At 34.0% G+C, this 72,089-nt stretch overlaps 2 protein-coding genes across 2 annotated transcripts; one reads left to right on the top strand and one right to left on the bottom strand.

Moving 5' to 3' along the window:
• Positions 1-21,393: 21,393 nt before the first annotated feature.
• LOC124358322 lies at positions 21,394-55,674 on the bottom strand. The gene is made up of 8 exons (XM_046810621.1): positions 55,557-55,674; positions 51,446-51,546; positions 42,470-43,819; positions 40,854-40,949; positions 33,928-34,986; positions 29,301-29,492; positions 25,656-25,920; positions 21,394-22,844 (listed from the first exon to the last, which is right to left on the bottom strand). The coding sequence occupies exons 1-8, from the start codon at positions 55,578-55,580 to the stop codon at positions 22,578-22,580; spliced, it is 3,354 nt and encodes a 1,117-aa protein (XP_046666577.1). The 5' UTR covers positions 55,581-55,674; the 3' UTR covers positions 21,394-22,577.
• Positions 55,675-65,520: 9,846 nt separating this feature from the next.
• LOC124357332 lies at positions 65,521-68,827 on the top strand. Its single transcript, XM_046809024.1, has 3 exons — positions 65,521-65,672; positions 67,323-67,434; positions 68,510-68,827. The coding sequence occupies exons 1-3, from the start codon at positions 65,664-65,666 to the stop codon at positions 68,710-68,712; spliced, it is 324 nt and encodes a 107-aa protein (XP_046664980.1). The 5' UTR covers positions 65,521-65,663; the 3' UTR covers positions 68,713-68,827.
• Positions 68,828-72,089: the final 3,262 nt, after the last annotated feature.

The following is a 72,089-nucleotide window of genomic DNA, read 5'->3' as shown; positions in this document are numbered from 1 at the left end:
TCATTGTCTGAATGTCAAATCTGGAACTGTTCACTAGGCTTAGTAGGCAATAGGCCAAAGTGTGATGTTCCAGACCAGCGCGGCGTGTACAGGCCCACGGGGCCGGGCGGTGGTGTGTGTGTGTGTGGGAGGCTGAGTCACCAAAATGTCACCTCAGATGTGCTCATGTGCCCACGGCTTTATTGTTACCTGTTACCTTGACATTACAGTGTTTGGGAGGCGAGACAACGCATTCAATAGCACTGAACTTCATGTGCAGTAGTCATAGTTCAATAACATTTTGTGTTTCAACCTTTCTATTCAGGGCATTGCAATGGTTTTCAGTTAGGGTAGCATTTTTTTTTACTTATAGTCGAAATCTTTAGATTAGTTTTTCTTTAAATAGAGAAATAGAACATTTGGTTGTAATTATACGAGCAATTACAGTAGTTTGGGCCATCATACGCTTGAATAAATGTTGAAAACTTAATGAAGGTATGATGTTTATGGCAAGTATAAACCATATAACATACACATACGTATTAAAAATATTAATTTCGCTGTATCATCCTTAATTCCATGAGGCAACAGTTAAGTTCCCCAAAAGTAACACTTAAATGCCTATAAAAATTCGTGGGATGATCAAAATTCTTGGTTTTTGTTTACGATCTCAATATTCTAAAAGGATGTGAATGTGATACAAAACGCAACTTAAAATCCATCTCACCACTGTAAGGGATAATAATAGCATATTCCAAAGTGGCATATATCTTTAAGTTTAGTCATGTGGCCTATGTACGTGATGCAGCGTACTTCTACCTTGTACATAAATTATGTAAAATAATAATACAATGTGCCATTAAACACACACACAATAGTGTGTGTGTGTGTGTGTGTGTGTGTGTGTGTGTGTGTGTGTGTGTGTGTGTGTGTGTGTGTGTGTGTGTGTGTAGTGTTGTTGTTTTTGTTTAAACATTAAAGTCTACAAAAAACTTCGGTTTACTAAACAAATATAGAAAAAGAATGTTTTTTCATTCTTATTCTTTACTATGAAAAGAATAATGTGATAGATAACTAAGTTTACTTGTTTAAACAATTTATAAATGTTTGTTATATTGTTAACCACAAGACTCACTTTTCTCTTTTACCCTTACTTCTATTATTTGTTTATATATATTATAAATTTGTTTAGAATAGTCATCTTAAAACTAATGTATTAAAAATATTTCAAAGTATATAAAACTTTTAATACGGAGAGATCGAGAATAAATGTATTGAGCAGTTTGTATTAGTGCAAAATCTTGAATGAAATGCGTGACATGAATATGAAACTAATATTAGTGACGAATTGTGTTACACTGTCGAGAAAAAGTAACTGTTTGATCAACTGGTAAAATCATCCAGCGAATACCAGTAATCATCCAGTAATAGAATGGAAAATATAAATTGCATTTTTAAGAAGTACATCGACATGAACTATTTTTTTGCTAACTGCTTTTATATATGAAGACAGCTAACTAGAAAATTAATGATTTTTTTATTAAGTCGTATTGTCCAAATAAAGCGTGTGGCTGGCAGTTTTACTAATGGAATAATAAACGTATCGATGAATCGCGGAGTTTTTTCATAATCACTAACGTTATGTTATCACATGGGACTGATAATTAATTCCTTAGAGCAATTAAATATTACTCTCTTATTACTACTTATATAAATAGCGTTTATAAGAATACACTCATGTGCCGTGTAATATTGTAGAGAAAGAACTTCACGCGAAGAAAGAATTACTTAACGACACTTAATTTTAGATTTTATTCATGACACCCATAAATAAATGTCTGCACATCATTGCATCTTGGAACCCGCATGGAATCTGCTCTTGCATTTATTAATATTTATTGATAAAAATATATTATTCAAAGAGTCATAAAGCGCAGAAGCATTGACCTGATGAAAATGCCGAAACTGTGGCCAAGTGTAAGCCTGAGCGGAGTCAAGGCTCCCAGGACCCTGGCCTGGCCGTCTGTTTTTGGCAGCCCATAACAAGGTCAATGTCTCCTGATTCGAGTCGATAGAACACGTGACTTGCGACCAACTGATACCTTCATATGCTTAAAACTATTGTTTCAACTAAAGAAATAATGCTTGAATATTAGATGTAGATTTAATTATATAAATTTCACAAATTGTATCATTTGTTACCTCAGTACTCAAAATAAATCTTGGTGCACATTTACAATAGTAAAATATAAAGATATATAACAAAAATAATAAAGTATTTCATTAAATTGTCACTGTGACGTTTAATTGTGCAATCATATCACATTGCTGAAGAAAGTGCTATAAAGTAAATATTTCTGGCACTTTCTGTTATTTATCAACTATTAGTACAACGGTTCATAAATAGTGAGAATTGTTTTTATCACAAGAATTTTAAAGATTTCTTTCAAATTAATTTGGATTATTTTCATATTTACATACTGATATAAAATATTTAGCAATACCATATAAGATTAAATGTATATATAATTGTATGAATCATCAATATGAGTATTTTATTGTTTTTTAAATAAAAATATATTTGGACAGAGTGACTAATTTTAAATCCTCAACAATATTTGCATTTTTCTAAGTTGGAGGTTGTACCTAATGGACGAAAAACATGAGGTTGGATACCGCTGAGTTCGTAAAAACGAATACTCAATTTTCAAAGTTTATTTATATGTTTAACTGTGGAAAATAAACATAAAAGCACCGCTTCTATATGTTAAAAATAAAATAATGTATTGCCACGTTGCTGCCAAATAGAGTGATAATGAACTAAATTATATAATGGGGTTGGGCCTAAGGTTTCTAATGATCTATGAAAATTTTACATACGAACTTAATAATTATTAAAACTTCAAAATTGACTTCACGATGATGTCGACTCACAAGCGCGGGCGTCAGCATCTTGACTCGACATTGCAGATGTAGGAGGAAAAAGTTAATATTAGTAGACTAGAAGTCTCAAACATGAATGCTGAAAGCACTCGAAGTTGTACTCATAGTTAAAATCAAACTCAGAGACTCGAAGTTAAACTTGCCTAAAACAAAATCACAACGGTATAAGCCATTTATCGGACAACTAAGGTTCATAACAACGTGGTCTCGTCAGAAGGACATCACCCCACTATTATCCATATTAATCTGCCAAATAAAACATCAACCAAAGTGAGTTACTTTACTATTTATTTACTTTATATTACGTTCAAAATTCGATGTCTCGTATGAAATGGCTAATTTATAATACGAAATTATAAATTTTACTTACGGTCAAGGCGCGCGAGGTGTTGCTCGGCAGCAGGATCGGCAGCTACAAAGTTCAGAGAAAAAATTAATACGCATGCCAATTAGGTTATTAATCCGCCAAGAATTTAGTTCCAAGAACATCGGACGTAACTTATCGTATATTAACCAGTAATGAGTAACAGGGCTGCGAAAATATGTATTATATAAAATACAACTATATAAAAGTAATATGTTGTTTGTATTTTTATATCGTACTTCAAAATAAACAATATTTGAAGTCTATTATCAGTCTAAATTGCTTATATAAGTATCCAAAAGGATAAATGGAAACACAGTAAGACATAATCATTAAGTGTTATGAGTACAACTGAGTTACAGTAGGGGAGGAGTGAGGGATGTTGTATATGGCTCCGCGCGTGCATATGTATGTCTGTGTGTAGTCAGTCGTCACAGACATAAGTGTTAATATATCTTATGAAATTGTACTATGAAATATATTTAGTTTTTAAATAATCAAAATTAAAATAACTTTATATCTTAATTATATGTATTCCCGAAAGTGCTTATTTTTCTGTCCCTCTGCTATTTTAACATTTCAAAATAAAAATAAAAGTTATGATACGTAACATATTCCAGCAAAAATAAAAAAAATGCAATATCTCCATACAATCCAAGACGTATTTTGGATCTTTCGCTTAACAGATTTCGTTGAGGTTACGTACAAAACTTCAAGTATATATATTGCATTTCATTAGGTCATATGTATTACTATGTCAAATTTTAATTCATATTATTGTACTCAGTTTCTTTATAAATTTATTTCTCGTGACATTTTTTTCCTTGCCAACATCGTGATAAAAGTCTTCATTAACGCCCAGCCAATAACATAAAATTGCATCTTTTTTATAATAGAGTAAACTAAATTACTCAATTTTCACTTGGTTAAAAATACAATTTATGTAATGCAATCGCCTTTCTAGCTTGTATAACTCTCAGGTGTATTTTAAATTTAAAAAAAACTACGAAAAAAATTAGTTGTGCTGTTTGACTAGTGAGAAAAGGGATATTCATTATGTTCCTGACTATGAGTTTACGAGTCAGTGCAAGAGACTGTGATACATTCTGGCGCTCAGACAGCGGTGTCAAATGGTTTCTTGGAAGAGCACGAGAGTTATGTTACTATAGCAGTGAGGTAAGATGGGTAACATAACCGTATCCTACATCTTTCATACATCTTACAAACAACGAGTAATATAAACATAAATAAACAAGAATACATCTAAATTAATCGCTTAACTGTATTTAAATGCATGTCATAATGAAGCTGTCCAGATTAGCGATACATTATGCCGGCACTAATTTATGTAAATTGTATGACTGGTGTTTTGGTCTGATAGGTCTTCCTCATGGGGATAATAAGTTCACTAATTTGGCCATAGAAAGAACACGGAATAGGTGGCGCCCACCAGTCACCGAAGTACGTGCGTGCGTGCTTGTGTGCGTGTGTATTTGTATGTGTGTTAGTGTCTGTGTCTAAACATGTTCACGGTCACCTACCTAATTGCATGTAAATTATTAAATAATGCAGATATCACACGCCCATCGACTACCTAAGGCGCAGTCTTCAGGATGAATCATACGGTAGATAAACTGATGCCGTGGCTGAATTTCTTTCTTTAAAGGTTGTTTTATTTATTCCTATATGATTATGGTTTTTTCAGACAGGTTCGCCACACACTGTAATAAATAACTGATTTAGCTGAAAAAAACGTTAGCTTCAGGGGAAATGTAAATTGACTGTGAAAAACATGAGATTTGTCTTTGTTTATGTTTTGTTTCCTTGAATGCAACGCTTATCATTGGAATATTCCTTATAAATAAATTATAGGGCTTCAACGTCAAGATGGTCATCGTAAGCATTTTTAGTGTTGTTACAATCTGTTAAAAATGCAAGAAAGGTCTTTCAAGGAGACATAAAGGTCTTTTTAATTATTATCACAAGATAATATAAAAAAAATTCCAAATTAAATTATTGAAAGTAAATTTATATGTTACAGAGAAATAGAAAAACCTTGTGCAGTAGGAATATTAATTATCAAAGTAATTTTGTTAAATTAGCCTATGAGCCAACTAGCGTCAATCTTTACTCATTTTAATGAACGTACAAATGTTACTGTATAAAACGTAATGGAGACCTTATGCACAGTCTAAATAAGTTTAGCCACATGCATACAATACGGAAATACTGTTTGAAATGCCTTTGTACATAATTTCAAACGTAATAAAACAGCGAATGGCGTCAATAAATGGACTATTAATGTCGTGTTCAGGTTCAGTAATAAAACTTTCGTACGATTAATAAATTGCTAACATGAGTATAACAGTTGAGTACTACAAAAATAATCACCACATAGCAGACATCGTAATCAGGTCGTATTGGAACAGCGTTTTGTTTATCCGTTACAGATAAAGCGGTAAAACTTTGCATATCAATACTGTTCAAAAATATCAACTTTTTGACGTAAACATTTTAATTTTCATCTTATCAGGGGACGGCCCATAACGAATCAGAAAATCTTAAATAACATCAGAGTTCAAGTAGTACATCGGTGCTACAAATCTCACTAAGTGGATCAGTCTATAGAAACCATAGAAATGCCATCAGCGATCTAAATTTACAAACATGAACTTATTGAAAATACCTTTGTTGTCATTATTTTAATTAGTTACAATAAAAATCCTGACATTGACTCTGAATATAAAAGAAAAAAAGAAAAAATAATAATAATAAGATAACCTGTATATTTTAATTATAGTTACTTTCTTATAATATTTATTCTTATTGATTGAAGAGAATTGAACTATAATAGTAAACACGCATTTATTCTCGTACTTATATAACAAATAATGTATTAAAATTATTTTAAAACTATTTTATGAGTCAAAAAAATTCTTCTTCCTACTCTCTCTTTTGTGGTTCTTGAAAATATTTTATATCAGTTTTCATGCAATTTTGCTTTAAAATTTTGAAAAGAGGCCACCATTTTGAAACGATTTAGCAGAAGGTAATATCCTTACAAAGCATAAAAACGTGATAAAATTCCCATAAACAGTTTCCGTGTTGTGATTAATACAATTAAAGTCACAAGCAGACAGGAGGTAAACGAAAAGAAATAGAACCGTGTTCATCTACCTTATTGAACCATATCTCAACTTATTTTCCTAGATTTCTTGAACACTCTTTATGTATCTCATTCTAAAAATTAAACATGGCTCTATTTTATAACCATGAATATATATTCGTTTTATTGTGCCATAAATCAGCAAATACTCCTTACTATTCAGTATTTTTGTGTCAGAACTTTACAAAGTTGACCCAGATGTAATAAAACTCTAGATACAATTGTATGATTTTACAGTACTTTTGAAAGGAAATCATACGATGGTTAGTTGAATTATTTATATATTAGATTTTGAACATAATAAAATAACAGGTGGGTTATATTTAGATATCTAGCAAATATTGTTATATTTAATTCACATATTTAAAACTGATTTCTTGTTAAACATATTTAATTATATTCTTCTTTGTTGATTTAATACTTTTTACAAAAGCAAATTTGAACTTATAAAGCATATATTATTTACAGAAGCTTATTAATTTATTTGTATTAACCTAGAATAAAAATATAAAATGATTCTGAAATACTGATAATTCCACTCTTTAGCTAATTAAATACAAACTCTAAGTTACTTGATAAAGTTGTAAACCATATGCAAAATTTGATTTATTTTTACGAATAAATTTGTAAAGCAAGATTACAACGATTCTTGTCGTGTCTTTTTTAAATGTACAGATCTGTCGAAGTGACCAGTCCCTCCTACAGAATTTTGTTAACAGGCCTGGAATATTTGTATATCCACCCACAGAATGCGAAAACAGCGAACTTTGAATCAGCAATAAATATTCAGTCACTCTGGCAATAAATCCGGTCGCTGACCGAAGAATGCTCTATAAATTTCCATCTAAATCCAGAGGGCGTTTTATGCGACCAGTCTGGCGCACAGTCCAAACTTGGTGACTTCCTACAAAGCAGCTTGGGTTATAAAAACGTATATTCTTTACTTTAGATTGTTTTGTTGTATTCAACTATCTAGTATGAACTTGAGTGATTGAAGGCTCATATTTGGTACATTAGGTACGTAAGATTATTTTTATGTTTAAGCTAATAATTTGAAACATTTCACAAATAACAACATCGAGAATATTCTAACCGGTATAGTCTTGTAGAGTGTATACACCCTAATATTCATACTATATAAAAATATATAATTGGCTGTTCACCTCAAATTCTAGCACATTGATGGCATTATTGGGTTTACTTTCCGTTAAAACAAAAATAATATCTAGATTGTTATTCCAAACACTTAAATTTGGAAAGTTGAAATGATTACTGATCCACACAGGAACACATTTAGAGAGTTGTTTTATAAACTGTTTGTGGTGTGTCCTTATGAATTCTACAAGTTTTGACCTATTTAAAAAAAATATAATTTAAAATTTTTCTAATTTGGTTTAAAGAACAAGATAATTGAATGTTAAACTAACTTAACCCACTGGCTCCAAAACCTTCAATAAAAAGTTGAGATGTTCAAAATAAGATTCATAAAAATTTATAAACATATGCTATGTATATGGAGACTAGGGGATGAGCTGGCCTTAGTTCGGGTGATTCCCAGTGGACTGGGAAAGTACCTCCCCATGGGTGACACTGTTCCTAGTGCCACTGAAGACCAATGGGGGATTCGAATCCAAGCAATAGTTGTATAAACGCTTGTCAAGCCTGCATGAGGTGGCTCTGCTTCTAGATAACTCCAGGATCTAGGCTAATGCCCTAATTGTGCACTCTGTGACGGTGGTTGGTCATCTGCGCCTCGCAGTAGTAGTGCCAGTTCGGGCATGGTCAGTCTCAATTGGTCTGTCCGGAATCGTACCATAAACTTACAATTGTATGAACTAAGGACTTACGAACCCACGGTGTGAAGCGACCCTTGCCTATGGAGTGCATGGCGCAATGGTAGAACCAAGCGTAAATAGACTAGTCATGTAGGGCTCTGACCTCGCGGCCCGGTTACTTCCACGGTACTCGTGGGATCCTGAAATCAGAAATTAAAAACAAATCCCAACAGGTCTTGATCTGGAAAGGTTACAGCAGGCACTTGCATCCGGCAGTTTGACTTAGATGTCTATGCCTGTTCATCACGTTCAACTATCATCGATGAAGACTCAGCAGTTGGTGTTGTTTATGAAGAGGTTGAGCAGAACAGCTGATGACGCGAGGTGTGGTGACTGATCATTAAGATCAAGGTTCTTCAGGTCAATCAGCAGCACATTAAAGCTGCTTCAGCTTTGTTCTGCAGACGCTTATTGTCGGAAGAATTTCACGAGGCTCGGAATATCACTATTCAGGAACCCTGGATTTGTAAGGGTAAATTATCAGGGCTTTCCTTGACAGGGGTTAAACTTGTTACTACCAATGTAAATATTGCCAGAGCTTGTATTGCTTCAAGTAACAAGGTGAGCAGCATTCCTGTTCTGCATGTTTGTTCCAAGGATCTCTTAACCGCCAGGCTGGTTGGGACTGCCACTGGATGAACCCTGATGGCGTCGTCTTCACATCCTCCTGATTATGATGTGGATTCAACACCCCCAGAGAGATGGCTGTTTTGGTGGATCGTGCTGGGAGAATTGGTGATTGGCTGCGATGCTAACTAGTATAGTGAGACGTGGAGCAGTACCAACTCTAACAGCAGAGATACGTCGTTTCTGGAGTATATAACTTCCCGAATTCTAGTGATTAAAAACGTAGGCAATGCTCCTACGTTTCACACGCGGACGTGATCACGTGGAAGTGATAGACGTGATAATGATGACGTAGGGTATAGTTAATTGGATACACGGTTGGCATGTGTCTGACGAACATTCCCTCTCTGATCAACTATAAAGATTAAGAATCCGTATATGAAATCCAGTATAAGAATCCGAGAAATACAGACTGAGTGTCACACAAGCAAAACCTAAGGATATAACTCGAATCCAGTGGTAATAACCGGAAATGTATCACAATACAGAACAGCTGAACAAATCTGCAAACAGTCGTACACTTCTGTGATTGTAGGTTCATTTGATCTCAGTTGTCCTGTTATTCACAGGAGGAGATCCAAAGTAGCCTGGCGAATCGAATGATAGCCAAGCGAATGATCCCATCTTGTCACTTTGTGGTCTCAAGGACGGTTAAGGTTGATCGTTACTGAGGGATATGCACATGACATTGTGATTCTTGTGAGTGACACGTTCAACACAACAGTCACGGAACTGTCCAATGCTGCTCTGAACATGGTGGAAAACTGGTGTGAAACCCATGATGGAGGCCTTTCTGTCAACCCCACTAAGGCTGGCGTGGTTTCCTTTATAAGAAATCGTCAGTTGGAGGATATTGGTTCGCTTTTATTGAGAGGCTCTTCCATCAAGGTAAAGTCTGTCTAAGCCGAGGTTTTTAAATTGGCTTAATGTCTCCATGGTTAGACCTGGATCAATGTTTGGGGCTGTCGTCTGGTGACCAAAAACGGAGGCCAGGATGGCGGTAGCAAGTTTGGCTAGCATTTAAAGGATGGATGGCCTAGCCATCACTGGAGCCTATTTAAGTGCACCGGGTGTGGCTCGACTGCTGTCTCAAGTTGCCTCCCCCCTAATTAACATCCTGATTCAGGGGAATGCTTTACACATGATCTCTCATCGGATGCCTCAAAGATGTTCTTTCGATAAATCCTTTATGATTCTTTTACCTTCTAGGGAGGCTTGGTTGGAGAGAAATAAACCTCTCTCACCAGCGGAGCTTCAATGGTTTACTGATGGCTCTAAAACAAAAATGGGCACAGGCGCTGGGATTTTGAGAGTGAGACCATGTAGGGAGCTGACGGTCCCTATGGGTCCTTTTCCCATATTATTTTCAGGCAGAAGTTACAGACATTATGAAATGTGCTTGTATAATCTTCGTCTGCAGTATAGGAATAAGACAATTAGATTTTCACAGATAGCCAGGCAGCATTAAAGGCGTTGAACTCTTCTTTCTTCAACTCGAAACTTTATAAACTTGAGATTTATATCAAATCGTTACTTGTTTTGGAAGATTAAAAAATGTAACTGTTTATTGGGTTCTTGGTCATGAGGTGGTCTCTGGGAATGAAATGGCTGATGCCCTGGTCAAATTGGGCTCAGCGTTCACATGACGGGGCCTCAATTGTCCTGTGGTATTCCTAGATGTGAGTTAACGCTGAACATAACAGAAGGTGGAGACTGCATCCGGGTCTTAGAATGAGCAGAATAGCTCCATAGTAAAATTTCTTCAGGGTGGCGTCTGGCCTTCTCTCCTTAAGTAGATCAGTGTCTTCTCGTATTGTGGGCCTAATCAGTGGACATGGTTACCAGAGGAAGTATCTCCACAGAGGTGGCATTCTCCGGAAGGATCCGCTCTGAAGAATGTGTGATGAGAAGGAGGAATCGCCTGCTCTTTGACTGTCCTGCAATAGCAAGCGAGCGCTATGTTATCTTTGGTAGTCGTATCGGTTGTTGTAGGCAGTTTGTAGAACTGCTTAAACAGTAAACTCGTTAGGCTCATGGTATACTTACGGAGTATGCAAAATGCACTTGAGACTTAAGTGTATAGCAATAGGAAAGAGTATATACTATACTACATAGTACTATAGTATATACTCATACTAAAGTCTTTCTTCTTGTTTCAAAATGCGCATATAGATGTATGTGTATGGAATTATTTAAATCTAGACTGTAGTTATGCGTTAATTTAGTTAGCCATCTGGAAAAGAGTAGATATTTATTTAAATGTATTTGATTTTTTGTTTTTTTTATGTAAATAATATATTTTGCGTGTGTGTGTGCGGGCGCGCTCGCGTGTGTATAAAACAATTACAAATAATTATAACGAATTAGAAAAACCTAAAATTGTTTTAGTGTATCTAACTAATGTATAAACATAAACTACACCACGAAGTACTTTGAAATGCTAATAACCTGTTTGACTCTCCATCTGCCTCACTAGATCATTGACTAAAGAAATCTAAGAAACCGCAGTGTTACGTATAACAATTTGCTAATAATTCTCATCGTTGCATTGGGTTGTGCTTGAACCTTAAGTAAGAATTCCCATAAGGATTCTATTCATCTGTATTAACAGTTAGAAATCATAGACATTTCATATAATACTGGAATAGTCACCATAAAATGCTCCATAGATATTAATGCTTAATAACAGGTGAGCATTAAAACATTTATGGCCTTTGACCTCATGGCTTCCAGGCCTTACACGCGTTTATATCACAAGGAAGTACTTCACCAAAAGCTATGAAATCATAAAACTTAAACACATTTTTCTGCGGCTAATAAATAGCTTTTAAACTGTACGTTTAATGATTCTGAAGTGGGTTCAGGCAAGTTTATATCTTTTAATTACCATCACTTACTTTAGGAAATCTTAGTACGGAAATCTTACTTTAGGAAAAACACCCCGTCCTATAACACCCATTAGACAAATATTTTGAGATTTTCATCCAATACTTTAAATATCTACGAGTTATAGTCCACACTCTGGTTTCTAAAATGTGTTTTTTTAAAGTTACCTTGATTCCTGTTTTTTTTTTTTTTTATCTATACTCTCTGTCCTTTGTCTCCTGCAAAAAGATCCTCTTGGATGCTTGAACTACGGTCAATGAGTTTAAAACTGCTATATTCCGTTCTTTTCTCCGTTTTAGAGAAATTCATCCACCTACAAAACCTGATCTAAATATTCTAAAAATAAAATGTCTTAACTTTGACATAAATTAGTTCTGGTCGTTGCCATGGCATTATTTATTTCGTTCATCGACACTGACTTAATTTATTGTGATCGCCGGGTCTATTATCTCATTACTTCGGTCTTTTTAAGTTGTTACCTTCACGTACGTGTCTGATGGGGCTTAACATACCTTACCGGCTCAAGGGAACCTTGTAGTAAAAAAAATCTAAAAAAAAAATTTTTTTGTTTTTAATTGTTTTTTATTCTTCATTTAATTCTGAACAAAATAATATATAAACACATGTATGTTTGGCACTTATTAATAATTAAAATAAAATAATTAACAACAAACAACACAGTAACGAATGTCTGATTTCAGTTGCATCGCAACGAGTTTGACTTTTGCACTTTTATACATAATACTAGTGACACAGAGGTATTTTACACAATTAGTTTTGTCAGGTTGGCTAATCTGCTTTTAATTTAAAAGCATATGTTTTTATTTTCATGAGTGTTTGTGTTTGTTTACTTATGTAAATGAGCTTTGTTTTCGTTTTGCACTGTGAGTTTTGTGTTGACTTTCTGAATATTATTATATTGTTTGTAATTATTTTGTTGTGAGTATTATTATTTAGTTTCTCTTACAAAATGCCTAGGGCCAAGAATTTTGGTAAGAATAGATTCAAAGGTAATCAGTTTACTACTAGTAAGAATAATAGTGATGTACTAAACTCTTCTAACCCTACTTCAGAGGAGAACATTCCTGATAGTTTTAGGCCTAATCCAGAGCCAGAGTCCAATACCTCTGCTTCTAAAATAAAGTGTAAATACATATCTTTGTGTGCTGATGATATTGAGTACCTTCCTGTAAATAACACTAAGGGAAACTACATAATTAATTTAGAACTTTTAAACCAAATTTTACTGGCATCCACAAAGTGCGCTAACTGTGGAAGTGCTTCTTAAGAAATTAGTGAAGTTCCTGCTAACCGTAAAGGCCTGGCTGTACAGTTTGTACTTAGTTGCAATAACTGTGGACTATAAAATAGATTTTATACCAGCAAGAAGACTGAGCAGGACTTTTTTGACATAAATGTGCGTGGCGTGTGTATATGGTTTCCGTTCCATTGGTAAAGGTAAGGCTGCGGCAGAAGTATTTTGTTCAGTGTTGGATCTTCCAAAGCCACCAAGTAGGTTTCAAGCCTATAACAAACTTATTCATAGTGCTGTTGAAGAGGTTTCTATTGCTTCAATGAAACAAGCAGCCCATGAAGCAGTTGTAGAAAACAAGGGTAATACCGACATAGCGGCTGTTTTTGACGGAACGTGGGCAGAAACGTGGCCATACATCTTTGAATGGCGTGTTTTCTGTCACGAGTATGGATACAAGGAAAGTTTTGGATGCTGTTTTCACTGACAAAATATTGTTCATGCAATAAAATAACTAAAAAACAGCCCTACACACAGAGAACAGTGCTCAAAGAATTATGACGGGCCGAGCGGCGGTATGGAGGTAGAGGCTGCTATTCAGGTATTCAGGCGCTCGGAACAAAACCTTGGTGTAAGATACACAAGTTATTTAGGAGATGGTGACAGCTCAGCTTTTTTGTCAGTACAACAAGCTAAGCCTTATGGTGATGAGGTTGAAAATTAAGAAGTTGGAATGTGTAGGACACGTCCAGAAGAGAAATGGGAAGTCGGCTGCGCAGATTGAAGGCTAAGTTGCGTGGCCATAAGTTACCTGACGGAAAACCTCTCCCTGGACGTGGTAGGCTGAACAGATGCATTGATAGACAGTGTACAGACCTACTATGGCAAAGCTATACGAGAAAATGTGGATGACGTTGATAAAATGAGGAAGGCTGTTTGGGCAACCTACTTCCATTTACTTTCAACTCACCATGAACTATGCCCAAAAGGTGAACAATCTTGGTGCAAGTACCAAACAGTCTTTAGTGACAGGTGAGGTATACCATCATAAGCATTCAGTACCTGAGGCTATTTTATTAGAAATAAAATCAATTTACCAAGACCTGTCGGACACTAACCTACTCAGAAAATGCCTGCACGGCCAAACACAGAACCCTAACGAGTCCTTCAACAATGTAATCTGGACCAGAATTCCAAAAAATACTTTTGTTGGGCTCAATACCTTAAAAATTGGAGTGTTGGATTCAATTATAACATTCAACAGTGTGCTCTTGGCAAAGTGGAAGTGTTGCAAAAGCTGTGTGGTGATGCTGGAAGCAACTGCGTTGTAGGCCTGAAGCAAATCGACAAGAACCGAGTTTTAGATGCCAACAAAGCAGCTTTGGATGTTACTAAGAAGAAAAGAAAGCAGAAAAGAAAACCTAAAGAGAAAAAGAGAAGACAAGGAGGAAGAAGAAAGTAAAAAGTATGATCCTGGAATGTTTTAGCGTGGCTGCAAGGAGTACCGTACAGTTCTTGAGCTCTCCTGAAAAATCACACATTCTGACACGAAGGTACACTTTTCTACTAAAACCTTTTAAGCTATCTGCATGATTTTTTTGTGTATTTTATTTAAGTCATTATCAAAAGACTTAACCTATTTTATTTAAGATAATTTGCTTTTAAGTCCTTTAAAAAAATATTTTTTGTAAAAAAATTGTGTTTTTTGGTATATTAAAAAAAAAAATCATTACTAATATTTTTTTTTTGTAATTAAGTTTAAAATAGGTTAACTATACTTTAAAAAGCATTAAAAAAAGGCATACAAAGTTTCAATGCTGTAACTGAGATAGTTTTCTTTTAAATTGTACCTAAAGTTAATACTTTTAACATGTACGGTATATGGACTACAGGGTTCCCTTAAAACAAAATACGTATATATTGTGTTGCAGCTCATGGGATTTACTGAAACAATAAGTTTCAAAATTAATTTAGAAACTCTCACATTACGGGACTTACCATATTTTATGTGATAAAACACCTGTTATCTGATCGCAAGGAACTGCGGCACAGTACAACTAATGCAAAAACCACATTCTTCATACCTACAAAATAAGACACATTTTATATTCCGAATTGTCAAAAGGGTGATGATGCCTCATTAATACTAATTTATAACATTGTTTCGTTCCCATTAGTACGAGTGCTTCTCACTCTGTTAAACAACTGAGTTAGACTTTTGAGGTAATACTAGGAAACAAAACGTGTTAATAAATATTCATATTTTTTAACTAACTCAGTTTTTCTTCGTTTTAATCTATTCAGAAATTTAAAAATAAATAACCTTAGCATCCTCCCTGGCAGCTGAAAGATTAGCATCTTAACTACGAGTCCAATTTCCTATTCCCAAATTGGACGTGAATTTCTTAGCTAGAAAAATAATAATCTCAGTTTAAACTACAGTTACACGATTAACGGTACCAGGTATCATACCTCTGACCCAACACAAGTAAATGACACTAATAATTTAAATGATTAACACCACCCACAATTATATTTCGATTTCAGTTAATATTTTCAAATGGCCAATATATAACAGGCTATAAATGACTGGCCATTTATTTAACAGTTTGCAGACTGCGACATATTTATGTTCTGCCATCTTCCTGGTAGCCAGGCTACGTACTGTTAGTGTTGTGGGTCGGTAGGCCGCCCACCGTGCGCGAACCGGTCCGCCCTAAGGTCGGCTCAAGGTGAAGTAAATGTCATTGACCCTGCATTCGTTAACCGGTTATATAATAACTGAGGTCGGAACGAGTATTGACCACCGACAAACGATGAGCAGATAATCTGACAATTTGAGTGAAACGGAAAGTACGCACGAACTACTCCGTCAAAGTAATGGCCAAGTTATGCGACAACTCCGCTAACCATAGTAATACGACGGTGATATCACCTACCATGGTACAACTGGACGTAGTAACGCACTGGAATATGTGCACATTTATTGGTCTTTTGTTTAATTATACCTTTTTAGGTTTTATACATTATAGAGACTTTTATACAGAGTAACATGAGTTTTGACTGCTTACGAACCAATTACTACTGGACTTTTACAATTGAAGCTAATTAGGTTGGTATAGATGGCTGAGAGTAAACGATGTCTTATCACTTTAATGGCTCATAATACTTTATTTATGTATCTCTTTCTAACTATCTGCCCACAATTATATCTTGAAAAAGAAGTGACTTGAAATTTTGCAAGAAGCTTAATTTATTTATAAACACCACCAAGTTCAAAGATGGGGTTCATATCACTGCATTGAATTCGGTTAGCGAATATTCTTACATTACTTCAATAGCTAACCATGACGGCAAATCAGAATAAATAAACTTGTAAACGAACTGAGTACAGGAATGCAGGGTTTTAACAAATAACATTAACATATGAAGCCTAATTAACCAACACGTACAACGTTACCTTTTGGCGAATGTAGATAACGTTTTGTTACTGAACCATTGCTATGAAATCCAACTTAATGACAAAAACTGTAAATGTATCATTTGGTAAGTATCTCATGAAATATTTTATCTGTAGATTTTGAATTTTGTATGAAGCTTTATTTCTATACAGACAAGAATGAGTTTTATGATTGTGCATTGAGGTCTATCACTCAGTGCGATGACACAATTTCTGTTTTGTGTGCCAGGTAAAATGTAGTCAACATTTTTTTCTATATTTTCGCAGAACATCGCGAGATTGAAACTGATTGTAATAACAATTTCAATTGACTGAGAAGTAACTCGATAGTAATAGACTTGGAATCGTGTATGCAACCTCAGCGAAGCCTGTATGTGACAAGGTTTACTCCTAACTTTTCCACGTTACATACAGTTTACACCATGATTTCAAAATATTTGAAGTCTTTGCCAGATATACATCTTTGTCATAAATATTGTTGATAAAATCAAGTTCTGTATGGTACTGTAGATGTAAAAATGTTGATTCCCGATAGCCATTTATGTAGAAAATGTTACCAATGTTATTTATAAACATGTGTTTCGCTGGTACGCAGGAAATAAATAAATAAATATACAAGTGTCAGAGATTTGACAGTTACAACTCGGTAACCTTCATGATGGTCTTAAACATCTGCCTAAGGTCAAGGTAGACAGTATGGTTGCTATATTTAGTAGCAAAAATAAAGGTTAAAAACTAAACGTCTTTGTTTTCGTACTAGTCACTTACATAAAGCCTTTTGGGGAAACTTGTTTACAAATCAAACATTATCTTATTTCTTATCACAAAGTAATTTTAAATAAACAATTATTTCGTTTATGTTAATATACTTTAAATCTATTCCAACTGTTAATATAAGGTAAGCTTGAAGGTACTTTGTATATATATATATATATATATATATATATATATATATATATATATATACTGTATAGTGTTCATACTATAAGAGATAATTCGTTATATTATGTTATTGTTTGTTGTGACCCAATAATAGTTAATGTTTTATTGCATCTGTATCAGTAGTATTTTGTTCTATTTTCATATTAGGAAACAATAAACAAGAGTAAAAGGTTTAAAAAAAAAATGCAAACCACATTTTTTTATAACGACGCCATTTGGCAAGAATATAAAAATTTGTCTCCTCAAGACAAAGTTGATATTAAAGTTTCTAAGTCAACATTTGTTTCTAATTTGAAAAATACATGTAACATGTTCTTAATGTGGGCTTTTCCTTAGAATGATCCCATCATTCGTAATATAAACTTGTAATATGAGATGTATTTCATGTATATTTCTACCAATGTGTGGGTTTTGTCAATCGTTTACTTTTTCCATATTCAGTTGAAAGTGACCTGTTGACACCTTCGAGGAACTAGTAAAGCTTCCCTGATTTACTCTCACAAACTCAGACTCCTCAACTAAGAAGTCCACCAGCCGACTGAAGGCTCCTCCGTCAACCCCTTGGCCTTGTCATTATGTCACTGGACAGATCAAGTGATTGTGTTTTGGTCCAGTTCCTGGTCTGTGGCGTCATTCTTATTTACGGGTTGAGTTCACAATAGGTGAGCTTTCTTCCTTGTATTGTAATTTATTCCATATACAGGTATGTTATCCATTAGGAGATTCATGGCGTACCTTGGCTATAGGCATATTGTCAATGACAACTTCATCAAACAACAGGTTGAATTAAGTTCCATCACTAAGTGACCGCATTAACTGACTGAAGAAGTCACAGACCCCAGAATTCTTTTCATAGAAGCAAGATTCGTGATTACGAACTGAGCATGACAGGAGATATTTCAGAACAAACATTTGGCTTAACCGGTCAGTTTCAACTCATGAATAAATGAATTGAAGAGTACAAATCCCTTCATTTTTTCCTAGAACTCGCGAAATATCTTACTGCATTCCATGCATTGAAATTTATATTTGGAATGATAGTTATACTTTAATACATGTGTTCATTTTGTCCTTAACCGTAATGTAAGGTTTGATTGCCGGGGTCTTCAATATACGCATATATACAAGTGGGTTTGGGATGTTTTCCTGTAAAAGAAATGGTTTAGTGTGATAAGTTAAAACACCATTGTCGTAGAATTATCCCCATTAAAAAATCTTAATAAATTAATAGTTCAGTTGGTTTTATATCTATTTAGAAATAAAAAATATTGTAAGTTGTTCTAAGGATCAATTTGTCAAACGACCTAATGAAGGGATTTTATTTATGTATTTACAACCCTATCATTGTCATATGATATTACAGACAAAAAAATGATATTATAATTATTATAACTAAATTATTTTTGTTTTACTAATTATAATTTAAATTAAAACTTTATTAGTATTGAATAAGTATTCACTGAAATTAACGTTTTAACACGAAACAATGATCCTCACCTCCATCTCGTTACCACAATCTTCGAAATCCTAAGACACGTTTTACCTGACGATGGAAGGTTTTAACGAGTAATTGTATTTTGGACATTTTCCATCGTGTTAAGTTACAAAATGTCTAACACAACGTTTTGACGATTGCAATCTATCCTCCTCATCAGGTGGATTGTCTTTTTAGTGGCAGTCCACTGCCGCAAGTTGTAAGTTTTAAGTAGACATTAATGTACTAATTGTCTTATCACCCGACAAAGACGATAAATTTGTTGTATTATAAATTATGTAACATATAACGATGGAAAATATCCGAAATACATTATCTTTTCAATAAATATTATTCTTTACAACATTCGTTTATTTTTTATGTTATAGTGGTTTTAGATTAAAAACACACCCTTAACAAACTTTTCAAGGCAATTCTGATGTATTATTATATTGTTTTTATTATTAAGATAATTATTTTTGAAAAAACCTGATATATGAGAGCAACTTCAAGTAAAATTTGCACAATTTTTGTAAGTAACAAACTATTAAACCAACTCAATTTTGAACATTATAGGTTTTGGCCAAACCGGATTATTATTGAACCCATTTTTGTTTAACCCATTTAGTGAACGAGTTATTAATGTGCAACCGAGATTGAAGAAATTGTCTTACAAACTCGATATCTGTACTTAAATAATCTGTTGTAACTTACCAATTTTAAGTAGCATTATTAACTATTTAAGCTGTAAAAATAAATTAGAGAAAACTGTATTCTGTATTGTCAAATTGTATATATTTACACAAAACTACGAGTATATAGCATTAATAAATGTCTAGTACAGTTAAATATTTCAAAATTATCGCAATATATAAATTAAACTGGAAGTAAAAAAAATATTATTCTATCCCTCGGAGCGCTGGCGTTTCTCATCAACAATACATATTAGTGTTATTTGACAGTCAGCTGTGAAATACTGACATGAATCTCTCGCCGTTTGCTTAAAAAATCTTATCTAAATTAAATAATGTCACATCACAAGTATGCCTTTTTTGTACACAACGCTTACTAACGATCCGAACAATGAAATAAAATATTTTAACCAACCTATGTTAAATTGATATGTTTAAATACTTTAGTAAGCATTACATGACTTATTTTTTATGTTTCTACGAATATAGTTGTAAAGCATACAATTCATGTGGAAAATAAATTAGTTTAATTGAATAAATTTTAATTATTATTGTTAAACTCGTCTATATAATCATTAAGTTACAATGATCTAGTTATTATGCTAATAAATCGTAAAATATACTAGCTGAATTGTTCTTAATTTACTATGTACATTGGTCAATGACCAGATTATCATTGCTTCAGTAAATGTTTATGGTAATTTTGATTTATAATTCATTACCAATTTGATCAAAGAACTATTTACTATGTAGGTGTTTCTTCTGACAACGAGTCAGTCATACAAACTGTTAAACTATGGATTACAGTATAATACTTCACTTGTAAATAGCATGAAAGTTTTGATATGAAAGTCTTTTGTAGGAAATATAAATAATTATAAAATTTAAATTGTTTTGTAACCGGAAGAAAATCCTATTTATTTTAGTCCCAGGAAAATAGGTGATATCATTTAACCAAATAGGTTCAAGCCCCAATACACTTATTTAAAGGCCTCAAATTCAAGTAAAATTTGTACATTATAAATTTTGTTATTATACTTGACATATAGTGAAAACTATATACATGTTATATACACAAATCTTACAATATGAATAATAAGAAACACCTACAGGTGAATATAACAATATAAGCTGAAAAGTTGTTTCGAGGGAAGCGAGCGAATCAGTAATAACTTATTTTAGTTACTTCCACTTTAATTAATATACAAGATTTAACTGTAGTAGTTATTTATTAATGATATTATATTTGTGTGCAACTTATACAATTCGATAAGAGAATGCAGTTTCCTTAATTGTCCAACTAATTTTGACAATATACGCATAAAATCGTTGGTCTATCTATAATGTGATATTCTTATCTATCGTAAACTGTAACAATAAAATCATAGCTATTTTGAGGCTATTCAGTTTAAATATTGTAGATCTGAGCATCAATGTACAATGTGCATGTTCAGAAGTTTTACAAATTGTAAATTAATCATGTTTTAATAAAATCATATTTATTTTAGTACCAGTAAAATAGGTGATATCTTTTAACCAAATAGCTGTAAAATGTAACTGTTGAAACCTCATAAAAGGTTCATTAGTACATGTACATGTACATGTACACCTGTACATGTACCTTTATGATTTTACAATTGATTGAAATTATAATAATTATATTATTAAAATTAAGAAAATGACACATTGTAAATTATTTTCTATTAAGTAAATTCCAATGTTCTCTCAGAATGTCTTCAAAGGTGAGGGCTCCAAAACACACCAACTACACTATATAATTCTAGTTGTTTATTTATTTTTGAACAGTCTCAATAAAACAGTTAAGAAGTACTATATTACGTATATATTATCAAAAAAAATTTCTCTAAGTGGTTTTGAATCATCATCAATACATCAATACAATCGTTCTATTTATTCCTAAGGAATAATAAAGTGTTCTACTTATCTTCTAATAATGGCACGTAATTGTAGTATATACAGTGTAGTATAAAATCGGTTCCTTTACCACAACCTCAATTTAGGAATATATTAGAGTTGCTATATTCTATCACTTAAGTGAGTTTGTAAGTACATGGCAGTTGTACTGGTATTTACTCATATCTCGGCTACGCTAGTTGATACTATCTGACACCGAAAGCATAACATTCTTGGTGAACAAGACAAGCAAAGCTACGGCAAACTGTCAGTGTGAATTGGAGTACACAATACGTAATGTGAAACTGAAATCGAGCTAATTACAAATCCCTTCTTTCACAAAAAGTTGATCCAAAATACAGTCTTCTGTAAGAGTCCGCTATATAGGCAGCCATATTAACCCCATAAAAAGAACGTAAACCTTAAGGTATGAACATCAGTGTTTAAACACTGAATGTTCTTATTTTTAATAGTGGAATTATGGAAATTGTTTCATTTTAAAGATCCTCATTTAGGATTTTAAGGATGTAATTTATAGACGTTCAGAGAAAACATCATTTTTATACGTTGTTTTAGTATTCAAAAAACCATAACACATTAAAAAAAATCAATCCTGCTTATGCTCGCTGGTAAGATCTGTAAAACTAGACGTATTCCATAACTATGACAAACAATAAGGACGTAACAATATTTTAAGTTAAACATTGTTCCTAAGCGGTGAAATTTAAAACAGTTTCGTTACACCCGTTTCTTATTCGAACAGTATAAGATACATAGTTTTATTTTATAACAATTATTAGATTTAATATACTGTAAATATATTAGCCAATCCTTCAATGCGTCATTATAAGATGAAAACACGTGTTACTTACTAAGTTACAAGAATGCTATCGGTTATATGTATTATTAATGACTATTTTCAACATAAGGGGTTTTATTGAAACTATTTCAAAAACATTATCTTAAATGAAATTAATCTTGAATTTGCTTATCTTATTACAGGTATTATAAAAATCGAATTCGGAGAGGGTCCGTCAATTGTTTCAGTAAAGATTAACAGGGAAGAGGTATCGGTGGCCGTGCAATGGGGTCAAGTGAAGTTGGTTCGTCTCAGGATCAAAGAACACTTGTTTGAGTCTGGCCTCTGATCCTGCCGCATCCTGTTGATCCTTTCCTCCTATCGCTACCGCTCCGGGCACTCCGCCCCCTTGGACACCTGCGATGGCGGTTGCGATGGGGCGAGCGACGGCGAGGCCTCCAGGACCCACTATAGCCTGGCCCACTGGCTTGGAAGACGCCACACCACCCGGCTGAAAGAACACTGAACTTTAAAAAACTCAGCATCGTTTAATATTATATGTAGCCTAACCATAACTTACGCAGCAGAATTATTAATATAATATAGCTTTCATATCTAATATGCATTAGGTAGATAATAAACATATGTTGTACAAAGTTTACAATTTCCAATGTACGATAGTATACTGAAAATTGATTTTAAATAAAAAATATTGTACTATTTAGGAATTATACCTAAACTTAATAGCCTATAGTATTTAAGAGGCTTTATAGAATTAACTATTGGTTCAATCTCAATAACATTGACTTGATATAGGCAGTTTAACAACTAAATTCATACAAAATTGTATGGCCCGACCAGACTTTGTTGTAGGTTTGGAATAGAAAAGCATTGTGTTTATGTCTTCCAAACAAATGCTATATCTTTACTCGCATGTATGTTCTCTTTATAACCTATGAACGTATAAATAGTTAGAAGAGTTTTTTTCAATTATCCTTAATTTTTAAGAATAGAACCTTATTGAACTGAAAGCGGAGTTAGAGTATATTAAAATCATACCAAGAAGATATAATGGATAAGTAAATCATTGCCTTTGTAGATATGAGCAACATTAATCTTTAAAATATGATTATGTTAAATGTAAACTATATGTTTACTTTACTTTTCCTTATGAATGGCCATGGCACTTATGAATGTTGTTATTTCATTTACTAGAACTGACACTATATCTTTTAATGGTTAAAAACATGTATAATACTTATCTTGCTTCTTTTGCTAATGAGATAGGAATTTGCCCGACAATGACAAACCTGTGGAGCACAACCGTTAGACCTAAACTGCTTTGTCGAGAAACTGGTTCGAAACGACTATTGTTCTAAACACATGGGCGTTACACCATAACAAGAATGGGGATAAAATCAGGGCCTGTCGATATATTGTCAAGAACAAAAACTAACAGATTCTATGAAGTTTAATTCAATGGTATTTTTAAGTACTTGAATTTTGTTTTTATTTTAAAATATATTACGCATATTTAATGTTTTCTGTCAAATTAAGCGCAATAAACAAAGAGGGAATTAATATTTACATACAATCTGCGATCTCAGGAAACGTTTTAAAACCAAAAATTATTTATATTTATAAGGTCCTAATAGAAATACTAATTTGATCTTTTCTTATTGATTTCATTTGTAATTTGAAATTATTGTAATGCACATGGTTTCGCATATCTGTATTAGAAAAGAAATGAATGATATATTTCTTATGCGGTCATTAGGAATATAACAAAATGAACATCTTAAAGATATAACTAACTGTTAAAGATTTACAAGAGCAGTTTTGTAAACTTCCACATACAATAATCTGGATTAGTTGAAAAGTATTGAGTTGTACTTTACATAATATTTTTTGCCGTGCTAAAGAAAATATAGTCATGCTATTATAGAGGCAATAACCGATTTATATGACATTCGTGCTTTTTATCGGTGACCTTCTCACCAAAATCCGATAATTATGGGGCCTTGTGCGTGGCACAAAAATGGGCGTTTGGTCATAGCTTGTAGCGTATCATTCAATTCGTCTGTCGTAACAATTTTTAGAAGATATAACTGGATGTATATAACTTCTTTACTAGAGTTTTGAACTTTCAAGATGCAACGTGTTGTGGTTCAAGTACTCGTAAATATAATATAACTGTTCTCCGTTACAACGGTTAAGAGTTACAACAATACAGCTTGTAAATGTTAGTCAAAATTAGAAATCTGTTTGTTTATTTATTCATAAAAATATAAATATTCACTACGAGAATGACCGTAATTCTTAAACGGTCTTTACCATCACGTTTTCCTAGTCATGATCAAGTTCGATTTAGGAATCAAAGGAAGTGGAGATCAAAACACCATATTCAAAACTGCTTTTTTTCAAATCTAGATGCATTGTGATTGCACGGTCTTTAACAAATATGGAGCGAATTTCAACATTTTAAGTGCAGTGAATCAGTGCCAAAGTTTTAAAACTTCAATCCTGAACATCATAAGAATGGAATAAATAGTTCACCGTTAAGATCCAATGGTAATGATGGTTTCCTTAAAACTAACACTACTAATAAATACATTGGTTTTTATTGGTAGATATCATATGGAAGAAATATTAAGCAATTAAGTAGTTAATTTGCCCCTCTGGAACCAAAGAGCTGGGGATTCCAGTGTCAAAATCATTTTATTGCCATGGCATACATATGACTGAAATTAATCAACAGTGATATGAAATTAATATAGAATAAATGATAATACAAGACTGTTCAGAGGGCTTTCGAGTCACGAGAATAAATATAGAAGTCTTTGCCGAAGATCTCCACATAGTAACAGAAACGTGTTATATCATTGATTGAACTAAGCGTTTCAGCGTTCAAGCGTTTAGTCATTTTAAAGGGTAAATCAGATCTAAAATTTGGATGTTGTATTATAATATTGTACTCAACTATTTTCGTGTGTGTTTTGTAAACTACCATATTTAAACCAGGAGTACAATATTCAAAAACTATTTGACATTCGTGATTTTCCATTCATCGAATTTATCAAACTAGGATGATTAATAATTTTACATTTATGAGTAACATATTAATTGAAATTTAGTGTAAACTAATAATTATTTATTTTTGATTAAATATACTATACTATAACATGAAAATATGGAGTGTTGTAAAACGTTATTAAAACTTGTTTGAAATATGTATACAATTCTTTGCCAAGTTTTCTATTCCTATTCCGAAAATACAATTGTACTGCACTACAAAACACATTTTGAATTATTATAAACGTACCCCTGCAATTGCCAATCCCACAGGCTTGGCCTCTGCTACGCTAGCATTTTCTGGGGGTGGGTTGATGGCTACACTCTCGTTGTCACCTTCCTCCTCCTCCTCCGTTGCCATACCCACATCCTCCTCCTCCTTAGCGCGCAGGGGAGGCGGGCTGCGGGAGATGGTGCGCTGGCCTCCGGGGTGGATCAGAAGGAACTGCCCCTTGGCACCTCCGTAGTACGCTAGCGACTCGACTGGGCCCTGGGACCGCAAACCTTGTCCGAACCTACATAACATATACTTTTGTCATACTTGTATATACATTTATCCTTACCCTTTAAAGTTTTTGCAATATTAAAACATTTAGGATAACTATATAGATTTTTCACTTTGTGATATTTGTGTTTATAATTTATCCTGAATATTTTAATATTGCAAAAAACTTCATAGGGTTAAGAACGAATCATTAAAAAACGATTTAAAATTAACTTTTCTATACTTGGGAAGCCGTACAGAAAGCCTAGAGGGGATTGAAAACTGAAAACAATCCATTTAGCTAGGTTAAAGTTATTTCTGTTGCAATTGAAAGCAACCAATAACATTATTTAAGGTTTAAATAGTTTTAAACCTCGTTGACACATCCGATCGGGAAACATAGAGAAAAAAGAAAGAAAATTCGTACAATCATATTGGCAACATTTGCAAAACAAAAATACGATCACGTGTATTATGACATAACAATATCAGAAACTGCGTCAAAAGTGTATAGTCGAATTAAAATAACTGACGTTGAAGCTTCAATTTTTAAATTTTGTTGAAAAAAAATGTCTGTGCAAGGCACTAAAAACCTTTTTGTCTGTAAATAAAGAGTTATTGATATAAATAAATACTGAGAAGGAGATTTCAGGCGAAGCTCCATTAATGGCATAAAACTTACTTACATATTATGTAGTAAGATGTTTATTAAACATCTCACCACACGGCCAAGGTATTATATTGTATCATATATTACCGTTATTAAAAAGCTTCTTAGTTGATTAAAGTTGGTAAAATAAGGAGGTTGGAAATAAGGATTTCTCTCTTTTCTCTCCATGAATGCTTCCGTCATTTTCACTTTATGTACGGATGCTAATGCGCTATCAATTGTCTACTAGCTCAAGCATTCATCTAGTGTGGATGAGTTGCTAAGAACTCACTCAACTATCTATAGCAAAGTTTCGCCCAAAAACTGTTATTCACTGAGCCCTAGCGAAACCTATCACCCGAGGGTCTGGAGCAATTTAATTTCTATCTGCCGGGCTGTCCGCACGATATCTCGAGAACAAGCTGAAATATGAACTCGGAATCTTTCATGAAGCTTCATTTTTATGTGAACAACATAGAATTCAGTGATGATGACGATGATGCAGTCGATTTCGGTGACAGTGAATATTATATGAACCATAGGATTTGGGTCAGCACTAGCGATATTTTTTACATTGACCTTATGGATAATAGTTATGGCAACCAGAAAGTTGCAGAATAAATACATTTTTAAACAAACTGAGTACAACACTTACGAAATTTTACACATGCAGTCTGACTACTCAACTACATATATCATCACCTTGATGTCTTAGTCTATATGTCTTGTATTATTTAAATTCTGCTATGAAAGCAAACGTAAAGAACAGAAGTGTGAATACATTACATACCAAGGTATTTAGAGAAGGGTTACATTTTGTAGACTTAAAATTTGCATGAAACTTTATTAAATAATCAAAAATTAGTTTATATGATGGCGCTGTCCGTCCATGGGATTTGGCTGGATGTAGTTGAAGAATCACTCAGCGGGCTGGCACAATTTCTAGTTTTTGCCTACGGGGTTATGTAATAGATTTTTCCTCTATGATCGTCCGTCTGTCTGCACGAATAGAATGAATCAAGCTATGAACATGAAATTGTTCATTCAGCCTCAGCCAAGCCTGTTACGCGACATGTAGTGTGGCATACCACCTTGTTGATATAGTATATTTTGAAAAATATTTCATCCTCAATTCCGAGTAATACTCAAACGATATACACCCATCGAGCATCGTCTGATCTTTTCCCAATTTTCCTTTTTTTATACTGAAGCGATGTTTTAGGACGTCTAATTATCCAGGAAAACACGGAATTAATGCTTTTCTACTACATGTATGGTCTGATGGGTGACGGAGTAGTAGTTATAGATCCTTAGGTTTAAATTGTGTACTTTTTATAAAAACTTTGTTTTTAGGAAAAATATTATGCATATTTCGGAGATCATTGCAATTCTTGTATAATGGAAGGAAAAGGAACGAAAATTAAGATTTCGTTGATGCTTGGAGCCCAGTTGAAATCCTTAACGTACAGAACAACTTTGCCAATTTGGAAAACCTTCTTCCAACTTTTCGTAAGGTAACGGGCAAAGTTTTTCGTTTTTAGCTATCCCAGGCTCAAAACTTATCGGTGTATTATCAATTTTATACTTTTATAAGTGTATTAAAAAATGTGAAATTTAAGAAAGCACATCTTCTTAAAGGGATGTTTTCATACTTATAACCGATAAAAGATTTTAATGATGTATTATATATAATGATTTGTATTATAAAAAAGGCATGATCGTAATAGATATGTAATGCAATGACACTAAAGATTGATGAATTTATGACATATTTTGATCAGAAAATTTAAATGATTACATGTTGTATAAATTTGTGTCATGTAAAAGGAAGACCACCAGTTTGTACAGGGTGGAACTTGTAAATATTTGTTCCTATTGGTAATTAGATTAATATTCAAACCTATGCGTTCAAAATATTTAAATATAAATTCAACTTATCCTCAATAATCTCAGTTTTTCATTTTAATAAATAAATGAGGTAAAACATGTGGCGAAACTCAAGATACAAATAATTGTTGCTCGAGCGGTGCAATCTCAATCAATACTCTAATTTAGTCAACTGCAAGTATTATGCAGAAGTGTACCAATAACCCATTTTATGCGGTAAGTAAATTATGTTGTTATGAGTTAGTGAAAACAGCTACCCCATCTCCAGGACTTTCATATCAGCTTGATATTTTTGATAACATTTTATTTACACTAACAGTTTTTGTTTAACTATAAAAGTAACTAAAATAACACATAACTACTTGAATATGTATGAAGATATTCTGAAGAACATTAATCCTGTTGGATATTTTGGTCCTTGTACACCCTCGTATATTCTTTGATGAAGCCTAAAAAAGATGCTTTGTAATTTAATCCATTTTGATTTTTTTCCAAGTAATATAGAAAGTTAAATTGGCCCTCCGAGTTAGAAAAGATCATGTCAAGAAAAATATGTAATTAAGTTAGATGTCTTTAACATCTTAAAGATTTGATATCTTGTTGTATAAATATTTTATTGAAATTCCAATTCTATATGAACTAAAATACTGATTTATTAATGAAAATATTGTTCTTTGTTTCAGCTTTAAATAAGTGGGTTATTTTTGAATATTTTCTGCTCATACCAATCGCTTTAATGATTAGCTGGAAATATCTAACGTGAGGTTATAATAAAGTGTAAAATACATTACACTACTGACAATTTTGATATTCTATAAGTTATTCCAAACCATAAAGTTGGTGTTGAAGTAGAGGACCATCCACCAACACATTACTGTCGACAGTTGAGTGATGGGGCGACATGTGACTTGGCTATGGGGATAGATGAAGCAACGATTGGCACAGCCCCACATGCGCTAGCGGCCTGCTTGCCATTCAACCCCTGCTGACAGCACTTGCCACACACGACCACTGACACTAGTTCAATGTTACTTTTACCTCTGACCTGGAATCCAGCACTGGCTGCACTTGAACAAGATGTTCAATAATTGTATCGTGCGTATTGTAATAATGTTTGGATACATTGCTAATTATGAGGACTACCTGAGATAAAAATAAAATATATTGGACTTTCGGCTTACTCTTTCATTAATAGCTATGTAAGATCTGAGCTGAGTGAGTTAAGAACAGCTTAGCGAATACAATTTCATAAAATAAATTTGAATTAATTATTGCTATAGTCTTAGTTAAAACAAACATTTGGAGTTTAGCAACTACCGTGGAATTTGTGTAACTATTTTAAACAATATGTTTGCATGTCCTTTGTATGAAATATATTGTAAACAGGAAAATGGTGCAAAATACTTTTGGACCTCTTTATACTTCGCCTCAGGGCTGATATATTATCTTTACAACGACCCATGATGTTATAGTGCTTCATTTATTTTAAATTAATTTTGCATATCTTTATCGATAATATCGTTGATTTAGAGTAGAAGGGGCACATCTTGCACGATTTGTAAATGCATAGTTTCACAAAATTTGATATGGACGTTCTAAAGAAAAGATGTTATCTGGAATAATCCGTGAGCATTTTGGAGCCAGGTTTCAAGAACAATTCAGTACTTTTAGAATCAAGACATAACGTTTTTAGAGTACCTTTTTCTACCCTACTTTACGATAAAGGTGAGATATTTCCAGATTGTGGGAGGTGCTAGAGTCTGAAATTTTCAGAGACCTGGACCTTCCCGAGACCGAAATCTTCTAAATGAAGGAAGGTTTTAATTTCGTAAGCTACTATTGGCTACGATCTTCTAACGACCCGAAAATATCAATGGAAAACCGCCCAAAGTCCAAGAAGATGTAGATGAGGGCTATGCTTCTAAATGCAGAACGTTTCAGGAGACCTTACTTCATAAAGTCAAAATATCACTAAAGGTAGAAATCTTACAGATTCCAGGAAACATCAGGAGCTAGGAGCTCATATCAGAGTCTGAAAATTTCTAGTAGCTGGAATCGTTCTAATGCCACAAACACTGAAAATGAAAGCTGGAAGTCCTAGAAGTTTTTAGTGTACCAAAAGGTGGAGAATCCCAGTTTCAGGAATATTGCGTTTATGGAATATTCTAAAAGTCAGATTCTGCAAATATATAAACTTTTCAAATTGAAACATTTTTAGATGCCAGAATCGGACAGAATCCGGCGATATCTAGAAGCTATGATCTTCTTAATGCCAGCAATGTCCAGAGGTCTAGAGATCGCAATAGTCGGGGATCTCAAAAATCCAGCTACAAAAATATTTCACATGCTGAAATCTTCCGAAATCCCGGAACTTCCAGAGTGATAAATTGTAAGATATTTATCTTCTATTTTAACTTATGTATGGCAAAGATTATGAAAAAAATAAAAAGATTCCTCCCATTCAACCAATTTTTATTAACCTTCTTAAGAATCTACCTTGTGACTTCTTAGTAAGAGAAAGAACCACAGCCTCGCTGTGTTTACGGAAGAGATCAGATGACAAGAGTCTTTTTCTTACTGTCGGAATGGGTTATGTATCTATTTGTAACTTACGTAGCAGCATACGTTACGTAGTAGTTATGCAGTACATGTGGTGTGTGGAATGAGGGTAGAGACACCTATTTATAGATATGCCAACTTGCAATAATGCTCCTAGCTGCTTTGACGTATAAAGCAATAGTATAATCTAACATTGCTTGGTTGTCATTGTGACCGAGGAAAATTTATTAATTAGCCTACTTAACAAAACGTAACCGTTATTATCACATAACAAACGCCTTTTATGTGGCAACAATTTTGATACAAAAACTGAAATTGTTTATTTGTACAAAAAGAAATGTTTTACATTTCAGTTCATATAAGAGTCACTTAAAATCAATTTTTATATAAAACATAACTGATGGAAATCGGTCTGATACAAGTCGATAACGCAATAACCATATTATAAGATTTTAAATGTCAATAACATGCTTTCGTATGTCCAGCACATATTTTGTGTGTCTCATCTGCAGAGTATAGTATTACTACTACTAACAATAGTAAAACACAATCGTCCAGCTATATCAGCTCGTTGTCAGAAGTGTGCATCATACTGTCTCGGTACAACAACCATATGCATATTATGTTATATGTCATATTTCAGTACCTATATCAAAATATATTTATAAAGCCAGCGCCGGTGTTGTTAGTCTGTTTGTGGAATATTACTATCCAGCTATATCAGCTCGTTGTCAGAAGTGTGCATCATACTGTCTCGGTACAACAACCATATGCATATTATGTTATATGTCATATTTCAGTACCTATATCAAAATATATTTATAAAGCCAGCGCCGGTGTTGTTAGTCTGTTTGTGGAATATTACTATCCAGCTATATCAGCTCGTTGTCAGAAGTGTGCATCATACTGTCTCGGTACAACAACCATATGCATATTATGTTATATGTCATATTTCAGTACCTATATCAAAATATATTTATAAAGCCAGCGCCGGTGTTGTTAGTCTGTTTGTGGAATGTTACTGTCCGGCTAGATCAGCTCGTTGTCAGAAGTGTGCATCATACTGTCTCGGTACAACAACCATATGCATATTATGTTATATGTCATATTTCAGTACCTATATCAAAATATATTTATAAAGCCAGCGCCGGTGTTGTTAGTCTGTTTGTGGAATATTACTATCCAGCTATATCAGCTCGTTGTCAGAAGTGTGCATCATACTGTCTCGGTACAACAACCATATGCACATTATGTTATATGTCATATTTCAGTACCTATATCAAAATATATTTATAAAGCCAGCGCCGGTGTTGTTAGTCTGTTGGAATATTACTGTCCGGCTATATCAGCTCGTTGTCAGAAGTGTGCATCATACTGTCTCGGTACAACAACCATATGCATATTATGTTATATGTCATATTTCAGTACCTATATCAAAGTATATTTATAAAGCCAGCGCCGGTGTTGTTAGTCTGTTTGTGGAATATTACTGTCCAGCTATATCAGCTCGTTGTCAGAAGTGTGCATCATACTGTCTCGGTACAACAACCATATGCATATTATGTTATATGTCATATTTCAGTACCTATATCAAAATATATTTATAAAGCCAGCGCCAGTGTTGGTAGTCTGTTGGAATATTACTGTCCGGCTAGATCGGGGTTAGCTATCGTATTTTATTGTCTCAGTATATCAACCCTATGCATCTTACTTCATCATGACATACCTCACTTCAGGTTTGCATGTTATTGTACTTGCACCCTGTATTATATACCGTACCTCACTTATAGTACAAGACCTTCATAAAGCTACCACCGTTGATGTGTGTCTGTTGTTTGTCCTGAATATTAATATCCTGCAGAATCGAACATCAGAATATTGAATGTCAAGAAAGCACTTAAAAAATAAAACAGTAATTACTAAATAATCGAGATCATCCGATGTTTTATTTTAATATACCTCACTTACTATGGTAAATGTTTCTTACACTGCCAGCGTCCATGATGTCTGTCCTGTCGAATCATATTGGCCGTCAGAGGATTGTATGCCTATATTGTAATATAACTGTGATAATATTATGTAATATTTGTATAACAACTGACATCGCTTGTCACTTACTACACGGGATATGATGACAACCGTTACTGTTACTGTCCAGCAAGTTGAGTGATTTCAATCAGAGTCGAATTTCAATTAATATATCAGTGGATTCATGATTATTTTTAAACAATAATAGGCGTGAATTTGTATATCTTTGTAAAATAACAATATCCACTTATAGAGAATATCATATTTCATTAGCTTTTATGTGATGTAATGAGAATGTGCATAACAACCTAAGTCAAAAGAATTTTAATTTCCCTAAGTTATTTGTTATACGTTTATGATTATGATAGATGGATTAAATGAAGTAAACGGTATGTACATTGTGTTTGCGTTTATTGCACAGTACAAACTATAGTGTATATAACTTTTAAGCGTTCAAATAATGTTCAAAAAGAATACGTTACTATAAGTAAATTTTAGTAAAGTACTAAAGGTGTGATTATTACATTAACAATTGAGAATCCTGTAAAATATACAACTAGTATCTATTAATGAACCTAAATTTATACTGTTTCATCATAAAATACTGTCATAACAACTTCAGATGTCTCAACAGTTTGCAATGACTACTAAAAATGTAATGTCGCAACAGTTGATTCACTTTATTAAGAAATTACTGATCTTGGTATTTCTGTGTTATGTTAATGCATTGGCATTGGGCAAAACATATACTATAGGACCACTATATATTTTTAGAACTAACAGTAGACAGTATCTTTTTTTACATTTCTGGTACTTCGGATTCAAAGGTAGTCATAAAATTTAACAGCTCGAACCAGGTTATGTTTAAAATGTGACTTGAAGATCGAACTGAGTCTCAAAGATTCTGCTCGTCATTATGAGTCTATGTAGTCCACGGTGAACTCGGGGTGAGCGTGAGCTCTACCCCCAGGGCCCGCGATGGCCACCGCGTCAGGGTCGTACTCAAGGGTGACAGCCTGGCCCCTCCTCAGCACCGCCTTGGCAATGGGGGATGCCACAGCAATACCCTTGGGTCCCGCCACGGCCTTCGCCACGGGGCGTAACGTCAGCTTAGTGGGTTTTAGTTGCTGCCCTTCTGGATTTTCAGCTACGATAGGATCTGGTTCTTTACTATCATCTGAAACATTGTCCAAGTACTCATTCAGTAAAATTGGTCCGAATGCTCCAGGAGTATTTAAATGGATCGGAACTTCAGATTTTGCACTCTCTTCCAAAAGAGTATCTAGTCTTGATTGCGCCTTGCGGTAGTCTATGGGTGATTTGAGAACTCGGTTGCGGAGAGGGTCTACTGAAATCTGTGGAAATCTTCTCAGACTCTTTTGTAAGGAATCTTCGACTTCGTCATACTTACTAGAAGAAGGAACCTGGTATTTGAATGCATAAGACAAGCCTTCGTTACCTTCTGGGTTGTCTTTCGTCAAGCTGTCAAGTAAAGAGTAAATGCGATTGACCTGTGAAATCCTTTTGACCTCTATTGATTCTGCTACTTTATTTGATTTTTGAGGATCATTAACTTTTACAGAGGTATTGTTCTTGTTTTCATTAGAATTTTCATGAAGATGTGTAACATTCACATCAGTCTTTTCATTTGAATCAGGTTTAACTTTATCCTTATACACTGAATCGTTAGGGATTGAAGATTCATTAACTGGTTTATCAGACCCTCCAATCTTTATCCCCACGTTTGTGGCCTGCACGTGTTCATCAGCTAGGTTATAACGCTTCTGTAGTAGGTCCAGAACAGCTAAGATTGGTCTACGACGGCGCGGCGGCTGGAAGGGCAGGATGTTGGCGAGTCCTTGAAAAGCGGGCAGGGTATGTGTCTGATAGTCCTGCTGTTGAGGGACCAAAACAGCGTTGTAGTTGGGGATGTACATAACAGGTTTCTCCGGTGACTGTGGGAAGACCCAGAATCTGAAAATAAAACGAGATTGTTAGTTAGAACCAAATGCAAATTAATGCAAAGGGTTACATAACTAATTCCTGGAAACAATGAACATGAATTAAAAAAGCAATTTTATTGTGTTATTTTATTCAGAAAACAAAGTACACGTTTCGTCAAGGCTACAGAGAATTTTTCGTTTTTAGATATTTAATTTCCACTTAGCCTACTTTAAAATTTGAAAAATGTTTAAATTTTTTTACTAAATAAACTATGTAGTTCAAAGCTCCTGTGCATTACTAGAATGCATTACCTCATAATTTTTTATTTAAAAAAGTCTTTATCAGTTTTCCTTTTGTTCTTTTAATAAAAAGTTACACATTCCAAAAACTTATATGTTAAGGTATTAGAAATTAAACGGTAACGTTTACTGCATATTATGTGCTAAATATTCACGCATGCTCCCGTAATTATAATTCTGAACACATACTGATTAGGTACTCTATTTTGGTTAGAAGGTTACGCTTTCAAGGTGGCTTTTTTCAAATAAAAGCTCATGCATTTTTAAGCACGTTTTATTTTGTTCATGATTTTTTTAACAATGTAGAAATTGACATATTATGACTTTAGGAACGCCAAGTTATTTTCATAAAACAAATAATTGACAACTTAGTGACAACAAATATATATCAAAGTTATATATTGATCTATCGAAATGTAAAAATTACAATAAGTGTGTTATAAATATTAACTAAGTCCCAGATACTTGTGTCACTAAATGGTAAAATGCAAGAACAACATATTAATGATAAGTGATGAGAACAAACTTTACGAAGATATCAAGAAATTAATTGTTCCAAAACTCCAAGAATAACAATTCTATCATTTTTGCTGTTAGTTATCGTTATATTTGATTTTATTGTATTTCACACTATCATTTTATTATTTATACATCCACCTCCTAAATTTATTCTTAGCATTTTAAAGTTTGCTAATACAAAATTCCACAGCAACTTGAAACCTGCTTAAAAATCTCCAATCATGGGATTTTAAATTCATATAAAAACAAACATAAATACACTAAACTAAATAACAAAACAAGCACGTAGCAAAGTATTGCTTGTTCTAATAACTACGTACTTAACAATAAATTATGTTGGGTACTACTATTGGTTGACTCGTGGGATTACGACAATTTATCAAAATAATCATTTCCAAGCTTTTAGTATAGGCCTAATTGATTTTAATCCCCCGTTCATGGTGCAAAGGTTAAATTTGTAAAAAATTGTCAGGCGTGGTGACTGAACAGTTGGGGGCCGGGGCCTTGACATTAGTAGCGACTCTATATGTAAGAGACAGTCAGAAGTCTTTGTGGTTAATGTGTTTTCGTTGTTAATGCTTAGTGTTAAACAAAGCAAATATGTCAAGCTAAACATTTGTCAAGGCATTTAGTATCTTGTTTGAATAAACCGCATTGGCTTGCGAATTCAGAATAAGAAAACCTTTCGTTTCGTAACATTTGTAAAATTATTTAATAAAATCAGTACATTTTAATAAAACCTATATGTAAAAAAACTAATCAAACAAATGTTTTTTTTTTAGTATTTGCAGTAAAATAGTTCAACTATGATCAAATATTAGCTTCATCTTTCTCGAATACAAATTACAAATATGCTTAGTGTAATATACAGGGTGAATATAAAGTCAGGACCCCCCCCCCCTCTATTTTCTTCTATAGGTAATATAAGGAGATATCCTTTGGGTAGTGGTGCAATGTGGAAAGGAAGTTTCATTTTATGACATTGAAAATTTTTTTTGTCCCCCAAAAATGCGAAATTTTTGGGGGCAACCCAAAAATTTCAAATGTAAACCCCTATCAAGTGACCCCTCATTTTAAAGAGCATGAAAAAACTTAAATAGTAGTGAAAACCAGAGATTGCTATCTCTTTCCTAATCCGAAATAATAGCCAGTATTACCAAAACAATTTTACACCATGTCACGAAGATACGAAAGATACGAAAGTGACAATGTTCCAGCTGCATGATCAGCTGTTGGTGTCAGCTCTACTGTCTATTATAAATAATAATGCATCAGCTGAATCATACTGCTTATTGTGTTCTGACGATTTATTTACATTGAGGTTATGTATACTGATGATAGTCCAATTGATTTTGATGTGAATATTTCTTAATTTTTGAAATCGATTTTGAAAAAAAAAAATTCTCCAAATAAATCACTGGATGAATAACTTTCTAAATCACTCTGTGCCATTTTTTAATTTCAAAAATTAAGAAATATTCACATCAAAATCAACTGGACTATCATTAGTACACATAACCTCAATGTAAATAAATCGTCGGAACACAATAAGCAGTATGAGTCAGCTGATGCATTATTATTAATTTATAATAGACAGTAGAGCTGACACCAACAGCTGATCATGCAGCTGGAACATTGTCACTTTCGTATCTTTCGTATCTTCTTGACGTGGTGAGTTATTAAAATTGTTTTGGTAATATTGGCTATTATTTCGGATTAGGAAAGAGATAGCAATCTCTGGTTTTCACTACTATTTAAGTTTTTTCATGCTCTTTAAAATGAGGGGTCACTTGATAGGGGTTTACATTTGAAATTTTTGGGTTGCCCCCAAAATTTCGCATTTTTGGGGGACAAAAAAAATTTTCAATGTCATAAAATGAAACTTCCTTTCCACATTGCACCACTACCCAAAGGATATCTCCTTATATTACCTATAGAAGAAAATAGAGGGGGGGTCCTGACTTTATATTCACCCTGTATATACAGTGATAGAATTTACGTTTAACAATAAATATTTCAATATCAACTACTAATCCAAAATTTTTCCATGGCTTGAATTTCATTTAGATGTTCCATCGAGTAAAATCTGGAAATTTGCTGCTTATAAATGTGATTTCCTTCCAAACGTAATATTCAGGCGGACACGTTTATAGTTTTCCTTGATTGTTTCATTCTTCATAGCAATCGTTACGGCCTTGATAATATGAAAGTTGCCATTCGTCTTGCCTCTGAACCCATGTAGATACTGCCCTCTCCTTACAAATATGGTACTTGTAAGAAGACCGTTACTGGAGATGAACGATACAAATTTTTAAAAGTATACATTTCTTTTAAATTCAAAATCATTAATCGTACATAGATGTAGACGTGATATTTTGTCTTTTTAAAATGAAAATCTGTAACACGCTGTACGCGGATATTATATAGTCATGTAATTAGTAATGTTCATGTCATGTAAAACGTTTTAAAGACAAACGGTGGTGTTTATTATGAAGATTTAACGCATTTCTGTCACTTAAATCGTTTTTAAAAACTACTCCAATACCAAAACATGACCATGGACACTACAAGACGTAACAATGTCGTTTTTACAATCTCGTTTAAACCTCAGAAATTATATTTTTTAGGATATTGTTTTTGCAAATCCTAGTCCACCTAAACTTATAAACTTTGTACTTACTTTGTTTTATCCTATTTCTATGCAAAGAATGGATTCAAACTACATTTTCAATGAATGACGTGACAAATGGTTAAACGTCTCACTTTAAAGACAAATGGTGTTGTTTATTACGAAGATTAAACTAATTTCCGTCATTTAAATCATTTTTAAACTACTCCAACACCACCAAATGATCTTGCACATGTTACTCTGCCCAAAGCGCCAAGTGTTATGTTAAATTTAGCAATTTTAAAACTCAAAAGTTACTTACTATTGTGGTGAAAATTCCATCAAGTTGGAGCTGGATTCCGCTTTTCGGCCGTCTAGTTTCCTTTTGCGCAAACTCGTAACATTGCTTTACATCTGATAATTCCAAAGCACGATACGCAAAGCTTATCCGACGTTAGTATTTATTTTTAGCTGTATTTTTAATTTATAAAATATTAATGTATCAAATTGATTCGTTTAAATTGGTATTATGAGTGGATGTAGAACTGTATAAGTAACACTGAGCTAACTGATGAGCTTCTTTTATAAAATTAATATTGAGTTAAATTACTAGTTACAATTACCTTTTCCAGATTCGAAAATTGTTGGACCTTATGTGTGTTTAAGACTTGTTTGTTTATATTTCCTCGTGGTATTTTATTACAAAATGTATATTGTTTTATTTAAATTTTGATATCGAAACACTTCAACACGTTTTACTTAGACTACTTGTAAAGCTTTGATAGAGTTGAGGTTAAAAGAGGTTTGGTGGCAATTTTCAAAATGATCATAATGATCTCATAAGTCTTCAATGCAGGTAGCTTGGTTAATACTAATTTCATCTTTTAAAAACGTTATCATGTTTTCCTCTGACGTATTTTTATTTTATAGGTGTACATATTAACAACGTTAAGATCCTGATTGAATTGAGTGCTAGCAAAGACAATCACTCGGCAGACTGGAAAAATTTCATTTCTATCTGTCTGTTAGCACGATATCGTGAGAAGGAATGACCTCTAGAAATTTGGCAAGAACCATCATTTCTATATGAGTAACATCGAGTTCAATAATAGCACATGTCACTCCATCGGGTATGGCTAAGCGTTAGGGAACTCATATGGGTAACCATGATGTTAACGATAAAATCGTAGGATAAACAAATTTATAAACAGACTTTGAGCACAATCATATGTGTCGTTTTAACGTATGTGTTATTTGGTGCATTGGTTCGTTAGGTTTTTACATTCTATCATGTACTTCGATACTCTGTTGTATCAGTTTAATTCTACAGAGAAGATAGAGGTCGAGTTTGGTGTCTCTATGTATAATTTGGTGAGTCTATGCCTGACTCTCTGGCAGTGTGTCTGTCTGTCTATGCCTGACTCTCTGGCAGTGTGTCTGTCTGTCTATGCCTGACTCTCTGGCAGTGTGTCTGTCTGTCTATGCCTGACTCTCTGGCAGTGTGTCTGTCTGTCTATGCCTGACTCTCTGGCAGTGTGTCTGTCTGTCTATGCCTGACTCTCAGGCAGTGTGTCTGTCTGTCTATGCCTGACTCTCAGGCAGTGTGTCTGTCTGTCTATGCCTGACTCTCTGGCAGTGTGTCTGTCTGTCTATGCCTGACTCTCTGGCAGTGTGTCTGTCTGTCTATGCCTGACTCTCTGGCAGTGTGTCTGTCTGTCTATGCCTGACTCTCTGGCAGTGTGTCTGTCTGTCTATGCCTGACTCTCTGGCAGTGTGTCTGTCTGTCTATGCCTGACTCTCTGGCAGTGTGTCTGTCTGTCTATGCCTGACTCTCTGGCAGTGTGTCTGTCTGTCTATGCCTGACTCTCTGGCAGTGTGTCTGTCTGTCTATGCCTGACTCTCTGGCAGTGTGTCTGTCTGTCTATGCCTGACTCTCTGGCAGTGTGTCTGTCTGTCTATGCCTGACTCTCTGGCAGTGTGTCTGTCTGTCTATGCCTGACTCTCTGGCAGTGTGTCTGTCTGTCTATGCCTGACACTCTGGCAGTGTGTCTGTCTGTCTATGCCTGACACTCTGGCAGTGTGTCTGTCTGTCTATGCCTGACACTCTGGCAGTGTGTCTGTCTGTCTATGCCTGACTCTCTGGCAGTGTGTCTGTCTGTCTATGCCTGACTCTCTGGCAGTGTGTCTGTCTGTCTATGCCTGACTCTCTGGCAGTGTGTCTGTCTGTCTATGCCTGACTCTCTGGCAGTGTGTCTGTCTGTCTATGCCTGACTCTCTGGCAGTGTGTCTGTCTGTCTATGCCTGACTCTCAGGCAGTGTGTCTGTCTGTCTATGCCTGACTCTCTGGCAGTGTGTCTGTCTGTCTATGCCTGACTCTCTGGCAGTGTGTCTGTCTGTCTATGCCTGACTCTCAGGCAGTGTGTCTGTCTGTCTATGCCTGACCCTCTGGCAGTGTGTCTGTCTGTCTATGCCTGACTCTCTGGCAGTGTGTCTGTCTGTCTATGCCTGACTCTCTGGCAGTGTGTATGTTTTCCGCTGGATATCTCAAGAAAGAATTGAGCTGTGAACTTGAAAGAATGAATGTAACAATGTTCTACTTAGGCAACGTCACGTCATGCTTGGTGATGGACATGTTCCTTTTCGGAATTTCGACCTTTTACATAGACTAACTATACACAGATTATATAGAGAACTACTTCTTCTGTATACTTAAAATTTTACATGAATACATAAAAACTTCATTTCTAAATAGGCAAGAATTAGTTCGATGAAGGTGCATATCGCTCTACATCATTCTAATCAAGTCTACATCTATATAGGCTGGCAGATTCTTCCTTGAGGTTAGGAAAAATAGGTAAAATAGGTTAGGAATTTGGCGATATAGCCGTGAAAATCGTTATTCTGCAGAACTTTAAACTTAATTTGAATTAATAAATTAGTAATATCGTGAGTAGGCATTTCCTACCCATGAGTTTCTACTATTAATATGAATATCAAAATAATGCCAAAATCTTTATCACTTTTGCATGACATAACGCATCACATGAACTTATTAGTGTAACCTCATTAAATAAACGATAAACTCCAATTAATCAACACTAATATTGGGTTTGGTGTTTAAAAATAATTTCAACGATTGTAATTTTTGTTTGATCACTGTAAAATAATGGTTAAATTAGAATTGATTTTCTTGTTTCACTGTAGAATTATATTTTCATAGAGTTCAAGCTTTACGTTATTGGAAAAATAAATAATTTCGATTTGCAAATTATAATGGTTTTATTAGTTAGATTACAAAATATTTTCCAGATTAACGAAAACTATTTGTATTGCATTCTTGTTTATTTTACACATTGTATAAAATTTTGTTTGTCTTTAATCTGAAAGTGATATAAAATTATATACGAAATCTAAATACAAGTCAGCATATTATGAGTTATATTACTGTAAACATTCTACCATAAATAAAGTTAATAATACGTAATGAAAGGAAATAGTTATAATTATAATAACTTTAAAATATCCATAACTACATAAGAATTAAATAATTATAGTTATAATTTATAAATCTTGCATGTTATAGTGTGTTCATTTGCTTAGTAAATACAAAATATACAATATTAAAATATACTGTCTCCATCTACTTCATTATTGTTAAACTTATTACTAGTCTTACAGTAATACTGGCATTCTTATGTGTTGACGACAACAACGATAGTAACATTGAAATCTATTGCACGTTGTGTAATCTTAATCTATAACATAGCTATATTTTTAGGATATCTAATGTACAAAATATTTGAGCAACATTTAAATTTTATCCAATTACTACATTACATTTATAAACTAGAATTCCGTATACTCATTTTATTTCTTAGCCAACGTGTTAAATCACAGCACATGATATTTTCACTAAAAACTTTATTTAATAATGTGATAGTTTTACGATTCTCTGTTACTAAATTTTTGTTAGGTTTACAATAGCTTTGTAAGAGATCAGCTGTTGGTTTGTATCTCTTAGTTTTAAAATCCTCATCATCAAAACATTTGTTACAGGACACTACTGCTGTCCAATGTTTAGTCTAACTAAACTAGGGCAGTTGGATCTTGTACATCGTATTGATCCAAGGGATTGTCGTAATATACCACAGGTCCTTCTGCCACCGTTCGGGACCCTAATGGAGGTTCAAACTCTTGGGGTGCAGTTCCATCTATGTCCTTAGCATAGATGGGGAATTCGGGAACGTGAACCACCCTGCCACCCGGTCCGACGACTGCCGTTCCCTCTCTGGTAGTGTAAGCCGTTCCTCCTGGTCCGACAATTGCCGTCCCCCCTGACCCTGCTGTCGCTATACCTCCTGGCCCTGCAATAGCCACGCCTCCTTTACGAACTTTAAGCCTCGCAAATTTAGGCCAAGAATCTCCTTTGAAACCAATAGGACCGATTCTTCCCGAGGGGATATCAATTTCTGTCGTCACTTCTTCATCGGCCTCTCTCCCTTTTTTGTTCCTCCTACAAACGTCTGCTTCTGGGCCGTATTCGATTATGTTTGTGATTCCAGCCCATATCTCATTGAACGGATTATTTATTAGTATTGGAAAGTAGTCATCAAATATTCGAGTGTGTCCATTCTTAGAAACTGGAGAACCAGAATCCTTTGATTGAAATGGATTTGGGAGATATATGATGGAGGGCTGTTGAGGGGTCTGATAAAAGTTAGGGATCTGTTGGCTATAAGGATTTTGGTACATTCCCATTGTATTGGCAGGATATACTGGGAAGGCTCCCTGTGGTAGTGCCCCTCCGTATCCTTGAGGTTCCATTAAAATAGGTTTGATAACAGTCTGGTAATGTTGAATCTTTCTTCTAATCGGTCTATTATCCACTTCATGTGATTCGGTGATCACCGATTCTTCATTTTTATTACTTGGTTTATTTTCTTGTTTCTTTGACGCTTCCAGTTTGATTTGATTTTCTTTCATTTCTTTTATTCGGTTTATATAATTCAGTATATTTTCCTCTTCCTTTGTTTCGGATGAGTAGAATGATAAAGGTTGTATGTTATACACGAATGGTTTTTCAAAAGTTTCTTTATCTTCAGCAGGAGGGTTATTTCTGCTCTGGATTCCTAATCCAAAGTTTGCATTGTCATCACTTTCACGGGCCTCGATGTTTAACAATTTTGAGTTCTTAATGTTATTTCCATTGTTATTGTGATTTATGTTTTCGGTGTGATTTTTAGCTTGACTCTGCATTTCCTTGTGGCCAACCTCCGTACTGCCAGCTGAGACTGCACTCCCTTGCTCTTGTTCTGCGTCACGTAGCGGTCTCTTGGATCCGTCATCCCCGGCCTGGTCATACATCAGTGCTACTGGTACTACTCCGCCCTTGTACGCCTCACTCAGGGCTAACTCAATACTTCTGGGCTTCTCCAACCTGAAAAAAATATTTATATAATTAAGATCGCCTATTTATATTAATAAAACAGTAATTATCATACAATTAAAATGTATTTATTAATTTTACAAACTTATGTAAAAGATAGTAGCAAATGAACAAAAGACACATTTTTGGTATATGCCCTATAAAGACTTGACTCTAAGTTATCGTGAAGCAAAGAAAATAAGTACCAGTTTCGTCTAACCTAATTATTTTATATCACAATTTATTACAATTTTATATGCTATTCTAACTTTTATTTTGAAATCTGATAACACCTCATATTTTTATTAGTAAATACAAAATATCTGTGAGAGTGTTTACTGAATTCATGCAATAAAGCAGTATAAGTAAAATCTAATCACTGGGGAAGCTTACCTTAAATAAAGTATTTCCTCTGTCTTGTCCAAAAAGTTCCATGAATAGATATTTCTATAATCTATCACCGAAATCAAAGTAACATATCACCTTCTATTAACTGTGTTATCAAATTTCAAAACACAAGTTTATTTTAATAGAAAATATAGTATCATAAAATGAAGACCTATATGACGGGATAAATATTGAAAAACCTCGCTCGTTGTTAAAGAAACCTCCCGTGGTAGTAAACTTTCTTTACCGCACCTTCTTGTTTTGTTAGGTATTAAAATAGTTATAATAAAAAATCCGATGCAATGATCGAGTTATGTGTTAACAATAGTGTTGTAAATACTACTTTTACTGAAAAATAAAAATGAGAGACAATTCTCGTAATTTACAGTACAGCCAGAAAGGATTCTTGAGCATAACAATTCTCTTTGTTTTAATAAGAAACGGTATTAATAATTATAATTACGTTAGAAATGCATCATGTTGCTTTGTTTACAAAATCATTATGTATATTTCCATTGAAAAAATTAAGAATGAGGAGTGGATGATAACTTGAGATTAGTCAGTACTTAGAACAACGAAAGTGTTCATTTGGTGTTGAAACACTAATCACTGAGGTGGCATGTTCCAGGTACCAAATTACGGTTCGAGTTCCGGTGATGCCGCATTGTTGAGTCGGTATGCGTGCTTGCGCAGGTCTACTGTACTTTAAAGTGAATAACGGAATACTAACACGTAGCATTTGTTTCTCGCTTTACAGTATAAAAAAGCATATACTTTTGAAAATATTTCTCATTGGGCTATATTTTACGTTTGCTTCATAATATTCGCTACAACTCAGTTAACATAATTTTTGTAACTGACAGCAGAAAAAATATTTTTTATTCTCGTCTTGAAAACTTCTCAAAAGATTATAGTTCTAATTTGTATGACTGTGTATTAATCCGTTAAAAAATCTTATCAACTCTTCTCAGCCGGTATCAGCATCATTATATAGCAAAATATAATAAGAACAAACTAATACTAATATTGTACACAGTGCTTTAACGAAACATAGTCCATGGCCGTTTACACTAACTTTGGTACAAATCAAACCATTATGGTTCATTAAGAATAAACACGGATGTTTCAACAATTATTGACCTTAACATTGCATTGCATATTTATGTGAGACTCGTTTAACAACTTTTCCACGTTCTTAAAAGAAGATCTACAACATTTAACATTTTTATTTTCTGTCATGCACCACACACATGGTGAACGTCCGGAAAACCACCCCTTCACCATTCCCAACCGCAGTGAACTCTTGTACTCTACAGACCACACAGGCCTGTAATGCACGATGTCAATTGCTCTGATAAATTACAGTTTGTCCACCAAAATGAGGCAACTTTGAATATTGATGATCATTGACAATAAGGTCTTAATATATTTTTCTAGATGTGAACTCTCCCTTATATTTACTAAAAAATATATGAAAAAATGCATAATAATAAGGTTTTACTACTATTAGACACCACGTAAATATAAGATTTTTGACGAAATTTATATAAGTTTCTAATAAATTTATAAAGCGGGACACTAAAAGGGATCGTAGAAATTAAAGTCTATAGTACGGGAGCTAACAACGTTTCTAAAACAAGAATTTCAGGTCAGCTGAAATTTTGATATGCTGTCTTTCTTGCTCTTTCGGTTGGAGTCCGGGCTATCTGGCTGGCGGTAGTGGTTGCGTTTATTAATGCTTTACCTGCACAGGTAAAAATCCTGGAGCGCTTCTGCAAATGGACAACATGGCATCAGTCTAGTCACATGTTTGTTTTGTGTTTGTGTCATTTGTGATGTTTTATTTATTAATTTCGCTACAATCGCCAGTGGTAAAATGAAATGTGTTTCTGTAATTAAAAAAAAGCACTTCAAACTGTCTCTCTCCAACCACCTGTCTCATTTATTTCAGTAGGCTGTTCAATGTCACGGTACTTTAATTTGTATTTTAAACGTATATTCAAAATTTCCTGGCACTTCTTCAGTTTATCAACCACGAAAAGAATGATTTTATCGTTATGTCCTTTACAGAAATATATTTCATTTTACCACTGGCGATTGTAGTGAAATTAATAAATAAACATCACAAATAACACAAACACAAAACAAACATGTGACTTTAGACTGACGCCATGTTGTCCATTTGCCGAAGCGCTCCAGGATTTTTACCTGTGCAGGTAAGATGCGCATTAATAAACGCAACCACTACCGCCAGCCAGATAGCCCGAACTCCAACCGAAAGAGCAAGAAAGACAGCATATCAAAATTTCAGCTGACCTGAAATTCTCTCTCGAAAACGTTGCTAGCTCCTATACTACTAATAGATCTGCATAATTGCAAGCATGGTCTGATGTAGTCTACAGATACTTATCAGCTATGTAGTAAGTAAGCTCGCAGTTGGGAGTTAAGTCGTCACCTAGAGATACGATCAGCTGATGTCAATCACCGCTGCGCCTCGCCGCGCATGCGCTGTCAGTGTATCTCGTGTTTCAGTCAAGTCAGCTCGGACATGGCACGTCCGAATTTTAACGCTTTATATGTTTACATTCTTTATATACTTACTATACAGACATTTACACAAATACATCATGTATACACATATTACAAGTGTTCTTACGATTTTAGATATCATATTTATTTACGAAAATAATTACCGGATAAGCAAAAAACATAAATACTTTATAAACTACGGTTAGTATTTTTATTTTATTTTTATAAGTCACCCCTATGTTGGGCTAAAGTGGAACATTTTAAAACTCAAATTAAGTTAAAAGTATGATAACTTTCCTGATAATGTGCAAAAGCATCTGCTGTATGTACTTATACATTTGAAACATTACAACTTGTATGTGAAAGTCATGTTTATTCTTACTTAATTAAGTATTCGCACATTAAGTATCCTAAACTTTATGTACTTAGTTACAATATTACTGCAAGGAACGTGCGTCCCAATAGAGCATGTTTATTGCATCCTGCCGTCCATTGCATCGGTCAACTGGTGGTAATGTTCATTGCATTATTGCACATTGCTAAATGGAACATTTACTGCAGAAAAAAAACGTTCCTCTTTTAATGTATATGATCATATCAAACAGTTTGTTTTACAAAGTCATGTTCATGTATAGTAAATGGCCATTGGAGTGATTGTTATGAAATAATATCTAGACTGTTAGTATATTGTGTATTTTGAAGTATAATTACCTAGTATATTAGTTTAATTGGCATAGAAATATTGTTAGTACAGAAAAATAAGCCTTAAGTTCAGCATTACTTTGTAGCCCAAACATAGAAGTTCCATTAAGACTGTTTGTCTAGTACTGCTTTAAATTCCTTTTAAAGATTGCCTCAACTGGAAACTTCTTCAAACTATCCATCAAAAAATTTAGTATTTTAGGGATGAACTGTGCCATAACTTTTTTGAAGGTGTTGCTGTAGTGACGTGAACTGATGAGTGTATCCCTAATTCTGGTTGAATTATCGGTGATATAAGTGTGTGGACAGACTGCAATTTTTGTAGGTAAACACGGAGACAGAATATACTATAAACAATGCAGGTAAAGTCAAAACTACATTAATGTAGTAAACACTTCCCGACAACTGTCATGACTATCCCAGGCCTCACATTACTGCAACAGCTTTTTCAGTTAAAAAAAAAACTCTCTTAAATGAGTTAATTGATGCTGTCACCCAAAAGATAAGCTCAAATGACAATACAGGAACAGTTAGCACGTTTCATGGCAGATCTCCACCTTTTAAGACTGGTTTAATTTATTCCAGTCCTAAAAAAAACATTTAGAAGTCCAATGTCGATTATATTCTAATATATTACAAACTCCCTCACAGCACGGTCACTTGACTGACCTTCCACTTCACTTTTTAATCTACCAAACGCCATTTGGCTGAGAGAAGATTACTTATCGTTGATTGGTCTGCTTATTTTAAGTATCCGCTATTGGGTTTCATTTAAATATTTGCATATTCAAATTAACGTCTTAGTTGCTATTTTAAAAACTTGAATCTTGTATAGCTATATTTAAAATTAATTAAAATACAATATTTTAATAAAAAAATAATAGTTTCTAAATAAAATAATATTGTTATTACGATAAAATATTTAAACTGTGTCTTACTTTAAGATTTGGATAAAGATCTGTGGACATCTAACTCAATGCTATGTACCTGTTTTCTTGTCATTCTTCCTTCACTGTGTATATAATTTTAGATTTCAACTTAAAATATATGTTTTATTTTCTAAATTTGCAACACTATAAGTTATAATCTTCTTTACAAAACATATTGCACATAATTGAAGTCTAATACCCAATGGAAATAGTCTCTACATTGAACATAGTATGTAACCAAATAATCAATGAATATTTTTGATATGATTGTATTTTTAGTTAAAATTGTCTCATATATTTTAAATAGATCTATTTTTATCGGCATTATTCTTAAAAATTATTAATAGTTGGTAATGCATTCACTTGGTAAATAAAGCATCAAAATTTACATTGCATGTAATGAGTTATTCGATAATTAGCCATAACAACCAACAGTACTGGCGTGCATATTAATAGTAGCTCAATAACAATAATGATATTTAAACCTCAATCACCTTTACGGCCAGATCATACAATTAAGGAAGAGACATCTTGTAAGACTTTGCTAAAACTTTTCCAAGCATATTTAGGTTTTTCATATTATTAGATTTTCTTTAAAAAATCTGAAACTTCTTTACGTTATCGTTTTAAATATTAAAAAGTACAATTTGAGTATATGGGTACGTAATAATTATTTCTTTACACTAGACATTTCCATAATTCTATGGCTACAAATAATGCAGTAGTAGTCCTTGAGGTTTAAAGTTGTTATTGTGAAGTAAATAAAGATCAAGATAATTTCAATACAGCTGGTTATTACCAAATCAAACTTCTCTAGGAGTGATTTTTGATAACCCACGACACTACAAACGCCGACTTGTCATAATGGACGTTACGACGCAACCCCCAATCGACTCTAATGTATATAACTCAACTATCCTATGTTTATAAAATTGTTTCAAAAGATTGGTCTTTATAATGTTATCAAAACATATTGGATTGTTCTTACTATAGTATACACATAGTTTCACACTTGTAAAGGAAGCAGTTCTTTTGAAGCCTAAACGATAAATCTTTTGGCGGCTACCGTGTCGGTTTTCATATTTTTCCTCTTCGTTTCCCACTTTTTATGATTAGGTAAAATGTAGTTTTGACTAGAATACTCATATTAATAAGTAAAGTTCGTTATCAAACAACAATAGCGCTGAGATCCAAATCGAAGTAAATGAGTACAAATTAGCAAGCGGAACGATAAGGAGTCACTATCACGGCTTCGTCAGGTTTATCAGTTGGTATGTTATTATTGGGGGCTTTCAGTTGATCCCAAAATAAATGTAGTAGCACATGAAAATTAAAACTTTACGTTAATATGCACATTTAGTTGGAAATGCACATCCACATATAAAACTCACTGTTTGTAAACCATACACGAAAGGTCATTTCCTTTTAACGATTAGAACTAGTGATCAAATACAAGGAAGCATATTTGTTGATGTACTTGTTTCTGCATCCTGTACTGTATTCTTATATTAGCGAAATATACTCAGCAGTTAACTATAAATTACACACATACGTCTTATTCAGCCACGTAAGTTTTATATTGATTTTCCAGCCACACTGCCATGAATATGAATAAGAATTCCACTACTCGCCGAATTAACGTAACTAAGTACATAGAGAAACCAAGTTTCAAATCTCTATAACCGTTCTATCAAGAGTTATCACAGATAAATAAAGAGAAATAAATATAGACAGTCAGACGAACTCCCCTTTGATGTTTTGAATGCAAAATCAATAAGGTTCTTCATTGGATCAAGATGATCCTACTGTATGTACCAAGTTTCAAGTCTCTAGGACTCTGCTATCAGACTTATCACCCAGATGGACTGTCCTTTAATATTTTAAACAGAAAATAAATAAGGTTCTTCATTGGACCAAGATGATCCTTACTGTATGTACCAAGTTTTAAGTCTCTAGGACTCTGCTATCAGAGTTATCACACAGACGGACTGTCCTTTAATATTGTAAACAGAAAATCAATAAGGTTCTTCATTGGACCAAGATGATCCTACTGTATGTACCAAGTTTTAAGTCTCTAGGACTCTGCTATCAGAGTTATCACACAGATGGACTGTCCTTTAATTTTTTAAACAGAAAATCAATAAGGTTCTTCATTGGATCAAGATGATCCTACTGTATGTACCAAGTTTTAAGTCTCTAGGACTCTGCTATCAGAGTTATCACACAGATGGACTGTCCTTTAATTTTTTAAACAGAAAATCAATAAGGTTCTTCATTGGACCAAGATGATCCTACTGTATGTACCAGTTTTAAAGTCTCCAGGACTCTGCTATCAAGAGTTAATACACAGACGGATAGACGGGTGGTTTCCTCAATTTCTGAAACTATAACATTTTCTGTATATGATTGTGTCAGTGTTAGCGGCGGAGAAAATTAAGTAGACGTTTCTCTCTTCCTTTCCTTTCATCACAACTATACAGAAGAAATATACCTATCATTCTTATTAATGTTGTTTGTCAGAAATATTGTACGTTTCTGTGTGGTTGTAATGCCTAGATAGAGCTACATTACTAAATATTTAGATTCAAATTGTCGTTTTCAATCTTTAAAAGTATGTTTTATTGTAATTAATTGAATTTGTACATACATTTCCCGTTGGATTTACTTTATATAATGTTTGTTTCTGTTGTACATCATGTGTGTACAAACAATCTAAGTATTACAAACCCTCCAGCTTAAGTGTATATTTTAATAACGAAGTATGGATGCCCTTGCTAGAGTGAGTTAAACTCTCTGTTTTCAAAATGCATTGCTATTTGATGCACTTAACTTAAAACATGACCAAAAATCTATAAATACAATAAGATCGCCAATATAACATTCCAAGAACACATCACTAATCGAGTAAATTTGAATTTATAGTTAATTCAGTCTGTAGGACAAATATTCGTAATAGTTCGTTCATCCGAATGAACTTCATGTACTTTCTCAAGTAAACACACTATAGACAACAATAAAGTGCCTCAATACAGTTATAAGACTTATGGAAGCCCGGAAGAGAAAATGCTGACATTTACAGGGATCGACTTACGGGTCTGAAGAGTCCACAACAGTCTGTCCTCGGGCGTTTCTTAGGGAGATCTCCGCACTCGGCATCGCCACCACCACCATAACAGCTGCGAACCAGCAGAACTGCAACAAGGGAAACGGTAAGGTATGTGCGTCATTACACGGTACTTAACTTGCTATAAACAGGCATCAGGTTTTTTTGTGCAGAGAGGTGCTGCGGGTCATTATCAGGGAAGAAGAAGAGAGGAGCAATTTAATAGCACAATGACGTGGTTTTGTTAGGCAGATCAGTAGAGAAGATTCACAGCCAGGGTCATCGATCGCTTCTCGCACGTCCACCGGTCTCCCGCCGCAGCGTCGTCCGTCAGGCTCGCGTCACTCGACTTGTCTCGCGTTGACTTATCACAGAAGCTCACGCACAATGAAGGCAGATCACACAGCCAGGGTCATCGATCGCTACACCGGTCTCCCGCTGCAGCGTCGTCCGTCAGGCTCGCGTCACCCGACTTAACCGACAGAAGCTCACTGCACAATGACGTGGTTTTGTTAGGCAGATCAGTAGAGAAGATTCACAGCCAGGGTCATCGATCGCTTCTCGCACGTCCACCGGTCTCCCGCTGCAGCGTCGTCCGTCAGGCTCGCGTCACCCGACTTATCACCGACAGAAGCTCACTACTTACAATTTAATAGCACAATGACGTGGTTTTGTTAGGCAGATCAGTAGAGAAGATTCACAGCCAGGGTCATCGATCGCTTCTCGCACGTCCACCGGTCTCTCGCTGCAGCGTCGTCCGTCAGGCTCGCGTCACCCGACTTATCACCGACAGAAGCTCACTACTTACAATTTAATAGCACAATGACGTGGTTTTGTTAGGCAGATCAGTAGAGAAGATTCACAGCCAGGGTCATCGATCGCTTCTCGCACGTCCACCGGTCTCTCGCTGCAGCGTCGTCCGTCAGGCTCGCGTCACCCGACTTATCACCGACAGAAGCTCACTACTTACAATTTAATAGCACAATGACGTGGTTTGGTTAGGCAGATCAGTAGAGAAGATTCACAGCCAGCCAGGGTCATCGATCGCTTCTCGCACGTCCCCCCGGTCTCCCGCCGCAGCGTCGTCCGTCAGGCTCGCGTCACCCGAATTATCACCGACAGAAGCTCACTACTTACAATTTAATAGCACAATGACGTGGTTTTGTTAGGCAGATCAGTAGAGAAGATTCAAAGCCAGGGTCATCGATCGCTTCTCGCACGTCCACCGGTCTCCCGCCGCAGCGTCGCGTCGTCCGTCAGGCTCGTATCACTCTACGTATCACCGTCAGAAGCTTCCGTAATGCTCACTACTTCAGATTAATCAATAACGACAAAGTGTTCATTGCCCACCTTTCAACAAGTTAAAATGTTCCCTTAGAACAAACACATTATTGTTTATAACTGAACGAGCAGAGTAAAAAAAAACATGATTGATTTTTACGTTGCATTGTTAAACTACAAGCAACCAACTTAAATAGAACTACGAGTATAGTATCCATTCAATTAGTTGTCTTATATTTCGCTACGTCTAGATGAACTGTTCAAGTTTTATTTAGCGTTAAGAGTAGCATGGGCTGTGAAGTCCAGGATATTCATCTACATCTGTACGTAGTTCTATATGACTAATTAGTATTCATAATTCTACTTAGTATTCATAAAAGTAATACGGTAAAATACAAAGAGTCTAAATCGACCATATTTTCTTTTTAATGCAAATAATTGGGGCATTATAGAATATTAGCCTAAAATATATAATGAAGGGTGTGTATACAGCAATTTAGGCCACAATTAAATCCGTATAAATGAATTTGGTGGGAGTTTTTTAATGTCTTTGAATTATGATGAATATTTTTAAAAACATCGTTATAAAAAACTATTTTTAATCATAAAATCCCTTGGAAGATATTCACTTTCTTAATACGTATTCATTATTAGTGGAAAGTGAGACCTAATTAAAAAACATAAAGGACGCGTCAAATGATTACTTAACCAGTTATCGCTGTTTAGAAATGATAGAGAGAAAATACGAGCTTTATAACAGCTTAATATTCAGTTTTATTAACGATATAATATATCAACCAGCATTTGTGCAGGCGCGCGCGCGCGCGCTATTGCGTGTGTGTGTGTGTGTGTGTGTGTGTGTGTGTGTGTGTGTGTGTGTGTGTGTGTGTGTGTGTGTGTGTGTGTGTGTGTGTGTGTGTGTGTGTGTGTGTGTGTGTGTGTGTGTGTGTGTTAGCTCGTGTATAGGCACTTTGAATTACCACATCCATAAACACCCACCAACCTCCGGGGTCAGTCACATCACTGTGGGGAGAGGAGAGGGAGTTGCCAGTTCAAAATTTTCCACAGAGATTTACGTCCAGGAATGTGGGAAGAAAGCAGTAAGATATGTTTTTATATTAATAAGTTTTAATGTATAGTTTAAAATGGTCCAACTTTAACGGGGATTTTTTTATCGTTTGCCACAACACAAAATTCAAAATTTTCAGAAAGTTATTGTGAGGTTCTTTGTGGATAGATTTTTAATATTTTGAGTTTAATTGTAATAACATACTATTAATTTAGAACAATAAACAATTTAGGATATAATGTATGTTATAACATATATAATTAAAAACTTGTGTTGAGGATTTAACTACGTAATAATTCGAACCCTTCTTTGTGCATATAATACCATTGTATTATAATATAAAATTATTTCCACATACATTCAGAGGTGAATAATATGGTTAACTGTTTTATAACATTTAATAACTAAATGACAGACACTATCTCAACAATAGCAATTTAAACTGTTTATAAATTGCAGTTGTGTGGTTGTTTGATATTAGAATTTACAAAGTTGATTGGTGGGCGAAACGAGTTAAGGGGTTTAGGTTGACGAGAATATGCTTATTCAATTATAACAGCATAATATATTAGTGTTTATGAAACTAAATTGCCAGTCAAGAAATGCTAAGTAAAAGTAAGTCTTCCACCAGTCAAAGGAAACATAAATTGTAAGTTTGACGCAATAATAAAGCTTCTTTTATGAAGAAATGACCACACCCTGTAATTACCAGGAATAAACTGACCCGCCTTAGTCAAAGTGATTAGAATGCAAGGATGACATTTGGCAGCTGTTCTGGCCTTGGCGGGCCAATGCTACCAACCTTGGAGGTAAAATCTTCAATCGAATCAATATACTTAATTATTTTTAGTTAATTATACACATATTATTTCAGCTAATCTTTTACTGTATTCAGAGCAGTCCTAAGTACAAGAAAACTTTAACGCTCAGACCTAAAAATCACACAGTTTTTGTCGGTATTAATATTTTAAACAGTTGGCAGCCATGTTGGATGAAGTGTTGTTTGACATAAGCTAATAAGTGTTGTTTATTTTTAGTTTGGTATGGAATTATGAATAAAAAATAAATTTTTAACGCATAAATCATTTTGAATATTAATTAACAATATTAAAACATAATTAAGAATCTCAAACGAATGTTCAAAACTTTCTTGAAGAAATATAAAATTAGAGCTTTTCTACAAGCCAATGCAGAAATATTTAAAAATTACATAGCCACGTTGTAAATTTAATCAATAATTATGTTTACAATTTAACTAAATCTATGTTTCCTTTGTTTTTCTTTTACTAAAAAATGTACGATGTAAAATACCACACAATATAAGAACAACTTCCAAATACCAAAAACCTTATTATTATCCATTACTGTACGCTAGTAATACCACAGTATTATGAAACGTTGTCTGAATAGAAATTTATGAGACGTTAAGATGCTGAAATACTTCCTAAAAAGTTATACAACATCGCTAAAGAATTTTCTGAAAAAAAAGAAAACTCTTCTAATAAATTACTTTAAATGCGCAATTAGTCAATTAAGAAAATCTATTAATACTGTTTGAAGAAAACAATTTTGAAAAGTTAAAAACTTAGAATGAATAGCAAACATAACCTAAAAGTTGGGAATGTTGACGATCAGCTGGTCAGCTATGATTGTTATGCAGCAAGTACCATAGCAGCTGATGACGCAATAGACAATACAGTACAGTACAGTAGAGTATAAGAGACAGGTTGACATTGACCCCAGACTCACCAGTCTCACTGCAAGGGATCCCATATCGGCGAGGTGACGAGTGCGTCCCTGCGCAGTGTACGGTGGCTTTTGAACCTGTTCTATTCGCAGTAGGATGCTCGGTCGCGGTTCCCCTCCGCCATTCAGATCTTTTGTCGCCCGTCCTCCCACTACTTCACACCCTTAATTAACTTGATATCTGATTCGTAATTAGCTTAAATTCCCAATGGATAAACAAGAATTACGTTACAGTAAAAACTTAACAGCTACCTAAAGATTGAAACAAAATAATCAAAAAAACCAAAACCTGTTTCTTGTATCTTATATATCTGTAACATTTCTGGTGTGAAAGTATTTCGATTAAAATTAAATTAAAGTTAAATATTACTTTTATTATTTTAACCTTTATGGCTGTAGGTAGGTTTCTTTTCACAATAATTTCTAATAGTTTACTATCAAAATTATTACTAATAGCTCATAAACTATATTAGTTTAAATATTATTTTATATTTGTCTTAAATAACAGTTATCGGCTTCATGCGTTATTCCTGCTGAATAACAGGGGCGCCATAGGCATATCCTTTATAAATGGCATACCAAACACTCCTGAAATAAGTAAAAGCCGTTAGAAGAAAAACTGGAAGTGCCAATCTCATGATTTATTTTAGATTAATAGACTTTGAGTCTTAAGAACAGTAGCTTGGAGCCCTGAAGTCTGTCAATCAAACAGTTTCTATATGTACCTTTATATACCAGTGGCATATTATTCGACTAAACGAATTAAAGAATAATTTTCCAAACCCATTTTCATTTTTTCTATTGATCTCCCCTAGAATTGAATCCGTGATCTCTTGTTTGGAGAGCTCCACCCTTAACCCTACTCTACGGTAAATCGCACATATGTTGTTCAGTTAACTGCTATTTATTGGTAAAATATTATTGGACAAACTGGTATTAGTCTATGCGTAAAAGCTAAGTATTTAAATGAAAGGTAGAGCTCAGTATGCGGTGGCTTGTTATCTACCCAGATCAGTTTCATATGGGAAGTAAACTATTGCAATGATATAAAAAAAATGTATCTAAAGTATAAACATGAAATGTTACAACACATTTGTAACAACTAAAAATGCAATTATGCATTATGCATTATGATGCAATGTTGAATCACAATAGCTTCATATACAAATATATTGTAAATTTTCGACGTTCTCAATGAGTACTTTTTAATGAATATCACAAAACTTAAACTTGGGTAGATTTATAAGGTGGCATTACCGGAAGGTTGTATGTGTTGATCATCAATGGGTTGGCTTCCTTCGCTATGCTTGAGGCGTGATACTAATGATAGTTAATCATTTAACGAAAGTCAATAGCATGTCCATTTGGCTTTTAAACATTGTTGTAATTCACTTTTGATGTTTATCTTATGCATGCAATTAATATTTCTGTTGAGTCTGCAAGATTCCTTGTGGTCTCAGAATATATAGTTGCAGTAACTCCTGCATTTAAGAAAGTTTGTAAAAATCAGGAGTACAATGTTTACCAATAATTTCTATCATTCCAGTGTGTAGTCAAGTATTCGAGGAACTTTCCCCTAGCAGGATGCAAAATTAATTGGAGAAATACCATAACTGGTCCGAACAAAAATTGATGTCAAATGAGGTTAACCCTTAATGATGCAATCGATCATCATTTTCTCATCAAGCTATTAACGATATGTTGGACTCATGCAATGCTTTTCATTGGTTAGTGAATTATAAAATTTGGGGGGGGTGGGGGGGGGGGGGGGTGGGGGGGGGGGGGGGTGGGGGGGGGGGGGGGTGGGGGGGGGGGGGGGTGGGGGGGGGGGGGGGTGGGGGGGGGGGCAGCAATATGCATGTATGAATGTATCATGTGGAAAGATATTTTGAGAATATGATTGCATCTGTAAACCTTTAAATTTGGTATGAAACTAAACTTCATTTCTACACTAGACAAAAAATGTAGTAATTTGATGGTGTGTGTATGTCACAAACCCCAATATTGCAACCATTTTCAATAACCGATGTAGAGGTTAGCGATTCCACTTTAAGTATCAACCCTCTAGGCGAACTCGTTGACAGTTATCGTGCATACAGACATAAGTGTGGGATTTCTTTCATCAGTAATGCGACGGGATAAACGTTCTTTAGACACTCAAGTTTGAGATTTTCCCTCCCACAATTCTAGGACCGAAAAACGATAGTCTAACAGTGTTTAAGTGAAATTCTTGTTGATAGGGTAAAAACGCGTTTGGTAACAGTAAACGGCTCCTGAGTCTCTTTAACTGTAGAAGGAGGTCAAATTCCTTCTGTTGTCTATTAAAGTGTGAGTGTTTTAGAACTAGTATTACCCTGTGCCATATTTCAGTTATAGAAAGAAGATATACACAAAATCTTAATTTATATTCATTTTATGGAAAAATAGTAATACGCATTTTTAATCGCGGTTATCTATGCGATTATGGAATGTAAAGTACATGAAGATAATTAGAACTGGCAGATTGGATCTATTCCGTTGTTTAGCGCAGAATGACGGCCCGCCCACGGGCAACATGATACTGTGTGCGTGGGGACCCCTGTCAGCATCGCATCTTGGTCTCTGGGGTTTGGCATAAAATTAAAACAGATTGGAGTTCTTTAATTACGTATCACTTATAATTTTATAAGGGAAATTAAGATGTTCTCTGTGTGCTGGTTATGAACGTGGACATGCAATTAGTCACAATTGAGCTTGTGCGTTAGGAGTCTGGTGTGTGATGTTAAATTTTCACTAACGGGTTTCGTCCCCACTGAAAAGCCCTTGAATTTTAACAATTCTTACCGCACAGCAATTGAAGTTGAACTGAAAGCAGTTCAGGCTTGCTTACACTCCAGTCCCGCTTTGCGTCTAGCTACGATCTCCTGCCTATGCAATGGACAAACAACGCCTTATTTTTGTCAGTATAGAAAAACTCCCCTATTAAGAGTTATAATGACAAATATAACATAACTGTTATTTATAACCTGAATACAGATATTATAAATAGCCACTAATATTATTAGTAATTAACTGGCAAAGCGTTATCGAAACAAGTCACTTCTTCGGTCCACAGATAGCGTCAAGACTCATTTCATAATAAATTACACATTCCCGTTTTCCGGTCTAAGGTACGAGCATTTCCGTTGTCATAGTAGCGTTTGCACTTGTTACCAGTACCCTGATCTAGAAAATATATCTGTAACCATTAAAGGTAAAGCCCTCCACTCCCCCCCCCACCTCACTCATCCATCCCATAAGTTAATTCTACAACTTCCCGATATCTCAGTAGTTAAAATTTAGCACAACCGCATGTCTTTGAAATTAAATAGAAAAACTAGTGCATTTTCGGTAGAATATAAAAGATGTATAGGCGTTTAAATGGGGTTGGAATTTCTAGGAAGAACTCAATAATATTTTTGTTATTATACAACATTCAAATGTCGTATGAAAGATTAACACTTTTTTTCAACACGTTCCTCATTGACCGGCATAGAAAAAATCTATTTCATGGAGATCAAACCACCAATAGGGGATTAAAAATATGGTTGAAACAACTAGAATTATAATATCATTTATGTTTTTAAACATCAAGCGCTGTTTTGTGACACACATATGTATTATGACTGCCTCGACAGGGGGACTACACGGTACCCGAAATACCTTAAATCGAAAGTTGATTATAATGCATAGAAGTAGTCGCTTAATGACCGAAGTTGATCTTTTAGACCAACTTAATATATAATTGCAAAAACGGCTACTACGGGACCGCAAGTAGATTCTAATGATTCTAATAGTCACTCTTTATCACCGATGTAGGACTTTTAAGACCGAAACGTCCTTCACCGGAATAGGCTACTATAGACAGAGCCGGATTTCAAGATATAGGGGCGACATAAGCGCGCGCCATAGGGGGCTCCACACCACAATTACAACAACAATAATGCTCAATGGTCAAATTTAATTATTGTAGGTGTTACGTTGTACGTAATTTATTGATACGAGGACTATGAATTGTGAACGTACAGGGCTAGAAGTATGGTGCATTGAGAGCAGAGCAGCACCGTTGGGCGTGCGTTCTTGAAGTAATTTTCACCGCTGCGAGGAGCAGGCAGCGGTGTTGCCGCAACTGCAGTGAGTACGAGCCAGGGATCATGTTGGTGCTTGTTGATATATCAAGAAATATAGTATGGCACTGGTGAAAAAGTTTAGGAGACATGGAGGATTCAAAGATATCAAGAAAGGATCTGCTTTGGTTTAGTTTGAAAAATGAATATTTTGGAGACAGGGGCATCCTGAATGTCGTTTTTAGGTCAATATTTTGGGTTAATGTTAAACAAAACCAGCTGAAGATTTACTAACCCCTAGGAATCGACGTTGACACAGCCGCATCACTGGTGAATTGTAATCTTTGAGAAGCCTGATAAAAATTTCGAAGGTGTATGGACAGAAAGAAGTCAAATTAACTGAAAGCTACAGAATATGATGTTGAGTTGAATAAAAAAAAAAAAAAGTAAACAGCAAAGAAATGTACTATTTTGGCTCCTCTTGAACTGTGTACAAGGCTACGGAAATTGACCACTACCCCATCAGATACATTCCGGAATCAAAGCTTCGTTACAGTTATTGCCATTCCTTAAACTAATGGTGCATTAGACAAAAGGAGTAATGCTATCAAGCATACGAACTTATCGATACGAGGTTTGTATTCCTTAAGGATTTTGGCCATTCTAATCTATTGATGAGTCGAATGTTTTAGTAGCAAGCAAAACCGTTAGTAGGCTAGCAAAAACGAAGATCTAGACGAAGGAATTGGCAAAACAATGTTTTGCAATTTCTTAAAAAAATCTCCATTTTGCACCTAATTTCTCAAATGGTCTTCCCGAGGGAGGACCCCCGGATCCTCCTTTCGTTGGGCGTGTTTATGTATATGTTTCGTTGTATCGGGAAGCACAACGCTTAACGATACTACGCCCCAAAAAGCACATTAGACCGGAAGTAAATTCCTAACCACCGGGATTACTTACATTTTATCAGATGAATCTTTTCAGACCCAACACGTATTATTTATTTTCTTATTCTTACCAAACAATGCAAACGCTACTACGACACCGAAAGTAGATTATAATGGCAGGAAGTAGATGCTTTTTGGACCTGAAGTACATATTTTAGACCTAAGTTTTTATTTTCTTGATTGGGGGAACAAATTCAAACGTTACTAGATTATCGGGAATATTGGAGACCTGGGAGAAGAATGTAAGGGCCGGAAATATCAATTTCCTCTACTAAAGTAGGCTTTTCAAACACCAAGTATGTTAATATTTTGCTACCTTAGAAAAACAGAATACACTCTACTATGGCTGTGACGTGTACGGACCTGGATAGAAGAACCAGTGGGACATTTTGTTTACCTTTTTGGACCACTTAGGCACTGTATACTGATCTATAATATGTAACTTAAGTCTAGTCCTGATTGTATAATTATTATATGGTTGGCTCCATTCATATTATATCATAATTGCTTTTCACTAATTTTACTACGAACTTAATATTCCGTCATCGTGCCTTAAATATCTAGTGTTAACTGAAATGTAGAGCTATTAAAGCAAATATTGTGTACTATAGAAAAACCGTTTCACTCTTGTGCTTCAGGTGCTCAGAGCATTGTTTCCTATAACTTATACGAGTAATTGGGTTACTTCTTGAATTTGTATTAGAAGTTTGAAATTTCTTCCTGTGACAACGAACATTTTTTAGGGGTGTTTATTAGACCATTATAAAAATGCAATAGCATATCTGTTGGTTTATCAACAGCTTTTTATCATTCTTGCATATCACACAGAAATAGCGAGTAACCAGTACTATATAAATTACATAAATATCTTTGGAAACTTCTTCGGTGTATAAAGTGTCTACTTTCGGTCTACACCATCCCTGCAATCTCTATGGAAATAACTTTATTTTTCTATTTTAGCCATAGTGTACGCTCAGCTGTGCTTAAATATTAAGATTGTTGAGTGGCAGAATAAGGTGTGTGTAAATGGTAGCACCTCCTTCGTTAAGCGGAGGTTAGGGCAACATGCACAACATAAACTTATTGTTAAATTGTTATTATCACATTCGCATTAATATGCTGTAAATTTCCTAAAATCCTTTTTTGGATCGCATATAAAGAACATTTGTGAAGTGTCATAGGCTAAAGCATTTTGGTTTTGGAGGTAAACATGATCAGTTTGTAATTGGTCTTTTATAAATTGTCTTTTAGACAAATATTGTGTGGTGGTTCTGACGCTTGTATTAATTATTTAATGTCTGGTGGGAGTTGAGAAGGAAGAGCACCATATTTTTTTATTTTTATTTTTTTTAAGGAGAGGCTGATCCCCTCGTCGATACCAACCAAACGACCAACAGACGCGGTTGTTCGTTAATAAGGCAACCTACCGCGATACATAACTTTTCGGTTTTTTTTAGCTCTCGGGGTGAATATTTCTAATGTAAGTTTATATGTACTTCAGGTTAAGGGAAACGCCCACATACTACCAAATTAAAACTAATTAAATATTATAATATAATAATAATAATAATAATTTATTTTTCATTCGTTAATTTACATGAATATTTACAAGTATGTGTGGTCAGTGTGCATTATTAAATATAAACATATTTACAACATCCTTAAACTAATATCAATACATAGTAAAAAAATTATAAATGAGTCCAGTCTCGGTAGATCCGAAGACACTTTCTGCAGTGCTTGGTTTACTTAAAAAATTATATACATACAGATTATATTTCTATAATAGGTGGTACTGCAGTTCAACTTAACATTTCTCACATAATATACGTACTTACATTTACAATTTTTAGAAGAAAAATAAAACAACAAACGGACGAGAACAAAAAATTAAAATTAGTTTCAACATATGTACAGAATTTATACTAAGCAAACATTCATAAAGTCTATATCTTGTTTTAAAAATAACCACTCTTTTAATTTTCTAGAAAATATTTTAAGTTTATACAACTTTTTACCTCATATGGTAATTGATTGAAGTACCACATATATTGGAAAGATTGTTTAAAAATACTTTTTGTAACTTTTGGGAGTTTGAATATTTTATTTGACCCACTTCTTGTATTGTGCATTAAATTTGTTGTTCCAGTATTTCCACTTTTAAGATAAAATATTCTTAAGACTTTGTAAATAAATAGATGTTGAATAGGAAGTCTTTAATGTACAGTATAGTGGAAATGAACTCTTTTCTTTTACATGTAATTATTCTGATAAGGTAATTTTGGGATTTTCTTATTCTCAAAATATAAGTCTTTTAAGTACCTCCCCAACAATGTATAGTATACTGAATTCTCGAGTGTAGCAGCGCAAAATAAAGCATTTTTAAGGTTGTTTTGTTGCAAAAGTTTCTTAAGTAGTAAAATGTCCTTATCTTTGATTTAATTTTACCATTGAGTGTCTTTCCCAATCTAATTGTTCGTCCACTACAACTCCTAGATATTTAAATTATTTTACCTTTTCTATGATTTAATACTTTTGGTTTTGAGTACAAAATTATCTATGTTGTATACTATATCGGAAGGAAAATCAAAATTTATATGACTGAAATTTACGTACTTAGTTTTACTAAGATTTACTTGCATTTTGTTTTTCACACACCAATCTTTTAAATTGTTAAGGTCTTCTGTAATAAGTTGCCAGGCGATAACGGCGTCTGTAAATTAATAAAAGAACGCGACATCGTCAGCTAAAGCACATATTTGTCCATGAAAAGGAAGTTTTAGCAGGTCATTTATAAAAATTAGAAATATGATTGAAGAGGTCACTGACCCTTGTGGTACTCCAGCCTTGACAAAGTAAGGGTTACTAAGCTTATCATTAATCTTAACCCTATTGGTTGGACCATATTGCTTAAAAAGCTTTTAAACCAGTTAAGAGCGGTTCCTCTTACTCCTGCATGTTCCAATTTTTCCAATAAGATGTTATGGTCAACATAATCAAAAGCTTTTTTAAAGTCAATAAATAGACCTATATCTTTCTATTTTTTTATTTAAGCTACAATATATTTGTTCTGTAATTGCTAGTATTGCTTCTTCAGTTGATTTTAATTTTTTAAATCCAAACTGGCAGGGACTAAAAAAAAATGGTTTCTTTCCAAAAAGCTTCTTAGTCTTGATTTAATTATTTTCTCAATTATTTAGAAAAAGCTGATAGCAAGCTTATTGGTCTTAAATTGTCAAGTTTACAGGATGAATCCTTCTTGGATATGGGAACAGCAGTACTTAATTTAAGTCTTTCGGGAAAAAATACCTTCATTAAAACTTAAGTTAACAATGTACGTTAAGAAAGAGGACATTTCATTTGAAGTGTTTTTAATACAGTCTACGGAAAAATTATCAACACCATATGATTTTTTATTTTTAAGGTTTTTTATTGTTTGGATGATGTCTAAGTCGTTTGTAGGATTGATAAAGATGGAGGAGGGACTAGGCGAGGAAAGAAATGAAAGAAACGGTTGAGGTGCAGAAGTGTGCAGGTGAGTTGGACCTTGGGTTGAACTCCAAGATACTCTTTCCTCAATATGTAAAAAGGCTACACTCTTGAAACTTTTCCTGCATTATTTAATTATATGCTCTATCAAATCCATGCTCTTTTAACATTTCGAAACAATACTGTTATTTATTTTTATTTTTGGAAAGAGATTACAACTAAACCTAATATAAATAAATTGTATCGTAAAGCTAGCCTACGTTCCCTCTGATAATATATATTTTAATTTATGACTACTCTTTTACACTTCAAAGTTTCTACGCAAGTGCTATAACTGGTGGCTGGAGTAGTTGAGGCTCTTAGTATTAAAGATCTCAGCAAGCCAAAACGGTGGGGGGGGGGGTGGGGGGGGGGGGGGGTGGGGGGGGGGGGGGGTGGGGGGGGGGGGGGGTGGGGGGGGGGGGGGGTGGGGGGGGGGGGGGGTGGGGGGGGTTGGTTGAGGTAAATTTCCTAAACCAATAAACGTTAGAACAGAAAAGTTTTAATAGTAAAGCAGTTTTAAAATAGTGTATATTTTAAATTGAGGTGTTCCATCAGAAATTGGAATGTATACCACCTGATTTGAAAATGGCAGAAATATTACTAAAATATCTAAATTCGTGTTTTTGCTGGTCTCTTTGTAAATTTGTCATTGTGTAAATAGCAATTGCACATTAAAAATGCACAACCTAATTAACAAAATGTAACAACCCTCAAAGAACTTTAGTACAATCGAGTTATAATTCACAAAAGACGAATAAATTGGTTTTGAAACGCAAACTTTGAATAGCAATTATGAACTAATATAATAAAACAGAGTAATTTATAAAATTTACTAAATTTGAGAAAGATAGCCTAGCAATTGCATATACTTCGATAAAATCACAAAAATACAATGTTGTATATACAATGAAACAAATGTAGATATGCACCGGCTACGACTATTACACTTATGTAACTTATAACAAGTAAATTTTAAATAAGTAGTTAAGTTTTAATATAACTATCAATAATAACTTAATTAAAAATTAATTATATCATTTTAAAATTTAGATCATTTTTAAACAAAGCTCATAGCATCAGATTCATTTCGAAATAGTCTACTGACTTTTATTTTTACATAGAATCATTAATTCAAGGTATTGAACTCTAAATACAATACCCGATATATACTACTTTTCCAACGAGGGTGCACAAAATTTAGTGCTCTATTAATTAGTAGTGCTATTGTTTCTTTGCAATTTAATAGTGTGTCTCATAACACATTTTCTATATATTTAACTGTTCCATTATTTCAAGTTTACAGGTTTTAAAAGTACACGGGAAATTGAGTTATATAAGTGAGTAATCCAAATGTTTTATTTATTAGAGCATTAGATGTCTATTACGGTTTTCTTCCATCTTTGACCAGTTTTCTGAAATTTGACCGGATCACAGGAGAGGGGGAGGGGGCTGCCGAAGGTCAGTGCTCGACCAGTGGTGTATAAATAAGCGGGATCCTGCCATCCTCACTACTGGCTCCTTGCGTCTCGTCCGCCAACAGCACCAACATGAAATACGTAAGTGTTCTCCACCTTTGCTCAATCTTTACCATTTTCCATAAAAAGAAATCTATATCAAATCAAAATTATTGTTTTATTACTGTTCAATTAACAATTTTACAATATATTTCTTTAAAGCTGTTCACGGATATTTACAGTTTGCCTTTCAATATAAACAAACTTCTATATTTCTGAGGTATTAAACGATGAATAAATTTTACTAAGTAAATATAAAAAGTAGCGCTGATTTACTTTTTCGATGATTTGGGTACTTCCATTCAATTCTGAAAAATATAAGACTAAATTCCTAAATACACCTCAGATAGATACACCATAAAAGTTGTAAAGGTAATAAAATGAAGTTGTTATGTTTTTGAAACTTTACAGTTAGTGTTTTTACTATATTTATAAATTAACTGAAAAATAAATAAAACGATCATATAATCATTGAAATGTTTATTTGTAAAGTATCTTAAATGCATTTATAAAAAATACTTTCGTTTATGTCTATCCAAAATTTCTGATAGCTATTGCTTAGTTGCGTCGGTACTATTAAATTATAATATTATTTATGTATATAAACAATATTAAATCTTCTAAGTGCTCCACCGCGCCGTACAACTCAGAACGCAAAACAGATACATCTACGTTTATTGGTTATTGCCTATCCCACATTAAGGCGTTCCCAGGTCGTAAAATATTAAATTTTCAAAAATCTTAAATTTATCTTAGATTATTTTCGCCGAATAGTTTTACGTTATGTTAATTAAACATGAAATGTTACTTAAACGCAGTTTAGAAACCCTAAGTAGATTGTTCAATTAACCTTTCATTGTGTAATTCTTTTACAACAAAAAATAAAAACAGATTTTTTTGTATAGTTTCATGTAAGTTATTAAAGTCCAGATATTTGTGACTAATGCTGAACTGCTTATTGCATTTCTTAAAACAAATTGTGAAATACTGCGATTCAGAGAACTTGAAGTTACAACAAAATATTTGTCTTAATATACCGTCAACTTGATAAATGAGATTTTGCACATGAACATTATTGATAACAGCACAACATATGTACAACTTTTATACTACACAAGCACTAAAATTGTTATGAAAACAGATTATTTTCATAGTCGCAATAATTTATGTAAATGGTTCATAACAATTAAATTAAATTTTGATAAATACAACATCTTTGAACACTTATTCAAATCATTTAATGTATTACAGTTAATTAAATTATAATGCAAATTTTGTCTTAAATAGTTGTTTAATCGTCAGCATATATGGTTAACCACCTTTTATTTATTCAACAAAACAATTGTAATAACCAAAATAGTCTATTTGTATTAAGAGCTAAACAAAATTAACTGTATAAAATAGCCCTTTTACTTACATTCATCGCGTATTTGACCAAAAACAAGGAATATGACTAGTCAACAGGGATTACTGCTCATATTGAGAAATATTCAAAGGCATATAGAATTAAAAATCTTACCACGGTTAACTCCTAGTATTTAATTTTATGTTCTTAGACAAGAATGTTATGTGTCATATCTTTAACTCAGAAACACAGAATAATCAGAACGATTGTATCACTCAAGTACACGCTGGCAACATACTGCTATGCACGGTATTGTAACACGATTGTAACACACGGTTCTGTTACAGTTCGCCGCCGTAGTCCTGCTCGCCGCCGCCGCTGCCGCCGCAACAGTGCCGGCCAACTACGTGTACCCTGCCCAGCCTGCCGCGGGCGTGTACCCTGGGGTCCAAGTCAAAGGTAAGTTACTCGCACTCAGTCCTGTATCAGTGTATATTGTTTAATTCAATTCATTATTTACCATACATTCACTTGAGTTTGCCTTTGTAATTCGCAATAAGTTACGTTTTGTTAATAATGAATACGCTATTCGAAAAATAACTGGTTTTGAACTCCAAGCATGTAAATAAACGGGGAAATTTGTTACGTAATATCCCAACTAACACAATTTTACAGAAGATTAGATTATCAGGGATTTTACATTTTACAGATTTTACATTTACATTGTACAGTGTGGGTACAATTACTGGTAACACCTTAATATTCTTTGTTATATAGTATAAACTTTTTAGGAATCACTTTACCAGATAATAGAGAACTTTTAATAATTAACGTGCTCTATTTTCTGGTAGTGATTCCTAAAACGTTTATCCTATATACAAAATGGACGTTAAAATGTTCAATATTCGTCATATTTTAAACAGCCACAATTTTGTTATAAAGTGAGGTTTGTGGCATTCAAGATCTCCATGAGGCTCCCGACAGGATGTCGAATTATGTTGTTATACTTGGCCCATGGTTTGTGGAACATCAAGCATTTTGCTTGGAATTCAAAAACTGGAGACACATTATAAAAAGAAAATTTCAATATTTAAAAAACGTATTTTTAAAAGAAAAGGTATACGGTATGTAAAAAAAAACTATTTATATAAGCTCCACCTTAAAAAGCCTTACTCTGATTTTTTTTAGTACATTTTCATTAGAGAACATAGTTTTAATATATATAATGAACAGTTTGATAACATTGTTGGCCTATTTAACTTATTGTCAACTCAGAGTCTACCATATATGTGTCTGTGTTGAACACTGTATTATCCTGTTATATTACTAACAGTATTTTAAATCATACTATTTGAATTGAATGGTTTGTAAATGTAAACTGAATGGTGGAAATAAAATCTAGGTTTATCAAATAATCATTTATAGTCTAATTTGCATTGAAAACTTAAGTAACAGAGAATGTGATTATGCATGATTGGACATTACGTCTAATGTGTCATGATTTTTAAATAATCGACTCCATGACATTTTCCAGCATATAGCCCTGCTACAGCTGTGTCCAGTGCCTACCTGAACCGCCAGTACGCCGGAGTTGTCCAGCCTGCTTATAGCCCCGTAGCGTACTCCGGCCAACTGGCGTACCCCCAGCCTGCCGTCGCTTACGCTGGCCAGCCCACCTACGTCCAGTCCCCTGTCTACCCTCAACCCGCCTACGTCGCCCAGGCTGTCCACGTCTGAACAATGACTTGATACTCTCTCCAAACCCGTCCTTTCTCTCCTACATCCCTTCTCCATCCCCGGTGTGAATGTGTGAGTGAATGATAAAAATAATAAAAAAACTGTGTTTACACAATGTTGAAGTTTTTATTTAATTGCATCCCCGAACCGAGGTTGGGAGTTTTAATAATATAACCTTAAGTTTATTTTAGATTGTTACTCTTGTGATTTTATTTGAAACCTATTTTATGGGGTTTTTTTCCATTGAACAATATTTTTTATAATATTACAACTTTAATAAAAACTAAAATAAAGATAGAATCACAAAGATTACTTACTCCGCGCCGGGTCTCTCACTAGCCGGGCAAGCATGCTATATACATATATATATTTAGACTTTCATTCCTGCCAATTAGGGTCTTGACAAAACATTATATTAATTCATAGTGTCTTAGTTTTAAAACGTTGTACCCGTATTTTTATTTTGGGATTTTTCAATAAATTTCTAATTATTTTTAATTAGTTGGTAACGGTTGTACCATGAATTTATTGAAATTCCACATTAAATGTTGATGTACTGAATTAATCATAAATACAAAAAAGGCTGATTACAATTATTTAATCACAATTACAAATCTGTAGTTACAAAACTCAATAATTTTAATTATATTTCTTGTGACATATCAATACATTTAATGCGATTAAAGATACCTTTCATGAGACAAAAAGTTAATAAATTTTTCCTTGCATAAAAGTTTGTTGATAATTACATAAGCTGTTCGCTATTTCGACAAGACAGCAACAAATAACAACTATTCATTTATTTACCACAAAAACATTTGCATAAGGCAATAAATAATGCATGTCTTGAAGACAATGGTAGAAAAAGGAACTGATACATTAAGGACCAACTATATAAAGTTTCAGTGCGGAAGACAGAATTGATATCAAACATTATTAGGTACATTACTTTTCCAAACTTTGAATGGCCGCCATCTTGAGACCCTAAAAGATATCGAAAACAATTATATGAGATGTTTACAAATATTTAATATTTAAAAGATGACATTTTTCGTCTAAATTGGGAATTAATTGGGTTTGGACAAATACAAATGGTCTCCATGTTGAAACGTTTTCTAGTCAAGATTAACTAACGAACTCAGCCAATCGAGTTGTAAGTACTCCCTCTGTACCAAGTATAGCCTGAATATAAAAAAAAACTGGGTAGTTATCGTGTTCACAGGCTTGCGTTAATTTGCATAAACCAAAAGATAAATACAATTTTTCGGATTTTGGTGGTTTTGAGTCGGAGGCCTCGGTCGAAGGAAATGAAAAAAATCTTCCTAAAATTCTGTAATGAGAGTGACTGTAGTAAGCAGATTTCTATTAAATTTATCTAAAAAGAAAAAATACGTTACACTCCCTTCCGTTGATATAGGAAAACAGAAATTTTGTCAGCCTTCTAAGTGATATTTGTTTAATTAAGCTCAGCCAAATTCCATAGTGGTACATGCACCATCATAGAACTCATTCTTGACTATCTAGAGGTGAGATATAATATTTCTCAATATATCTTGCAACATGATGATGTATTCCCATTTTTCTTCATTGGGTTAGGTTCCATAGCAGTGTTCCATAACAAAAAAAGCTAGAGAGGATACGAAAGAGTGCGCTTAAATCAATACTTGTCACCTACTTTTAACATTTACTTTCCACTGTTTTACTTTTTTTACTTCATGAAAAAAATGTCACGTGTTAAAATCTCATATGATTATACTCATTTTGCTGCAAATTGATTCTGATATTTTATCGTTGCTATCATGATTACCAATGTAAAAATATTCGCTAATGCTCAGCCAAACCTCATGGATTGACATGCACCATCATCAAACTCAATATATAGAAATGTGTTCAATATATAGAAATGTGTTCAATATATAGAAATGTGTTCAATATATAGAAATGAAGCTTCATGCAAAACTGCAAGTCTATCGTGCGGACAGATAGATAGACAAATGAAAATGTTCGAACCTCTCGAAAATAGGCAGGCTCGAGTTCACTAACGCTGAGGTAAAATTTTTCTACAAACTAGAATCATGATAAATACAATAATATCAAAATTTACGTTTCAATAATATGTTAAGCGGTTTTTACGTAAAATTACTTAACAAGTAATAGTTGGTTGTATAAAGTTCTAAGATTCTAAAATATTGGCTAGGTGTTGGTGAAGCATATCAATGGAGTGGTTAGAAAATGTTCATTTCTGTCTGTTTGTTTGTTTGCCCATATGATATTTGAGGACGAACTGGCCTATAGACTTGACATGTTTACATGAAGCTTCGTTTCTTCTACAATAGATACATCTAGTTCTATGATATAATAATGTCACTCCATGGGATTTGGCATATAGACTACACTTACACATTGGTCTTAAGAATAATCATTATAGCAATAAGAAAATCATATAGTAAATACGTTGATTTCATTTACTTGACATTTTAACATGTGATATTGCAAAACATGTAATGAGGTTACTATGTTCGATTTGTCGATAAGACTTTAGTTACGTTTTGTCGGGTTCTCGAATACACCGTTTATTAAAGACGAAGGCCCATTTTCCTCGACTGTCTCTCTGACTATGTGAAATTTAACCAGTTTTAACAAAAAAATTTATTTCAAATAAAATTTGCAAACTAAACCACCATTTGACGGTGACATCTTTAAACAGAAACCTAATGTCTCCTCTTTAAAAATTAAATTAACAAAACCTGTACAAATTAGTTGGTTGGGACAAATGTATTTCCACTGCTTTATTTATTAAGCTAGGTTTCTTACAATACCGGTATTAATAATAAGTCTACAGCAAGAAAGACAAATAACTCATAAAATGATCGAGTCATTAGCTTAGAGAATAGTAATGACATAATTAGTATTACAGTTACAGTTAGTTAGTTAGTATTTATTGTGTGTATATGAGCTTACATGAGAGTTATTATTGAAATTAATTATTCGTTTGACAAGAACTATTAAACTACTAAATACAATTTAAATTAAATGGAGCAAAATTATTTTCTCAATAATTAAAAATAAAAATAACGTTATATAATAATATGATATATTATTATGTTTGTTGGAGCTTATGACATAGGCATCTTTTGATTTAAATTGTATTATTAGAAGACGTCACCTGAAACCCAAGCATTGTTTTTTCTAACCAATAAATCATTTCCTTTCTTAAACGCACTTAAGTTTCTAGCAGTTTTGTTTTAATGATAATCCTTTTTCCAACCTTTTACAATATTTACAGGTTTTTGTATAACTTTAGGGTTTAAAATAGTTACTGATGTTGGGTAGTATTTTGGTATTGAGTAATCTATAAGGAAATAGTTGAGAAGGAC

This window comes from Homalodisca vitripennis, chromosome 3, assembly GCF_021130785.1.
Source record: "Homalodisca vitripennis isolate AUS2020 chromosome 3, UT_GWSS_2.1, whole genome shotgun sequence".
Taxonomy (NCBI): Eukaryota; Metazoa; Arthropoda; class Insecta; order Hemiptera; family Cicadellidae; genus Homalodisca; species Homalodisca vitripennis.
The sequence above is the reverse complement of the archived record's forward strand: the minus strand, read 5'-3'. Positions and strand labels throughout refer to the sequence as shown.

Bases quoted from the DNA above. Each gene is read 5' to 3' on its own strand.
- LOC124358322 (XM_046810621.1), bottom strand. From the start codon at position 55,580: ATGGGATCCCTTGCAGTGAGACTG. The intron at 43,820-51,445 runs GTAAGTCGATCC...TATTTTTTTCAG, and splicing joins GTTGTGGACTCTTCAGACCC to GTTGGAGAAGCCCAGAAGTA. The intron at 40,950-42,469 runs GTTAGACTAAAC...CATTCTTTCAAG, and splicing joins GATCCAACTGCCCTAGTTTA to TTCACAGCTCAATTCTTTCT.
- LOC124357332 (XM_046809024.1), top strand. The intron at 67,435-68,509 runs GTAAGTTACTCG...GACATTTTCCAG, and splicing joins CCCTGGGGTCCAAGTCAAAG to CATATAGCCCTGCTACAGCT.